The sequence below is a fragment of the Carcharodon carcharias genome, chromosome 23 (assembly GCF_017639515.1).
Source record: "Carcharodon carcharias isolate sCarCar2 chromosome 23, sCarCar2.pri, whole genome shotgun sequence".
Lineage (NCBI taxonomy): Eukaryota > Metazoa > Chordata > Chondrichthyes > Lamniformes > Lamnidae > Carcharodon > Carcharodon carcharias.
In genome coordinates this window covers 38,228,500-38,300,588 of record NC_054489.1, presented here as the reverse complement: position 1 = coordinate 38,300,588, position 72,089 = coordinate 38,228,500, and positions in this window count along the sequence as shown.

The following is a 72,089-nucleotide window of genomic DNA, read 5'->3' as shown; positions in this document are numbered from 1 at the left end:
CAAGATACATTTCTTACTGGAGGAAGTAATGCTCAGGGTGCTGAGAGCAATTGTAGCGCTTCACTTGGTGTCCACCTGAGATCGGATAACTCACTGCATGTCAAGCATTGATCTTGGGTCTGCTGTTTTTTATGGGCAGAACTTTCCTCCCGTTGGAGGGGGGGGAAGTTCAGAAGCGGGCGCATCGAGGCGCACTTCCGATCAGTGCCCCCAATCGGGGGTGTGCCGCCATTTTACATGGGCGAGCCAATTAAGGCCTGCCCAGTGTGACGTCTGCAAGGAAGCGCTATGCGCTCCCTGTGTGGGCAGGGAGGGGATTCCCTCAGCCGAGAGTGCGCTCTTTCGCGCATGCGCACAAAAGAGCGCACCCATCTCTCTGAAGATAAGTGCTGCCTCAGGGAGGTTAGCTCCAAATGTAAAAATGCTAAAAATAGAAAAATAAAATTTTCCTGACATGTCCCCTCATGTGACACTGAGTTGGGACGTGTCCATCACTTTTAGTTAAACATTTATTACATTTTTAAAAACCTACATGAAACCCCATCCCGCCCGTGGATGAGGATTCATGCTTTCTCTGAAGCCCACCAGGGCTCCCGGCCTGCCCGCCAACCTTAAGGTTGGATGGGCAGCCCTGTCAATTATCTAAATTGTTTTATTAATGGTCTCAATAGGCTGTTGACAGGTCGGCGGGCGCGCAGCTGATTCGGCTGAGCCCCCGCCAACCTGAAAATTAAAATGAGGCGGGGTGACTTCTGGATTTACGCCCGATGACATCCCGCATCATTTTATATGTCAGCAAGCAGGCCCTGTCCCCCGCTCGCTGACCGGGAAATCCTAATACTAATGTGAATGTCTTCGTGCAATGCCTATACCCAACAGATCATTTACAGCAAAAACAAAAAGTGCTGGAAAAATTCAGCAGGTATGACAGCACCTGTGGAGAGAAAGACAGAGCTAACAGTTCGAGTCTGTACGACTCTTCTTCAGAACATTTAGAGAGTTGATACTACTAAGGTAATGATTGAAATACACACAAGTGCAGGCGATTTACAAAAATGGGCAAAATGAGAGAAGCACAGACTAACTTATTCACATCATGAAAAATATAAACACTGAATATGTATTGAAAGCTTTACTCTTTTAGTTTTTATTTTGCTTCTGACATTTTACTATGTAGCAAGTCATGCAAAAATTCCATTTTACAAAAATTTTAGCCTGTTAGTGTTTACGGACAAACGAGGTCTTAACTGATTCTTCTCAATTGAAATAACTTGCAAATGTTTAAAAGCAGCTCCTTGTGGGGGTTTCATGTTTCATTGAACATGAATTCTTACTTGTATTAAAAATACAGACAGCATATACACATAATGTAGTAATGGGATTAAATATCATTAAATATAATTTTAATAAATTAACACAAATTATTTTGCTTATGGTTAAAGTGTCACAGGTTACATGAATGCATAGCTTGCTAGGTTTAATTGGAAGTATAGCTGTGGGCACAAATGTTGGGGTTCCTGGCATGAAGTCTCATTTGACAGGAGGGTAGATTGGGAAACCAGGAAGGCCATCAGTATGCCTAATTTACAGTGCTCTCAGTTTTGCTGTCATTAATTTAAATGATCTGTTAAAGGAAGAACTCTGTGAATTAGTTACCTCCCTATCCTACCAAGTGAGGCTTTATTCTGAAAGTGTCATAGCAAGGTTTTGCTTCTGTTATAAGAGCTTGAGGCTGTATGGATAACTTTACTATTGCATGCTCCTTGTGTAGAGCAGGGACTGTGCCTGCTGTCAATGTTGAACGTGTGCTCCCTAAGATTTCTGAATAAAAAATTCCAGAGAATATTTGCTAAAATTCCGGATATATAGTCCCAATGGGTGAAGCCCCACAGAGGGGTAGGAAATTATAAAATTAACCTTTGTATCTCTGAAAATATTCTGCAAGATCTTCATTGTTAAAAGTGCAGTAAATTCACATGTGCCATTATAATTCTTCTTGGCCAATATGTAAGGATTTTTGATTTGGAAGAGAGGTTACAACACTTGACTAAAACTCCTTCTTTAAACTTTAGCTATTTGCAGCTTAACATTTAATATGGCTAGTGTGTTCTGTGAGAAAGTCAGCCTTCTACATTAGAATTAATCTGTCAGTCCTTACAAGGTTTTGGAGTAGTTATTGCTTAAACTTAAGTTGAACTTCCATGTTGATGCCTGTTGAAGCCACATCTCATTATTTTGTAACAATTAAAACACTGGGCATTATCTTTATCCATTAGTCCAGCAGGGACAATGGGATAACAGATATGAAACATGAGGCATTACAAGAAACCACTGGCCTAAAGTCCTTGATTTTAGACTATTTTTTTAAAAAAATGGATGGGTAATCACATATAGCATAGCCATGATTTCCTATAGTACACTTTTGGCAAGCACCAACCCCCAATCAGAGATTAGGATCATGGAACCAGCCCTCCAATTTACAAAAATAAACTAGTATAAAAATTCATTTTTTTCTTTAGTGAACTTCTGATACAAACAGAGATGCCACATAACTCTTGCTAGCACAAATAAAAAACAAATAAGAATCTGGAAAAGGCTCAGCTGATCAGGCAGCATCAGTAAAGTGAGAAACCAAGTTATTATTGGGGTATGGTAACAATGTGGTTATGTTACTGGGCTAGTAATCCCAAGGCCTAGAGTAATGGCCCAGAGGTGTGAGTTTAAATCCCACCTTGGAAGCTGTGGAATTTAAATTTAACTAAATCAAGCTGCATCAGTAATGGTGGCCATTGTTGTAAAAAGCCATCTGGTTCACTCATGCCTTTCAGGGAAGAAAATCTGCTGTCCTTACTCAGTTTGACTCAAATGTGACACCAGGCCCAGAGGAATGTGTTTGACTCTTAACTGCCGTATGAAATAACTAGAGAGCCATTTAATTGCATTCGAGAAGGTGGCCAAATAGGAATGAGCAATAAGTGACCTTGCCATCTGCGGCCACATCCTGTGAAGGTCGATGACCTTTCAACAGAACTCCTGAGCCTGAAATGTTTCTCTCTCCGCAAAAGCTACCTGACCGACAGGTTTTTTCTAGCATTTCCCATTTTTATTTCACATTACCAGCATTTGGAGTTGCTCAGTTGAAAGATCATCAATCTGAAACATTGACCGGAATTTTCCAGCATCACAGACCCCCCTACTCCCCTGCTCCCCCACCCCCTCCCCCCCCACCCCTGAGGTGGGTTTCCCTGCAGCGGGGATGTCAAGCCATTGAAATCTCAGTTCACTTTGGTGGGACCGGAAAATCCCACAGGCGTGAGGGGCTGGAAAATTCTGGCTATTGACTCTGATTCTCTCTACTGGTGCTGCCTGAGATGCTGAGTTGTTTCCAGCATTTTGTTTTTATTTCTGCAGGAATTTGCCTTTACGCTCACTGAATTGTCAGATTAGTAAAATATAAATGGTGATTCCAGTTATAATGGACCACTTCAAGATTTTGCAGATTTAAAAAAAAGTAACCATTGCAGGAGTTTTGCAGGACATAATTAAGTTACCCCAGTAAGTTTATGGCTTCTTGCAAGTTTCTTCTGCTTTCAAATCGGATCATTTCCCAGGCACATCTACTGTACCCCTGAAAATAGAACAAGAATGAATATTGAGATTATATACTGTATCACAGAGTTCAGCAATTTAAAAACTTTTTAATTGCAAAGGGTTTTGTTTGGCTACAGGTAAGATCTTAATATAAATATACCTTATTCTGTAGAAACTTTCTCAGTTTTCTGAAATATTTGCGAATTTTCATCTTCCCAGTCACTTTGGAGACTGACCACCGTTCTCTTAGATCTTGACTCAGTTCCTCTAGCTGCTGATACAGAAGTGTTTCAAATTTTTCCATTCCATTTTTGTTCCATGTATTAGGGCAGATATTTGCTCTGTAAATCTTGCTAGTGCGGCGCAGTATTTGATAGAAGATCATAATTTTGTCTTCAGTCTGTATAAATCACACAACACACTACTCAGCACATGGTGAGAAGTTAGCACTGACAACCATATGGAGTGCTTGAAGCAAATAACATACATATATTTAAGTAGAAGGTAGATACAAATATGAGGAGAAAGGAATAGAAGAATATGATGGTAAGTGGAGATGAAATAGGTGTGAAGGTGTTTATGTGGAAGACAAGCACTGGCATAGGCCTGTTAGGCCGAATAGTCTGTTTGCTCAACAATTATATGTAATACAATATTCTCACAGTCGCAAATTACCACCTCTCCCCCCCACCTCAATTTTCTTTCCCTATTTTCCTGAAGTTGCTGCCTATCATTAGGAAACAGCTCCACAGAGACCGATAGCCCTCTGGTGCAAAGTGGCCATTGTTTTTATGTCTGAACCTTGATGATGAGTGTTGGAGTAACTGATTTTGGGGCATCACCAATGAGCCAAATCATACATATTTTTCAGCAAAGGTCACTGGATAACAACTTGAAGCGGGAACTGAGTTTTTTTTTTGCTTTTAGTTATTATTTAATGGATGATAAATACAGTGAGCAAATTATAAAGATGTGCTTGGCATGGATGGACAATGTATGAAGCAGAAAAATACAATCAATAATATAACAATTATGCAAACTGCATTGATTGTAAACTTAGTTTGCATTTAATTATTCTATTTATAAAATCATCATAAAAAATCCATATTAGGGAGATAGAATACTGAGTTTACACTGTCAGGACTGGAGTTTTAATCTAGCCCAAGATGAAAGGATGACTTTTTTTTTCTTTCTGTGGTTGTTAGGGCAAAATGTGAGATGTAATTAAACAGGCCCAGCTCAGTGCGTTAGGTACAACCTCATAGAGAAAAAAAACCCACAGTGTGAAATTGACACAAATTTAACAATCTCACTCAAAGGGCTTATCAGAATTAGTGATGTGGGAACTGGAAATTCTGGTAGGAATGCTTTGCTGAGTTGTGCAGGTATGGTAAAAGCAACCTTAATCTGCCTCTAGCTTAGAAGATGCCACCAAATTTATCCCTTGTTTGAGTCATAGGGTTAGACCTTGTCAGAGCTTCCTGGAACTTTGCTTTCTTATTCATTCTCTCGCCTTTTCTCCTCTTTGCATTATCACTGTGTTTAAATCAGGATACATGGTATCATCTGCCACTCTAGTCCATTTGTTCCGAGGACCTCAAAACTGGAGAACTCATTACATTTAGAAATCTTTTCATCTTCCTATTTTCTGCACATTTCTAAAATATCAATTTGCCTCATCTCTTTTCCACTTTTAAACTTTGTTTCCCCCCACCTAAACTTGGGCAAGTAGGCGTTGCCTCTTCATCTCAGCTTCTCAATATTGAAAAATCTTCCTGTTCCATTTGAAAGAAGATTGACTTTCCTGGTATATCACTTACCCAGTTTGCAACTCTCTCTGACAACATAGGAATTAGAATTTCAACTTTGACTGCCTTTGCCCGTCATTAAGGGGCAATAACAGTCTCAAAACGGGGTCAGTTGTCTTACCAACTCGTAGTCAGAGATGTCATCGTTCACCTGGCCCCTCGGGTGGATATAAATAATCCCAAGGCACCAGCGCTGCCCGAGTGCACCGGAGCACCACACCGGCACCTCTCATTTAAAGGCTTTAGTATTCACTGCTAGATAGTAAAATCTCCTTTGCTGATTGGCCATCCATTATACATTCTGTTTGATTTTTCTTTCCACTAAGCTCAGTGGAATCCACTTCATTAATTGTCTGACTGGATTTTAATCCTCACTGCCTCCAATATTGAAGTTACTTGTTTCCGGGAGTAACACATGCAGGGGGATTTGGCTCATTGATGGCAGCTATCAGAACTGGATGGAAATCCCTCTTGCAACCATGTGGGGCTGCGTGACTAGTGACACAGAGGCGGCCGGTGTGGGGAACATGTTGAGTGAATTCTATGTGCGGTATTATATGGGGCCTGAGGGCATGGTTGGCCATGGGTTTCTGGAGTTTGAATTCAGGCCGGACAGTAAGAATTGACAAGAATGTCTGGAGCTTGCAATGTGGCTGTGAATCTGGAGCCTGGGGAGGTTAAGAGGTGGTGGAAGGAAAGCTGGGTTCAAACCCCAGGCCTCACACTGCTGCTGTATGTCTCTGAGTCAATGCGCAGCAGCAGCAACAGCTTCCTCACTGTAAAATAAAAATACAGACCTTACAACTCTCTGCACACAGCTTTCTCATAAACAGGCATTTCAGGGTCTTTGAAGCTCAAGGTTCCTGGGGTCCAAAGCAGCATTAATATCCCCAAACACCCTCCTGTGTTTGCCTACTGAACATTAACTCCTTGGCTGTGATGGCCTGAGGATGTGAAATGCAATGTAGTGTTTGTATCCCTTGCTGGTAACTTAACATGGAATTGGCAGCACAGAAGCAGGCCATTTGGCCCACTTCATCTACGTTGATGCTTATGTTCTATGCAAGCCTCCTCCCACCCTTCTTGATCACAGTATCAGCGTGACCTTCAGCTTCTTTCTTTCTCATCTGTTTGTCAAGTTCCTTGAATGTATCTATACTAGAATCATAGAATGGTTACAGCACAGAAGGAGGCTATTCAGCACATTGTCTCTCGTTGGTTCTCTTCAACAGCAACTCAGCTAGTCCCTCTCCCCCACCTTTTCCCTGTAGCCATGCAAAATCTTTTCTCTTCAGGTAATTATCCAGTTCCCTTTGAAAGCCCCAATTGAATCTGTCTCCACCACACAGTGCATTCCAGGTACAAACTACTTGTTGTATAAAGACGTTTTTCCTCATGTCACCTCTGGTTCTTTTGTTAATCACCTTAGGTTTCTTGACCTTCTGCTGAAGGGAACAGTTCCTCCCCATTTACGCTACCCAGACTCCTCATGATTTTGAGCAAGTCTAACAAATCTCCTCTCAACCCTCTCTTCTACAAGGAGAACAGCCCCAGCTTCATCAATCTGTCCACATAAACGACGTCTCTCAGCCTCAGAACCATTCTCGGAAATCTTTTCTGCACCTTTCCTAAAACCTTCACATCCTTCCCATTGAGGCTGAACCAGTGTTTTATGAAGGTTCATAACTTACTTGCTTTTGTACTTTGTGCTCCTATTTATAAAAATCCAGGATCCAGTACAATTTATTAACAGCTTTTCTAAACCTGCCCTGCCACCTTTAATGATTTATGTACATATACACCCAGGTCCCTCTGTTCCTGCATTTCCTTTAGAATTGCATCTTTTATTTTATGTCACTTCTCCTCCTCCTTCTGACCAAAATGTATCACTTAACCCTTCTCTACATTAAATTTCACCTGCCAGATGTCTGCCCATTCCACCAGACTGTCTACATCCTCTTGAAGTCCACCATTATTCTCCTCACAGTTCACAATACTTCCAAGTCTTGCATCATCTCCATGTTTTGAAATTGTTTCCTGTACACCCAGGTCGAGGTTATTTATATAAATCAAGAAAAGCATTGTTTCCTCTATGTACCATCCCCCAGTCAGAAGTAAGTAAAGTTTTCTGTAATTCATGTTTTAATAGGCGTGAATTAAATAATTAAACAGCTGCATAATGAAATTCTAGCTAGGCTTAAGGCTAATAATTCAAAATACCACATGGTTTAAAATAAAATGCCTCCCGGCACTAATATTTTTCACTTAGAAAGCATAGTGCAGAATTTTGCCCTTGGCGTGCGGGATCAGCAAGGAAGGGTGGGGATGGTCTGGAAATGGGCTGCTACCCGTGATCGGTAGCGCTCCGCGATTTTATGCGGGCGGGCCAATTAAGGTCCGCTGCCTGTGCAGGTGGGGTGAGGTGGGAGGTGTGGGGGTGCTGGGTGAGCAGGCCTAGTGTGAACTTCATGCATACGCATGAGAGAGCACTGAATAATCTCCCTGAGGCATGGAGCTGCCTCAGGGAGATGAAGAGATTTTTTTTAAATAATAAAGAGAAGGAAAAGTTAATGAGATATGTCCCCTCATTTCACTCTGTCACATGAGCAGGGACATGTTTTTAATTACTAATTAAAGTGATTATATCATTTGTATTTGATTTTGGAAACCCCGTCCCACCCGTGGAAGAGGGTCCCAAAAAAGCGCAAAGGCCGCTTGGCCTTTTAGCCTGCCTGTCAACTGTTAGGTTGAATGGTCAATGAGAAATTCAGCACAACTGATAACTTAATGGCTTTAACAGGCCTTTTAATTGTTGGCGGGCGCACTGTTGGCTCCGGCATGTGCCCGCCGACCGAACTATCACACGACTGCACGGTGACGATGGCATGCTCGGCCAATGTTATCGCACATCATTTCACGCTCGCCCAGGTCGGGCGTGTGCCCACCTACTGAGCTAAACATCCTGCCCATAGTTTTACTGACTTTGGGGTCTCCAGTGATTAATACATTGGAAAGCAACATAATATTAGATTTAGAAATGATATGGGCAACACATTTTCTTAGAGCTCAAAATTTGGCACTACACCCCTGCATGGCACCACTTCAAAGAAGAGCAGGGGAGTTCGCCCCGGTGTCCTGGCCGATATTTATCCTACAACATTGCATTTCTTACATTACCGCAACGATGGCTCTTCTGAAGTATTCAACTGGCTTTAAGCCACTTGGGGACACCCTAACACGCCTTTCTTCTCTTGCAGCCTGACATACTGGATTGCAATCCAGGCAATTACAAAAAGTGTACCAGTTACCTTGGCATTTGCTGCAATCCCCATCAGGTCAAGGCTCTTGATATTCATTCCTTGGGCTCTACAATGAACTGGAAAACTACCCCCCTGAAATAAAGCAGAGGTTGTGTTAACACATGACACGCTGCGTTAGGAGGTTAAGTGGGATTGGATTCTGTGCAATAAACTTACCACTGTGTCCAACATTTGCAGGGCATCGCTGCTGAGACGCCGATGCAGCTTCAGCCTCGTTTGATAGCCATCACTCGAGGCCCCGGGCAACAGGAAAAATGGAAGGACAAGTTGACAAATACAAGCCAAAGTCATGCTCCAAAGCAAATCTAACCTGAAATGCCACAGTGAATAAAACGTCCACATTCAGCAACGAGAAAAGAATATATACGATCTGCCTCTCAACCAAGAAACAATGTCAGAGTCTCTTACCCGCTGGCGACAGGATTCTGTGCAGTGGATAATTAGAGGGAAATGACAACTAATCGCCAGATAAACCGTATTCCCTTGCACAGGACTGTTTACATCACAAAAGCGAAAAATAAGCCACATTCATTTTCAGATGTGAGGTGACAAAAATAATTTCGAGGAGAAAAAGTACCGTGAGCGTACGTCATGTGGAGTCATGAATAATTAGAAAGTACCGGAGAATCAGTTTTTGAGTTTAGATATGTGTCGTGTAAATGAGACTCGTGCAAAGCGCCAAAAAGTATTAAGCCATCAACGGCTCAGTAAGACTTGGACCTGCAGCTCCATGGGAGAGAAAGTCGACATCGGCATACAAATAACTGGACCTGACTTGTGTGGAGCGCCAGAAATGGGGAATCTCTGCTCCTTTCCCCGCACCTTATGGAGCGAGTGAATCGGGGGAGAGAGAATTCAGTGTACAGACAGCTTTTTTTGCGGAGGGGAGGAGGCCCGGTGGCTATTTTTTCATGAGTCATAAGCTCGACACGCTTAACAGAGAGAAAAAAAAGGCTTCAAAAGCTTCCTTTCATCTCCGGAGAGACAACGCCAGTGTAATAATGCAATGTGGTCTAATTAACCCTAGAACACGAAATGATAATATTGTTATCTATATCAATCAGCTCCACAGTCACCGGCTCTGCAAGAAAGTTAATTAATAATTAATTAAAATTAATTTCCTGACCAGGCTTCATATGCTTTGCCACTGCCCTCACAGGAAAATTGGGCACGCTTAGCTCCTCAATCCCTCTGGGTGGCGATGTATCTTTACACTCAACATTGCAAGTGAAAAAACGACCAAGATCCACTTTGTTTGCCTTTTAATTCGTCAGTTAGTTGTATGCTATAAAGATAATGGAGTTACTGACTAATCATAGCAATTAGTCTCTTCCAAGTAGCCACGAATAGATACAGACATGAAGACCAGGAAAAATCCCAGTGGTGGAGATTTTTGGGAGCTATAGATCCAAAGTTACCTCCATCCTCCCAAACATGCTACATTCAGCAAATATTATTTTTCAAATTACTGATATTTCAAATATGCAGCATCTCAATGTTATTTTTGAAAATAAATCTATCTGATTTGTATTCAAATGAATTACTACTAACAGCTTCAACTATCTTGCTAGCAGCCGGCTGTCCACTCATTTACCAACATATTGTTTCCACAGATTAGCTTTGTCTTTGCCCCCTTCAAGTTTATGTCATGTCCTTTCGTTTTGTTGTCCTGGAGAATGTGAAATAACTACCCATCATCAATATTACCTCGTCCCTTTGAAATCTGAGCAATGGCAATCACAACACCTCTCAAACTTCTCTATTCCAGTGAGAGCATGCCAAATTTACATAATCTTTCCTCATGTTTCAGTTTCTCCATCTACTCAATCAATCTGGTTTCACTATTTTGTATAATTATTCTGTTTACTCTTTCCTGTATAGTGACCTGCCGTTTGTCTGGCTTCTACCTGTCCAACAGGATTGAATCTGTTTCATCAAAGTCACCAATGAAATCCATTGTGACTTCAAGAGTGTGCTCGAGTCCTCCCTGTGATCAATCTTCTCCAAGGGATTTAACAGGAAGCACCACTCCATCCTTCCCCATCATCCCTCATCTAAGGTTCAGTTTCTTGACCCATTCTCCACTCTGTTTCATGCTCACCTATCCCAAAGTAGCCAGCACATCTGCAATGGTCCCTCTTCCTTCTCCTGCACATTAATGCATACTGTTCCCCTAGTTATTATCAATGTGGCCTCCTTCATGGCCATCCATAGGCACAGAGCTAGCTTTTAAATGTGTCAGATTGAGTGAAGTGGGAGCACTCTCATCTCTGAGTCAAAAGCTTATGGATTCAACCCCCAATCAAGGAGTTAAGAAAATAATGTAGATTGACAATTCAATGAATTAATGAGAGAGTGCTACTTTTTCAGAAAATGCCATCTTTCAGATAAAAAGTTAAACTAAGCTTTGCCTCCTTACTCAGGTGAAAAATATTCTGTGACACTCATCAAAGAAGAGAAGGGAGGTGTTCCATTGCCTAGGTGCACATTTTTCCCTCAATCACACCACCAAAAATTAACATTCATGCTACGCAAGTTGCAGGCAATGACCATCTCCAATAAGACAAAATCTAACCATCCCCCCTTAATATTCAATTGCATTTCCATCATCAAATCCTGTACCTTCAATATCCTGTGAATCACAATTAACCAGAAATTTAACTGGACCAGTCACATAAATACTATGGCTGTGGCCAGGTCAGAGACAGAATGTTCACCTCCTGACTCCCTGATATCTGTTCAACACCTCCAAGATAGAGGTCCAGGCTGTGATAGAATACTCTCCACCCAACACTCGAGAAGCTTGACAACTATTTGGTTGGCTTATTGGTACCCATCCACCACCTTAACATTCACTTTCATTACCACTTTGGCTGCAGTGTGTATCATCTATAGTTGCACTGCAGAAATTCAACAAGGCTTTTTCAACACCTCCCCTCACCTCCTGACCTCCTCACCTATAAGGAAAGGGCTGCTGGCATTTAGGAATGCCACCACCTGCAATTTTCCTCCAAGTCACACACCATGCGGACTCACAAATCTATCGACATTTTGGCTTTACAGCTGGGAGAGTCAATGGGCCCTTATAAATTAATGATTAAATACCATATTGCTCCTATTTTGCAAATATTTTGTATTTATGCACATGGCCTAAATTGCATGTGATATTTTTCTATTTGCATATTGTCACAGTCTTTTGTTTACCTAGTCAAAAGTAAAATCACATTTTTTTAAAGGAAAGTGGCATTGAATAATTAATACTTGCAATATACCATCAACAATTTTTGGCTATGAAGCTGTTCTTATTTTATTGTCACACACCTATTAGTTTTGCCATTAGTCAAAACTCATTATATTTTTGGGAATAGAATTAATTCCCCCCTGATAATTTTGCAAACCATGAACTTTTGCCAGAACGTCCAACTTGTGGATACAAAGATCATACAGGTAGATTTAGAGCAGATTAAAAAAAAACACCTGTTATTTTCCACCACATCAGCTCAACAATACCAAAAAATGTCATATGATCAGAATCACCTTTAAAAAGGTGTTTGACATGTTTAACTATTGGACATGGACCACTTGACCTTTTAAATGAGTTTTGATTCACTCCAGACAAACATCAAAGAATCAAATCCTAGCTTCATGTGGTGAAAATAATGGGCTCACAGCAGAAAACAAATTTTGCAATATTTGAAATATATTTTTGACATGAAATGTATCCAAAAATTTGGTGCATTCTAGCAGCTAACCAAATTTGTGAGGCACATCAACTCTCAGAATACAGTAAACACAGCAAAAAAATGTGATATTGAATGCCTGTGCCAAACAAGCAGAACAAAATATTCACTATGAAAGGTTCAAGCATAGCTAAAAATAAATGATTAACCTGGACACAAGTGACTCAAATATTTCATATGGAAAATGATCAAGCTGATTTTCTGACTCCAATAATTTTGCTAAAATTTTAGTCATCAGTTTTAAATCTTCACACATTGCGACCTGAATTTTTATCAATACATATTATACAACATGCATTGCAAATATGTAAAATGTTGCAGGGTCAAAATCCTAAAACATCCTTCCTAACAGCACTATGGGTGTCCCTACAACACATGGACTGCAGCAGTTCAAGAGGACAACTCAGCACCACCTTCTCAAGGGCAATTAGAGATGGGCAATAAATGTTGACCTAACCAGTGATGTCCTGATCCCATCTAAAAAAGTAAATTATTTAAATGTTCTTTGATCAATTGTGTTTTGGATAGCTTCAGTAAGGTCTTGATTCCAATATCCACAATTTCTCTTTTTCCTCCTTTTTTATTTTAATGTATTTATTTTTCTTGCTTTCTCTTTTTTGAGACATTTAGCCCTTTAGTCTAGATACAGTCCATTATGAACCATACAAAACTTCATGACAGTTCCCACAGTAGCTTGTCTTTCTGCTTCTTGTGACGTACAAACTGGTTCAGATTCCATCAGTCAGGCTTGCTATGTTGTCACTATTCAGATTTCCAAAGAGTCAACTAAAGGTATTTTTTTGAGGAGAATGTTGGTACAATGTCTGGTGGTAATGTGCTATTCTATTTATGGAGAAAGGGTTTTGCCATTGGTAATTCATCTCAGTGCTCTTTGCATTGATGATTAATATCTATGCCAGAAATTGCCCATGGGAAGCTTCTGTGAAATCCAATTGTATTCTGATAATTATCTACAGCAAAGTTTATATTTCCACTTACCAGTTATGAATAATGAAAGGATATGACTGCAATTTGCAATAAGTTGGCAAATTTTATTCCAGGAGGGTAAGTTTTTGAGGAGCTTCCACAATCATCCATCACCAGGTGACTAATTTATATCCCATGGCAAAGAATGACTGATCCAAATTAATATAATCTTTGCATCAGCTTTAAATTTCTTGATGCTCATGATAATAATTCATGCAAAGAACTTCTGGGACAAGTGAATATCTAATATCATATATAAGGGACTGTTGTGTTGCATTTTAATAGCTGTAACCACTGAAGGAATTATAGAAGAACTTTAGGGAAAATTATAAATGTTTTAAGTAATATTATGTTAAAACAAGGAACAATAACATGGTTCATGTGCTTTAGGTTAAGTGAAAGTTATCAAATGAATACTTTATACTTCTATATTTTACATCGAGGTCTTTTTGCAAACTTGATATCATCGCTTGCAATAATAGGCCTTCTGTAGTTGATTAAAAATTGATGGTTTGGTGTTATATAGCTCATTTCTGGGAATGAGGGAGGGAGGAAGAAAGGAAGGAAATAAATTTTGTCCAAAGTGTTTTAAAGCTGATTCGTAACCTTTTGTAGATAAGTGTGGCATTCATTCAGCACACAGCATATTCCTGCAAACAGCTGAGAAATGAATGACTGATTAATCTGGTTTGGTGATGCTGTTTGAGGGAAAGATGTTGGCCAGGGTACCAAGAGTATTCACTTAATTTCTTTTCTTTAAAGAAATAGAGCCTTTGGAGCTTTTACATCCACCTATACAGGCAGACAAGACCCTACTATCATGGTAGTGTATGGACATTCCTATTGTGTGTGAAACATGTACATGTATTCATTTATATAGAAATAGCAGCTAAGGAAAACACTCTTGATCTTTCAGGAACCAAAGAAAAACATTTCACTGTTTCCTGGTTGATATTACATTCTTCTATTTAAATCCTTTTGGTGGAAATAGACACCCGATGTCAGCACTGCCACTTGCAACAGGGTAATGCTTTCTCCATAAGTAGGCAATACCTTGGGAAATCTGCTAGTTGGTTTTATGTTTTTCTGAAACATCAATATTATTCTGTCTAGGACCTGCCCACATTGACAAACAAGATTCAAACAAATACATCCAGTATGTATGTTTTTAGAGGTTTTGAGCCCCTAATTATAATGTGAGCAGAATGGCCACAGAGTTCAGTTGTGACTTCAATGAGATAAAGTCAGATAAACTTATTAAGTTCTTAGGTAAACCACATGAATAAAATCAAAGAACGATTCACTGTCTAATGTGGATTATATAGTCCCCATATTAGGGCTAGACAGGGAGTGCACAATAACTTCTCTTCTTGCATCTTTTGGTCTCCAGGCTCCTCTTGTCTGTTTTTCTCTCTCTTCTTGTCTCTGTCTTGTCTTCTGGTTTCTAGTTTTCTCTGCTTACTCAGCCTTACTCAGGAGGGCCTTTTATCCTAACTCTTATTTGAGTAACCCCTCGGTGTGCCCAATCATAGTTCATGTAAGCAATGCTAATCGTACTTAATCATGTACTGGTCTGCATTTTTATCATCATCCTATACCCTCATATCTCAGAGCTGCTGTATCCTGTTGCTCTTTATCCCAAACAAAGACCCCCACCCTCCCACCCCACACTCACCCCACAAAAGCAGATTCAAGGTTTAGCTTTCATCTGCCCTAAACATAATTTCTTTAAAGCTTGACATTATTGCACTTAATCTTTCTACCTTGTTGTAATATGTCTTTAAGGTATATAAGCATGACATCACTGGACGAGAAATGTGTCATGTGATCCAGTCTTAGTGTCACTTTTGCTTTGAGCAGAGCACACACACACAACTCTGATATCTTCAAGCTTTATACCTATGTATAACTGTTCTCATGTGTGAACGTGTTTACTCAATCCCTTATGAGTGATTGGTGCCTTGTGTCTTGTAGAGTAAATAAGCCCAAGGTGTTATATCATTATAATAACACGGCAGCATCAATTTCTAAGTTTTTCCACTCTATTATGCTACAGAGAAAGGTAGCTAATAAAATTAATTGTTAATTATATTATTAATAACCGAATAATCTTACAATAACTACAACAACAGTTGAATGCAGCAATGAATAAAAATGATGAGGCAGCAGAGAAGGTGCAAAAAATATATTTATTGAAACACATTGATTTGAACACATATATCTTTTAACCAATAATGCTCTGGTCCAGTTGTAAAATGATTCAATAAAGATAAATAAAATAAAACGTTCTTGTAACTTACTTTCCCCTATGCAACACTAACGAAATATGCGGACATAATAAATAACAATAATTTAAAGTCACTATTAATGATAACTTAATGGTCGCTTAACAGTACCTCTGGCAGTGAGAGCTGTAACAGCCAATGTTGTAAATAATATATAAATCGGAATTTTTAAAAAAAAACTTGCATAAATTGATCAATTTCTTCCAGCATTAGAAAATATTCTGTTTGAAATGGTCGCTCCATGATCATTTGCGGCGGTTTAACGTATTTTTCCTATTATGGCGGGGATCTGTTGTAAACTGGCCCTGATGTGACGGCGGACCATATTCCAGGCACAGTCACTGAATCTCTGAAAGGGAGAAATGTCGACATGTATTATTGGGACTATACGGGTGTTTAACCGAGATTTTTTAATTAAAAAAGCCACACACTATTTTAAAGTCGTGCTACAGATTCCTCGCGGGAATGTAAGTATTAATTTTGTCTCAGAGGTTTGGGAGAGAGCACATCGCTTCATGCTGAATTGCTGCGAGTAACGTTAACTGTGAAACGATTAATATTTCCTAACACATTTCACTGGAAGTTTTCAACAAAGGAAATCTTCATAAATGCCCTTCTATTGTCCACACGCAGTGACTGGAGTCATTCTTTCCCCGGGTTGTTCCAGAGGACTTCGGTACATGGGGTTATTCACATGGAGCTCCACTAGGGCTAAAACCGTCAAGCATTAATTGCCATACCTCCAGTTCTAAAAGCTCCCTCAGCTTCCTGAAGAATTGCTGAATTTCCTCGCTCCCGGAGCCTGACACAGGTTCGCTGACACACGCATTCAGCTCCCTCAGCTGTTGATTCAGGTGAATCAGGAATTGTTCCAGCAAGGCGGCGTCCCAGGGCGCAGTGCTGAGGTTCTCAGTGAAAATCTTGCTGGTTTGATCCAACGTTTGTTGAATAACCAGTAACTTGCCCTCGGCCTATTAGATACAGAAAGTTAGTTCACCGGAAATGTGTCACCAGTCAAAATGTTTTTTTTAAAAATATACTTTTTTCATAAAACATCTAAAAGGACATTACAAAACACTTCAAAATGGCCACCACAAAAAGTGCCATCAGAGTTAACTTTTCCACATAGATCATGAGGTGCTTCAGTACAATCGATGAACGTTACAGACATTTCAATATGGTAATTACAGACAGTCAGATAGTGCAATGGTATTCAAATTATCGACATAGATCATGTTGCACTCTGAGGTGCTTCAATACAATTATGAGGGCCGTATAGGATATGGCATTGTGCTTCAGTATTGTTCATATATTGAAAAGGCTGAGTATTACGATAGCTATTGCTATATAAGACATACTGACTGTACTTAATACTTACATTTAAGTTGTCTGTAACTTCAGCCAGATTGAATAACGGGATCTGTGGTGTTCCTCCCCTTGTCACACAGTGCTGGGTCAGTCTGCCTCCCTGGAACAGAAGGAATTCCGGCTAAGCCAATACGCTGCATGCATAAATCCTAGCGATTGGATAGGTCACGATCAGTTCAAACTCACCATTCTGTACAGTCTGCTTAGCGTCCCTGCATTTTGACTGCCCAGCAGCCCACAGCCCAGACTGTGTGTCCCGGACAGCATGATCAAGGCTATCCAAAATCTCCAGATGCACGAAAGAGCCATGGGCAGCATCGAGCAAAGGTCTGAAATAGATAAAAATCATTCGGGATCAACAACCGGCAAAGGCACTTCAATGTCCTTCAGCAAATGAGCACGCTCAACAGTATCCTTACCTGTTCAAGATTAATCTTCTGACAGACACAATTGTTCTCAGACTCAAAAGTGAGGAGTACAAGAGCCCGTGGCAAATTTAAATGATCTGATGCTTGCATTATAAAAGTGAAAAAGAACTAGATTTGAGCTGTCACCAGAATTTTCTGGCCACATTCGTTTTTCAAATGCGAGGAATTCACCGTAAAAAAAAAAGACAAAAGGCAAGAAAAGCAATCGGCTGTCGCCTGGTACAAGCATCTCGGATTTCGCTTTCAGCCCAACCGCATCCGCGAACTGAGGAAATTAAAAAAAAACTTGGTTAAATCTGAATCAAAAATAAAAGCGCACTGGCTTAATGGGAGAATTTCTTCGTGTTTTATTGATCAATGAGTCGGAAAAATCAGGTTTTCCTAACTTTGCAAGAAGTTGTCGAGAATTGGACAGGGAAACCACATTATACAACCACTCCGTGGAAGGATCATTGTCACTTTCTTCGCTTTCCCTAGTCTGCCGCCAATGTCTCCCAGCTACTGATGCCCCAAATCTGGCCAGTAGGCCCGAGCTCCATCATTACCGGCTGCCGAATATGACCCCCCACCCCACCCCGCTCCAGCATGGCTCTTTACATTTCAGCAGGTTGGGATCAGTAGAAAGCCGGGCGGGTAGAGTTAGGGGAGCCCTTCTCTTCGTGCCAATGCATGATTTAAGTTTTAAACCCAACCTTTCCTCCTGATTCAATGCAGTACATTTCCCAAGGACAGCAGTGCTTGTATATGAACAAACCGGAAGAATTGGCAGACAAAACGTGAACTTCCCTCTCCGAAGTGGGGGAGCTGCTGTGCATTTCTAGTGTTTCCTGGTTTAGCTTCTTATAGCTATTCAAGGATGGACTGCTTTGCCAGCCGATAGCTGAGGAAGGGGTCCTTGAAAACAGAGCGGATGCATACCTGAAACTGAAGGTGATGGCGGTAGAGCTATGTTGCAGGGTTACTTTTTGTTTTGTTTCAGCAAAGATGCAGCACAAACGTGATGGGTCGAATGGCCTCTTTCTATGTTGTAAACCTTGGCAGTTCCATGTCTGAGCTTTCCTGTTGTTCGTATCTGCTTATTGCCCTTTGTTGTCAGAACAGCATCCCCACTGCTTACCTGGAAGGATTCGAGTGGATAAACGGTGGTTTACAATGTCAGTAACGGTCTTCCAAAACAAACTAGTTTCCTCTTCAGTGTAACAGTGGTGGAGAAGCAACGCTGAAATTTCTCAGACAGGAAAATTATGCGTGAACCGCTTTCACTCAATTTCTACAGTTAAAGGTTCTCCCAGGCCCCCCCTCGCCCAACCCTTCCCCACACTCTGTTGACACTCTCAGAATTTGAGTAGTGAACTTCTTCAGTTACAAAGCAATTTGTTTTTGCCAATCTGCCTACAGACACTTGAAATGATATGGCATGATTAGGCCGCTGGCTAGTATTTGTTCTCCACCCTTACTCACTATGAGGGATTATCAGGAGCAGACACTGCATTTCCTATGGAGAATGAGGCAAAGAACTGCATAAATTGTACATAAGATGCACTACAGCAACTCACAAAGCCCCCTTTGACCACATGTTCCAAATATACAACTTCAAATACCTAGAAGAATAAAGGCAACACCAGCACTGGAAGTTCCCTTCCAAGTCATACACTGTCTTGACTTGGAACTATATTGCCCTTCAAATCCTAGAACTCCCTCACTAACAGCACTGTGGGTATGCCCACACCAAATGAACTAGAATGGTTCAAGAAGACAGTTCACCATCACCTTCTCAACGGCAATTAGGGCTGGGCAATAAATGTCAGTCTTGTCAGTGATGCTCACATCCCAAGAACAAATAATTTAAAAAATAGTCCTAATGTCACTTCCATTCAGTTGGAACAGGTGAGTTTCCTGGGAGGTTTACAAACATGGGTACACATGAGTCCTTGCCACCTTAATTCAATTGCTACAAGGAATCAGAAAGTCATACTTATAGCACAGAAGGAGACCATTCAGTCTATGCTGGTTCTGCACAGATCAATCCAATCAGCTCTCCCCCCCTGCCTGCACCACCCCCCCCATTAGTTTCCTGTAGCCCTGCAAGGTTATCCCCTTCAGTTGCCCATGCAACTTCCTTTTGACAGCATTGATTATTTCTGCTTCAACCACCCTTGTGGGAAGCAAGTTCCAGGTCATTGCCATTCACTGTGTAGAAAATTGTTCCTCATATTCCCATGCATTTCTTGCCTGAGACCTTAAATCTATGGTCCTTATCCTTTGTGCTATAAGCTATTGTCTACCTTATCTAAACCTGTCATAATCTTGTGCACCTCTATCAAATCTCCCCTCAATATCCTTTGTTCGAAGGAGTACAACCCAGCCTTTCCAACCTAACCTTGTAATTAAACATGCTGCCCCCATCCCCACCCTGATCCCTGGAACCATTTGGGTAAATCTCCTCTGCACTCTCTCAAGGACTCTCACATCCTTCCTAGGACTGGATGTAATACTCTAGTTGGGGCCTAACCAGAATTTCATAAATGTTCAGAATAACTTGCCTATTTTTTGTTATTTTATATCTCTATTTGTGAAGACCAGGGTGACATTTGCTTTGCTAATGACTCTCTCAATATGTCCTGCCACCTTAAAATCAATTCACATGCACTCCCAGGTCTCTCTGTCATTACACAGTCATTAGAACTGTGTCATTAAGTTTGTACTGCCTTTCCCTTTCCCTTTGGACAAACTGCATCGCCTCACACTTCTCTGCATTAAATTCCATCTGGCACTTGTCTCCCTATTCTGCTAACCTATGTTCTAAGTCCTGTTGCAGGCAATTTGCACCATCCTCACTGTTGGCTATCTTCCAAAATTGGTTTCATTGATAACTTATGAAATTTTACCCTATACTCCAAGATCATTTATATATAGCAAAAACAGTCGTGGTTCCAGTGCTGACCGTTGGAGAACATCACAGTCTACCATCTTCTCTCTGTTTTCTGTCCTTAAGCCAATTTTTTTTATCCAGTTGGACACTGACCCTCCTATTCCTTGAGCCTCAATTTTGTTAACCAGCCTCCTATGTGGTACCTTGTCAAACACTTTTTTAGAATCTCTATAGACAATATCCACTGCATTCTCTTCATTAATGTTACCTGTTACTTCATCAATAATTAAATTAGATTGGTCAAAGATGATCTGCCTTTTACAAATCCATGCTGGATATACTTTCTTAATACAAACCTCTCCATGCACTGGTTGATTTTTTTACCCCCGGATTATTGTTTCTAAAACCTAACCCACCACCGATGTTAGACTAATGGGCCTGTAGTTGCTAGGACTGCCCTTACATCATTTCTTGAATAACTCTCCAATCCTCTAGCACCTTCCCCAGGAGGGCTTGGAGATCTGAATCAGAAAAAGTCTATGTTCTTGTTTTGGGTCTGTAAAGCACATCATGCTCCATTTTTGCAGCTTGGTCCAGAGGATCCTACTGTTGACCTTCTTGAAAAATGATTGATGAGGCATGTAGTGAAGTTGCCTGAGGATTGAGTGAATGAACCAAACACTTTTTTTCCTCAGCTGATTATTCCCCAGTTTGTTGCTGAGTTGCACAGGCTGAACATTCCTTTTGATTGCTGCATGCCATGCATTGGAGTTCTGCCAATCACTCGTCAAATTGATAACAAATGAGCTGGCACAGGAAACCCTCACCTGGTCACCAACAGAAGCTTACCTGTTTCTATTTCTATTTTTGTAACACAGTGGTGCAGCTCACCTTCATCCATTAACTGCAGTATGTCCCCTTAACCCATCATCTCCATCCTTGTTGACCTTCAATGGATTCCTGTCTCCTCCTGTATTATGCTTAAAATCCTTGTCTCATCTTCAAAGCCTCCATGGATTTTGTCTTGCCTTATATGCATTCTTTGGTCTCCTGATTTGTGATTGCTCTTCTGGTCACATCACTATTGGTGACAGGACTTTCAGTTCCCTTAGGCTCTCTCTTTCTGCACCTCAGTCCTGAAATTCCTGTGCATCTCCATCTCTCACCTCCATTCATCAAGCTTTTGATCACCCTTCTGTTCTATATGCCTATGATGGGGCATCCATTCTTCTACATAGTTTATTGATTTGTAAAGGTGCCTTAGGAGACATTTATACCTTAAATGAATCGCAAAATGCAAGTTGTTGTACTGTAACTGCCAGTTAACATCACTGAACCATAAAAAACTGGCTTCACAAGACGAAACTTCTTTTTTAAGTTACCTGTATAGGGGAAAACTAAAGAGTCTACATCATTAAATTCTTCTCGTACTTCTATTCAATGAACATAAATGAAATGGAAACTTGACCACAACCATTCTTATGCAGGTTTTGCCTTATGTTCTGGACTGATGAGACACTGCAAGCATAGGATGCACTTTGACCAATTTATTTTTGAAACTTAAAAAAGATAATTTCTCAATGATAGTTACACAGTGACCAAAATGCACTTGACAATATTTGGAGCACTCTCAAATAGTCAAGCTGGCAGACTGATTGGCTGCTGAGTTCAGCTGCTGTTCTTGATGTGTGGAAATTGTTTCCTGTTTGCTTATATTATAAAATTAACAATTGCTAACTATGGCTTGAAACTAGATAGCTGCAGTTGCATATCACATCTCTCTGGGGAAGTTAGATTTTACAGTATCCTCTTTTTGAATCCCTTACACTTCTTTTAGATACATTTTTCAATATCTCAACGCTTCCAAGTTTGGACGTTGCCTTCTTTCTCAATGGATGGCTATGAGGAAAGGATTGAAGAAAGAAAGAAGTGTCATGAAAGACAATGTTCCTTGAAATGAATCATGGCCACGGATCCTATCCCCAGATTACTTATGGACATATTAAACTTTTAAGTAAGACATATGTTTTTTAAAAAAGGGCATGCAAGCAGAAGCTGACTGAGACAATAAGATAACAAATTGCTGGTAAACCCTTATGTGGGTTAGTTGACCAACTGGTTCAGAGAGGACAGAATGTCACACCTAAAAGACACCTCAGACAAAGGCACTTCAAAGAAAAGGATACAATGCAAACTGATCTGTAATCTCCTGTGGTTGCAGTGATTACAGTTTAGTTTGCATTGTTTGCAGTGCTAATAGAAAATGATTACCACCTCAGCTGAAACCACCTCCTCTTCTGTTATACCGCAGACTGTGAAAATGAATTGACTTGAAAATAAAATCAATCGGGTGAAAGATGTGTTTGTTTTTTTCCCTTCCAGGAATACACACAGAACGAGGCTTAAAAATCCAACTGCAACTCTAGTCCTGTGTTCTAGTCTGGCATTCTGTTATGGTTTGTGTGTGTGTGTGTGCTGTGAAGATCACAGCTGAAGAACATCAACTGGGCATCCCTGCACATGCGGGTAAAAAGTCCTTTCTCTCTGATTGCTGGAAGCAAGTCACAAGTCAGCAAAGCCAGAGTCAAAAAGTAAACAGAACAACTCCTTTCAGCTAACCTGCAGAAACAAGAATCTTGAAACCAACTGCTCAACTGCCAAAGTCAGCTCTACTGAATCACCCCAACTTAATGGCCACAACATTTCACCTTCTACTCCTCACAGCCAAATGACTAATTCATATATCTTATTAACCTTCATTTTTTGGTCTCAATTTCTCATTTCCAAACTGTGTGTATGTGTGTTGCATTTTTATTATGTTTTCTCACATTTCATAACTAACATGGAGAGCCAATGGCATAGTGGTTTTGTTGCTGGATTAGTAATCCAGAGACCTAGGGTAATGTTCTGATGACCTGGGTTTGAATCCTGCCATGGCAGATGGTGGAATTTGAATTCAATAAAAATCTGGAATTGGAAGTCTAATGATGGCCATGAAATCAACCATTGTCAATTGTTGTAAAAACTCATCTGGTTCACTAATGCCCTTTAGGAAAAGAAACCTGCTGTCCTTACCTGGTCCTGTGACTCCAGATCCACAGGAATGTGGTTGACTCTTAAATGGCCTCTGAACTAGGGGGCAACTAGGGATGGGTAACAAATGCTGGCCTGGCCAGTGACACCCACATCCCATTAAAAAATAATAAACTCACTCTGTGATTCAAGACAGCCTGTTTAAATTGGTTCCTTTTAAAACATAAATACATTTGAAAAAGTATCCATGAGGGAAGGGATCCTTTTTAAATTAACCTTGTTGCAAACAACCAAGAAGGTTGAATAAAGAAAGAGAGCCAGTTCATCCCTCCTGACTCGGGAGCATAACAATTTGGTTACCTTGTTGAGGATCATAACAAACTGGGGGAACCTTGCCTGGGGATTAGTTGCCCATTGGAGAATGAGGAAACAGAGGAAAGGAGCATTATTAAGGAGACCCAAGGGGTAGGAGCCAGACGAATGTGATGCAAAAACTTCCATATTGATTCAGAAACACAGCAACATTGGACAAATACGTAACTTAATTGAAACTATTATATATGTTTATTTAAGTTAGACTTGAATTATAAGTAATATTAGCAGGAGCTAATATTGAGCCCTTTAAGTTAACTCTGCATTTCAATTTGATCATAGCTTATCCTCTACGCCTGATCTTCCTGCACAATCCCCATATCCCTTAATATCCAAAAATCTATCATGAAATAGATTCACGACATCATCTACAACCCTCTATGATAGAAAATGCCAAAGATCCACAACATTTTGAGTGAGGATTCTTACTCTCTTCCATGGGATGGGATAGCATTTGTTGTCCATCCTTAATTGCACTTGAAAGTGGTGGTGGCGACAATTGAACGGCTTGCTGGGTGATTTCAGAGGGCAGTTCAGAGTCAACTATATTGCCGTGCGTCTGGAGTCACCTGTAGACCAGGCCAGGTTGGGACAGCAGATTCCATTCCCGAAAGGAAGTTAGCAAATTAGATGGGATTTTACGATGATCAATGATAGTTTTATGTTCACCCTTATTGCGATTTGCTTTCAATTTCAGGTTAATTAATTGAAATTTAATTCCATCATGTTCGCAGTGCATTGGCCTGGCCCTCTGGGTTACTATAGACCAGAGACTTTGTTGCCAGACCACCATTTCCCTTCCATTTCGTACCTAATAAATTTATCCTCATCTCAATGCTAAAGGCTTTATAACTGAGAGTGTGACCCTTGTCCTGGACTCCGGACAAGGGAAAGGCTCTCCCAGCATCTACTCAACAAACGCTTTATTGGGTTTCAATGGGGTCACCTCTCATTTTTCTACATTCCATGGATTGTAGGTGCAGCCTTCTCAATCTCTCATCATAGAACAATCGCCTCTTTCCAGGAATAAGGTTGCACTCCCTCAAAGGCTAGTGTATTCTTCCTTAGGTAAAGAGACCAAAACAAATATTTTAAATGTTCCAGCAAATACATCACACTATACGCTGGCAATGACCACAGCAGATTTCGATGTAAAATGGTTCCGCATTTTAGGTGCCTAAGTATGTAATATACTTAATACATTAGTTGGATTTGTTAGTCCCAGGACCTGAGGAGCAATTGATGAGAAATTTAGAGGACTGTCCCTCTGGTAATTAATATCGGAGAATATTTTTGTACAGTAAAGCTTACCTGTTAGAACACAGCCCGATATGTTAAACACACAACCAGATTAGTAACAGTTTCTGATGTAAAATGTTTCCCTATTTTAGGATCTAAAACATGTGAAATAAAATCTTATGAATTGCTTCTGGAGAGCAAAGGAACAACAGGAGTGAAATTTGGGGTAACGTGCCCAGGTTTTAATATCGAAGAATATTTTTGTATCCTAAATAATCAGAGAGAATTTTCTCTTTTAATTAGTCAGAAAGTGAAAGATTTCAAATGAAGAAGCCACTTTGGAAATAAGTTAAGATTCCCTGAAAACACATCGCGGGTAGAAACAAAATCGAACCGCTTTTGTAACGTCAAAGGAATATCCTGATGGACAACTTAAAATGGACACATCTCACCCAGAAGGAATATTCCTTTCAATCCAACAGTGAAGGAGTTCAGCTCGTGTTGATATTGTGTTCGCAGCCGAACCCTGATCCAGTCACTTTGTGTAATTGCTGTAATGACCCTGTACTGTTTAAACATGGTTTTTCCCAGTGTTTGGGGGCTATGGATTTTGTTAATCTTGTTGCCCGGGACCCTGAGTCAGGACTGCCAGAGGCTGCAGTTACAGGAAGTTCTTAATAAGGATGCCCAGAAGTCCCTGAGGGACATGGTGAGTTTGTGCAGAGATCCGGGGATTCGAGTGACCAATCTCAACTATTCGATTCTCCTCGGGATAATCTCCTCTCGAGGAATTGTTGAGATTTAATCCATTTTTTATTCCCAAAATGGCACCAAACGATGTGGAATATCTTATCGATGGGATTCACAACGAAGTGTGATACAATTCTTTCGTATTGCATTGAGATGTATAAGAGTGTATTAAGAGTGGTTCAGTTAGATAAAAAAAAAGGACTCGAAACGTCAACTTTTTTCTTCTCCGCCGATGCTGCCAGACCTGCTGAGTTTTTCCAGATAATTCTGTTTTTGTTTTTGATTCAGTTAGATGGTCAGTTAACTATGTGAGAGGTAGAATCTTTAAGCACTTGTTCAATTTTAATGAATGACTGTAGTGATTTTGTGCGGGGACATTTCTGAGAGTAGCCACCTGTTGTGAAGCCTGTGTTTGGAGCCGGTTCTTACAGTCATTCTGTCCTGTTGTAGGGAGGGTCCTTCCCATTCCATTGTATAACAACGAGGGCCTCACTGAGAACCGAATCCCTGGGCCTGCTCGACCTCGTCAAGAGGTTAGAGGTGAGTGTGCACTTTGTAAACTGTCTCATCATTCTGCTCATGCTGTTAGGTGTAATAGATTTGTACGAAATGTATCCACATTCCCCAATAATCAGAACAATGTAAATGTTTTTAAAGGCGAATGCGTTATTTTGTTGATTTTCATGAGCCTGAAAATGTAGTGTCGAGCCTTTGGTGGACGGACGAACACGCTGTGGAATGGTTCGACATTCTTCCTTCCACTTAGGCCAAATTGCAAACATTAACGCGTTAGCTGGGCACAGTGTAATGCACTAGAAATCAGTTCGGTGACAATCAATATTATCATCAGCAACAACGATGCTGTTTTTTTAAGTTTATGCACCTTATATATTTACAGCTGTATATCTCTATGTCATTGTTTATATTTTACACAGACACAGGACAGGATCCAGATTGTCAATCAAACCTTGCGTCACATCAGCAAGATCTACAGCATGAACCTGGGTTCAGTCACATGGGCCCGGGACAAGGTAAAGAATTTCCGGCATCTCCTGGATCGGCAGCTTAGCCAGCTGGAAGAATGTATCAGGAAACCAGGATCAGAGCACAAGATGAGGAGAAACTCCGCCATTCACAATTATTTTTGGAAACTGGAAAAGTTTCTCAAACAGGAGGTGGGACAATTGATAACTGACAGTGTGGTTGCTGGCATGTAGTTCATTTCACCACATTGAAATCTGCTCATTATCTAATACATTTTCCTCAATGTTTCCGTTTTTCAGAGATTCAGTGAGTGCGCCTGGGAAGTAATCCGCATTCAGACCAGGGCCAGTTTAGAACGGATCCTTTCCATAACAGCACAAATCAGCAGAAGAAATTGAAGATGTTCGATGTATACATTGAATGAAGACTATGAAAAAATATTATTTAATTAAATTTTTTGGAATTTTTTGGAGGGATTATATTGTACAACCACGCAAGACTGTTTACCAGTCTCCGAATGATATTTGTACAACATAACATGATAATGAAATAATTATATAATTCTATTTAATTTATGAGATTAATATTTATATGTCGATGCATTGCGTGAATATGTTTCAAACTGAAAAAAAATGGTGCCTGCGAGAGGCGTTGCAAGTTATTTATTTATACCAGATTTATATAATAAAAGATTATATTTATTGGCATCAAAAATGTCCGAAATTGCAGCTTCACAATAAGTATTTTGGACTTTGAATTTTATGAAGTGGTCTACGTTTCTAGATTGGTGTTCATGTCCGTTGGGTGTGTTTTTGGTATCCTTGTGTGAGATATTTAATTCGTTGGGTTATGGACGTCGCGCGGCCAGGTAGATAGAGTCAATACCTCTGAGCCAGAAATTCCAGGGTCAAATCCCACCCCAATGCATTTCGGTTCTGGAGGCGGATTTTATCACGTGATTCAAACAAATTACTTCCCAATATTCGCAGAAGGGTGGAAGGTGTGTGAAGATAGGAAATAAGCATTGTACTGCGCCTCCCTTGTTAACACCTGTAACATAGACACAGGCACATTTCTACAAGTGGCATTGCTTCTTTGAGCCCGTGTTTAACTGTGCTGTCCTCAGTCAGTTCCTCAAAGCACTTACATTGTTGTTCAAATCCACACTGGTAGTTCTACTGAATTCCTGTATTAGTTTGAACAATAATGTAGAAGCGATTTCTTTTGAACTATTTAACCGCTTTTCAACTGGGACACATTGTTCTGAAACGGATTGTCAGTTTTCTCACTTGACTGCAATGTTCACTTCCTTAAAATAACGTGAAGGGGCAGACAAGCACCTGAATGAAAGTTTCCATAATCTCAGAGGACCGTAGCCTGCTGTCGGATTAGGGAGAGGTGGGGGTTGCACCTGGAGGTCAGCACACCTCAGGCGAGGGTGAGCAGGCGGGGTCTTCGTGAATGACCTCAGCCAGGACGGGAATACGTCACTCTGTATCACAAACCAGCCGACCAGCCAAGTGAGTTAACCGACCCCCAGACAAAGATCTATTGAATAGATCACGGCCATTCAAAATTCGGATTTACATCGGCCCGTTTTATTCTTTTATGAGTTAAGCATTTAGCTAATTTTTACATGGCATAAAATGATTGAATTATTCACAAAACTGAAGTCAACTGAATAGAAAATAAAGAAAATTGTTGGAGAGAAAAGGTAACGAAATCAGCAACAACCTCCATATATCGAAAAGTTTAATGGCAGTCAGAATAGCTAAAAGTTACTGGCTGTTAAGTTGAGGTTTCCCTTCAGTGTGGGCAGAATGAGCAGATGTTCAGGGGGAACTAAAATTATTTGTTGCCATTCAGTCGGCCAAATGTCAACTGATTGTTTTAGGGGGATGTTGGTCCATTATCTCTTGAGTAAGTGACGCTTCTATTTGTGGAGAGAGGGTTTTCCATTGGAAATTCATCTTTGTGTCCTGTCTACACATTGATGATAATATCTTTCCAATAAATGGCATGTGCAAAGATTTCGTGAAATACAATGATCATTAATGACCAGAAAGCTTATGTTTCCACTTATTGGTTAACAACAATGTTAAGAGTCTAAAAGAAAAACAAAAATAGCTGGAAAAACTAAACAGGTCTGACAGCATCTGTGGAAGGGAAGACAGAGTTAACGTTTCGAGTTCGTCTGACTCTTCATCAGAACTAAAGAAAAATAGAAATGAGATTAAATATAAGCCGTTGGAGGGGGGTGGGTCAGGTGGAGCTGGATAGAGGGCCAGGGATAGGTGGAGGCAAAGAAGAAATTACCAAAGATGTCATAGACAAAAGGACAAAGGATGTGCTAATAGTGACATTAAGGGTACAAAGCAGGACGAACAAGTGACAGAAGGCCCGAGTGGGGATGGGGTAGTGGGAAGGGATCGAAATGGGCTAAAAGGTGGAGATAAAACAATAGATGGAAATAAATTTAAAAATAATAATAGAAGTAGGTGGTAAAAGAAATATATTTATATAAATATATAAATAAATTATTAGCAAAAAAGGGGGATCGGAAAGGGGGTGGAGATGGAGGAGAGAGTTCATGATCTGAAGTTGTTGAACTCAATATTCAGTCAGGAAGGCTGTAAAATGCCTAATCGGAAGAAGAGGTGCTGTTTCTCCAGTTTGTGTTGAGCTTCATTGGAACATTGCAGCAGGCCAAGAATGGACATGTGGGCATGAGAGCAGGGTGGTGTGTTGAAATGGCAAGCAACAGGGAAGTCTAGGTCATGCTTGTGGACAGACCGATGGTGTTCCGCAAAGCGGTCACCCAGTCTGCGTTTGGTCTCTCCAATGTAGAGGAGACCGCATTGGGAGCAGCGAATGCAGTGGACTAAATCCAGGGATTTAATTAATTAACTAAATTAATGAACGAGTATAACTGTGATCTGCATTAAGTTTTCGATTTTGGTCCAGCGTCGCATTGCTTTGCTTAACTGTGTCTGTTGGAGCGCATACAACCAAGCATAAAATTAAAACAATATCAATGTTTTAATTTGCATACGATTTATTTTATATATAGTCAAGAGAAAAACCTGTCTTGCCCGCATATTTGCCATTTGTCTGTTTCTTGGCCATAATGGAGTTCCCACTGCATGTCCCACTTCACCCAAACTGTGGCACAGCAATGTAGGGTATGTTTTTTGAAAAGCACTAGCCGTATCCAGTCGTAAATTGTGATGGACAATTAAAAAACCAACAGAAGGATGTTGCTTCACAAACATTCTCACACTCAATGGTGTAGGAGGCGGATATGTAAGTGTAAAATACAGGGCGGAAATATCAGAGACTGAGCAGTTCGACCACAAAATGTTTTGTTTCTGGGTAGGGAGGAGAGAGGCAGAAACCGGTTAGAAGGGGAGATGAATATCAGGCCGATCGGTTACAGTGGAAGCCAAATCCCACCATTCCATCAAGTTGTTCAGTCCATACTGAAATCGGATGGGCTTGTCTGTAATTGCAGAATCGGGATAGCAAAGCGAAAATCCGACCTTTTTATATAAGATTCCAAGATTTTTTCTGCAGCTTCCATAATCACATTGAATCAATTTCCTTTTCACTTTCCCCCGCCCCATCAAACCGTAAGTCTAAACTGTCAGAACCCAGCCTAATATGTTAAACATACAACCAGAGTAGTTTCAGTTTACAGTGACTGTGACTGGAGTAGTTTCTGTTGTAAAATGGTTCCTTATTTTAGGGTTTAAAACATATGAAATAACATTTTATGAAATGCTTCTGGAGAACAAAGGGGCAACAGATGTGAAATTTGGGGCAATGTGTGCCAGGTTTTTAACATGGAAGAATCTTTTTTTGTCCTAATTTATCAGAGAGAATTTTCTCTTTTAATTAGCAGAAAGTGAAAGGTTTCCAATGAATAAGAAGTCACTGGAAATAAGTTAAGATTCCCTGAAAACACACCGTGGTTAGAAACAAAATCGATCCGTTTTTGTAACGTCAAAGGAATATCCTGATGAACACCTTAACATGGACACATCTCATCCAGAAGGAATATTCCTTTCAATCCAACAGTGAAGGAGTTCAGCTCGTGTTGATATTGTGTTCGCAGCCGAACCCTGGTCCAGTCACTATGTGTAACTGACGTAATGACCCTGTACTGTTTAAACACGGTTTTTCCCAGTGTTTGGGGGCTGTGAATTTTGTTAATCTTGTTGCCCGGGACACTGAGCCAGGACTGCCAGAGGCTGCAGTTACAGGAAGTTTTTAACAAGGATGCCCAGAAGTCCCTGAAGGACATGGTGAGTTTGTGCAGAGTGACCGTTCTAAACTGTTAGGTTCTCCTTGGGATAATCTCCTGCCGAGGAATTGCTGAGATTTAGTCCATTATTTATTCCCAAAATGGCATCAAGCGATGTGGAATATCTTATCGATGGGATTCACAATGAAGTAACAAAATAATGAACGAATTGTGTGAAAAGTGTGTAACACTTGTATTAAGAGTGATTCAGTCAGAAGGTCAGTTGAATATGTGAGAGGTAAAATCTTTAAGCAGATTGTTCAATTCCAGTGGATGACTGTAGTGATTTTGTGAGGGTGCATTTCTGAGAGTAGCCACCTGTTGTGAAGCCTGTGTTTGGAGCCTGTTCTGACAGTCACTCTGTCCTGTTGTAGGGAGGGTCCTTCCTATTCCAGTGTACAACAACGAGGGAATCACTGAAAACCAAATCTCTGGACCTGCACCAGCTCGTCGAGGGGTTAGAGGTGAGTGTGCACTTTGTAAACTGTCTCATCATTCTGCTCATGCTGTCAGGTGTGATAAATATGTGCGAAATGTATCCACATCCCCAACAATCAGAACAATGTAAATGATTTTAAAACGATTGCATTATTTTGTTGATTTTCATGAGCCTTTGGTGGACGGACGAACACGCTGCGGAATGGTTTGACATTCTTCCCTCCATTAAGCTAGGCAAAGTTTCATGCACTAGAAACCAGTTCGGTGACAATCAACAACATCAACAACGAAGCTTTTTTTTAAAGTTTATGCATCTTATATATTTACAGCTGTATATCTGTATTACAACAGTTAAATGAGAAATGTCCTTTCTAATGTCATTGTTTATATTATACACAGACACAGGACAAGATCCAAATTGTCCATCAAACCCTGCGTCACATCAGCAAGATCTACAGCATGATCCTGGGCTCAGTCACATGGGCCTGGGACAAGGTGGAGAATTTTCGGCTTCTCCTGGATCCTGGATCGGCAGCTCAGCGAGCTGGAAGAATGTATCAGGAAACCAGGACTAGAGCACAAGATGAGGAGAAACTCCGCCATTCACAATTACTTTAGGAAACTGGGAAAGTTTCTCAAACAGGAGGTGGGACAATTGATAATTGACAGTGTGATTGCTGGCATGTAGTTCATTTCACCACATTGAAATCTGCTCATTCTCTAATACATTTTTCTCAATGTTTCCATTTTTCAGAGATTCAGTGACTGTGCCTGGGAAATAATCCGCACTGCGACCAAGGCCAGTTAGCAACGGATCCTTTCCATAACAGCACAAATCAGCAGAAAAAAATGAAGATTTTCCATAAATATGTGTAATGAATACTATGAATTTTTTTATTTAATTAAAACATTTTGGAATTTTATGAAGGGAATATATTGTTCAACCACGCAAGACGGTTTACCAACCTCAGAATTATATTTGTGCAACATAACATGATAATGAAATAATTATATAATTCTAAATATTTAATTTATGAGATTAATATTTATATGTCAATGTATTATGTTTCAAATTGAAAATAAAATTGGTGCCTGCGAGAGGCGCTGCAAGTTATTTAAACCAGTTTATATTATAAAAGACTGTATTTATTGGCACCAGACGTGTCCCAAATTGCAATTTCATAATAAATATTTTGAACTTTGAATTTTATGAAGTGGTCTACGATTCTAGATTGGTGTTCATGTCGTTGGGTGTGTTTTTGTTAACATCGTGTGAGGTATTTAATTCATTGGGTTATGGACGTCGCGCGGCCGAGTAGATAGCGTCAATACCTCTGAGCCAGAAGTTCCGAAGTCAAATCCTACCTCAAGATTCGGATCTGGAGGGGGATTTTATCACGTGATTCAAACAAATTACTTCCCAATATTCACAAAAGGGTGAAAGATGTGTGAAGATAGGAAATAAGCATTGTACTGCGCCTCCCTTGTTAACACTTGTAAAATGGACAAAGCACATTTCTGCAAGTGGCATTGCTTCTCTGAGCCCGTGTTTAGCTGTGCTGTCCTCAGTCAGCTCCTCAAAGTACTTAGATAAAAGCAAGACTCGATTACAGCTCCTCACACCAAGCTTCCTGGAAGGTCTCAATCTCATTCTCTCAGTCCATTCGCCTCCGTCGCATCTGTTCTGATGATGCCACTTTCAAAAACAGTTCTTCTGAAATGTCTTCCTTCTTTCTTAACCGAGCTGTTCCACCCACGGTAGTTGACAGGGCCCTCAACCGAATCCGGTCCATCTCCCGCACATCCGCCCTCAGACCTTCCTCTCCCTCCCAGAGCCATAAAATGGTCCACCTTGTCCTCACTTATCACCCCACCAGCCTCCGCCTTCAAGTTATCATCCTCTGCTATTTCCGCCTACTCCAGCATGATGCCACCACCAGACACATCTTCCGTTCACCTCCCCTTCCCCCACCCCCCCCGGCAGTATTCCGCAGTGATTGTTCCTTCCGGGACACCCTGATCCACTCCTCCATCACCCCCTACTCCTCAACCCCCTCCCATGTCACCTTACCATGCAGAGGGTGCAACACCTGCCCCTTTACTTCCACCCTCCTCCCCGTCCAAGGGCCCAAACACTCCTTTCAAGTGAAGCAGCACTTCACTTGCACTTCCCTCAATTTAGTCTACTGCATTCGATGCTGTCTCCTCTACATTGGAGAGATCAAACGCAGACTGGGTGACTGCTTTGCGGAACACCTTTGGTCTGTCCGCAAGCATGACCCAGGCCTCCCTGTTGCTTGCAATTTCAACACACCACCCTGCTCTCATGCCCACATGTCCGTCCTTGGCCTGCTGCAATGATCCAGTGAAGCTCAGTGCAAACTGGAGGAACAGCATCTCATCTTCCGACTAGGCACTTTACAGCCTTCCGGACTGAATATTGAGTTCAACAACTTTAGATCGTGAGCTCCCTCCCCCATCCCCACTCCCTTTCTGTTTCCCCCTTCCTTTTTTTTTCCAATAAATTATAAAGATTTTCCTTTTCCCACCTATTTCCATTATTTAAAAAAAACACCCCCACTAGAGCTATACCTTGAGTGGCCTACCATCCATTCTTAATTAGCATATTCGTTTAGATAATATCACCAACTTTAACTTTAACACCTATATGTTCTTTTGTACTATTGTTGTTGACATCTTTTGATGATCTGCTTCTATCACTGCTTGTTTGTCCCTACAACCACACCCCCCCTCCACCTCTCTCTCTCTCTCCGCCCCCCCCACACACACACCTTAAACCAGCTTATATTTCAACTCTTTCTTGGACTCGAACTCAAGTTCTGTCGAAGGGTCATGAGGACTCGAAACGTCAACTTTTTTCTTCTCCACCGATGCTGCCAGACCTGCTGAGTTTTTCCAGGTAATTCTGTTTTTGTTTTTGTTTTGGATTTCCAGCATCCGCAGTTTTTTTGTTTTTATCTCAATGTACGACATTGTTCAAACACACACCGCTGTCACTGTGCACCAGTAGATCTACTGAATTCATGTATCATTTGTTTAAATAAGAATGCAGTACGTCTCTTTTTAACTTTTTAACTTTTTCCCAACTCGTTGCTAAATAGATTGTCAGTTTTCTCACTTGACTGTGTAGTCAGCTTGCAATCTTTGTTTTCTTGAAATAATGTGGTAAAGCAGACATGCATCTGAATGAGTGTCGTCTTACTCTCATTAGAGAAATGCGAATTAAACATGAAGGTCAGCGCAACTCAGTTGAGGGTGAGCAGGCGGGGCCTTCATGGATGACCTCTGCTGAGACGGGAATACGTCACTCTGTGTCACAAACCGGCCGCCCAGCCAATTGAACTAACCGACCCCCAGGCAAAGATCTATTGAATAGATCACGGCCATTCAAAATTCGGATCTATACCGGCTTGTTTTATTCTTTGATGAGTTAAACGTTTAGCTCAATTTTACATGACACAAAATGCTTGAATTATTCACAACACTGAAATCAACTGAATGGAGAGGAAAGAAAAGTATTGGAGAGAAAAGGTAACAAGATCAGAGCAAATACAAACCAGCAACAACCTCTATATATCGATGAATTTAATCACAATCAGAGTAGGTATAAGTTACTGGCTGTTAAGCTCAGGTTTCCCTTCAGTGTGGGCAGAATGAGCAGGTGTTCAGGCGGAACTAAAATAATGTGTGGCCATTCAAATAGCTACTGTTTGTTTTAGGGAATGTTGGTCCAGTATCTCTTAAGAAGTAACGCTTCTATTTGTGGAGCGAGGGGTTTCCATTGGAAAGTCATCTTAGTGTCCTGGTGAGATTGAATCCGTTTGATTTCAAAATGGCAACAATCGATGTGGAATATCTCATCGATGGGATTCACAATTAAATAACAAAATAATGAAGGAATTGTGTGAAAAGCGTGTCGCACGTGTATTAAGAGTGATTCAGTTAGTTGGTCAGTTAAATATGTGAGAGAGAAAATCTTTAAGCAAATTGTTCAGTTACAGTGGATGACTGTCACGGTTTTAGGGTATACATTTCTGAGAGTAGCCACCTGTTGTGAAGTCTGTGCTAGGAGCCTGTTCTGACAGTTACTCTGTCCTGTTGTGGGGAGGGTCTTTCCCGTTCCAGTGTACAACAACGAGGGAATCACTGAAAACCAAATCCCTGGGCCTGCACCAGCTCGTCAAGTGGTTAGAGGTGAGTGTGCACCACGTAAACTGATCATCCTACTCATGCTGTCAGGTGTAATAAATCTGCGCGAAATATATCCACATCTTCAACAATCAAAACAGTGTAAATGATTTTAAAGGCGAATGCATTATTTTGTTGATTTTCATGAAACTGAAGATGTAGTGTTTAGCCTTTGGTGGACGGACGAACACGCTGCGGAATGGTTCGACATTCTTCCCTCCATTTAGCCCAAATTGCAAACATTGTAATGCAAACAGTGTTATGCACGAGAAACCAGTTTGGTGACAATCAATAGTATCATCAGCAACAACGATGCTGTTTTTTGAAGCTCAAGCATTTGCTGTACATATCAATGACAACAGTTAAATGAGAAATGTCCTCTCTAATGTCATTGTGCACATTTACAGCTACACAGGACAGGATCCAGATTGTCCATGAAACCCTGCGTCACAACAGCAAGATCTACAGCATGAATCTGGGATCAGTCACTTGGGCCCGGGACAAGGTGGAGAGTTCCGGCATCTCCTGGATCGGCAGCTCAGCGAGCTGGAAGAATGTATCAGGAAACTAGGATCAGGGCACAAGATGAGGAGAAACCCCGCCATTCACAATTATTCTAGGAAACTGGGAAAGTTTCTCAATCAAACAATTGATAATTGGCAGCGTGATTACTGGCATGTAGTTCGTTTCACTAGAATGAAATCTGCTCATTCTCTAATACATTTTCCTCAATTTTCCATTTTTCAGAGATTCAGTGAGTGTGCCTGGGAAATAATCCGCGCTGAAACCAGGGCCAGTTTACAACAGATTATTTACATAACAGCACAAATCAGCAGAAGAAATTGAAGATGTTCTATGTATACTTTTAATGAAGATTCCGAACAATTATTATTTATTTAAATCTTTTTGGAACTTCATAGAGGGATTATATTCTTCAACCGCGCAAGATTGTTTACCAGAGTCAGACTGATATTTGTACAAAATAATATGGTAATTAAATAATTATATACTTATAAATATTTAATTTATGAGATTAATATTTATATGTGGATGCGCTGTGTGAATATGTTTCAAATTGAAAAAATATTTGATGCCTGCGAGAGGCGCTGCAAGTTATTTATCCCAATTTTATATGATAAAAGACTGTATTTATTGGCATCAGACGTGTCCCAAATTGCAATTTCACAATAAATATTTTGAACTTTGAATTGTATGAAGTGGTCTTCGTTCCAGATTGGTGTTCATGTCCGTTGTGGGCATTTTTGTTATCCCTGAGTGAGATATTTAATTCGTTGGGTTATGGAAGTCGTGTGGCCCTGTAGATTGGGCCAATACCCCTGAGCCAGAAGATTGGAAGCAAAATTAATACAGTTTTCCATACCTCGTCGGGACTTGGAAAAATTTATTAATTTTGCTTCCAATCTTCACCCCTCCATCATTTTCACATGGTCCATGTCTGACACTTCCCTTCCCTTCCTTGACCTGTCTGTCTCAATCTCTGGTGATATACTGTCCATCAATATCCATTACAAACCTACTGACTCCCACAGCTACCTGGACTACAGCTCCTCACGCCCCACTTCCTGTAAGGACTCCATCACATTCTCTCAGTTCCTTCGCCTCCGTCGCATCTGTTCTGACGATGCTACCTTCAAAAACAGTTCCTCTGACATGTCCTCCTTCTTCCTTAACCAAGGTTTTCCACCCACGGTCATTGACAGGGCCCTCAACCGTGTACGGCCCATCTCCCAAGCATCCACCCTCACGCCTCCTCCTCCCTCCCAGAAACATGATAGGGTCCCCTTGTCCTCATTTATCACCCCACCAGCCTTTGCATTCAAAGGATCATCCTCCGCCATTTCTGCCAGCTCCAGCATGATGCCACCACCAAACACATCTTCCCTTCACCCTCCCTGGTGGCATTCCATAGAGATCATCCCTCTGGGACACCCTGGTCCACTCCTCCATCACCCCCTACTCCTCAACCCCCACCTATGGCACCTCACCATGCCCACGCAAAAGATGCAACACCTGCCCCTTCACTTCCTCTCTCCTCACCATCCAAGGGCCCAAACACTCCTTTCAAGTGAAGCAGCATTTCACTTGCATTTCCCCCAACTTAGTCCACTGCATTCATTGCTCCCAATGCAGACTCATTTACATTGGAGAGACCAAACCTGATTTGGGTGACCACTTTGCAGAACATCTGCAGTCTGACTGCAAGAATGACCCAAACCTCCCTGTCGCTTGCCATTTTAACACTCCATCCTGCTCTCTTGCCCACATGTCTGTCCTTGGCTTGCTGCATTGTTCCAGTGAAGCCCAACGCAAACTGGAGGAACAGCACCTCATCTTCTGACTAGGCACTTTACAGCCTTCTGGCCTGAATATTGAGGTCAACAACTTTAGATCTTGAACTCCCTCCTCCATCCCCACCCTCTTTCTGTTTCCTCCCCCTTCCTTTTGTTTTTTCCAATAATTTATATAGATTTTTCTTTTCCCACCTATTTCCATTATTTTTAAATATTTTATGCCCTGCTAGCCTTTCCACCCCACCCCCACTAGAGCTGTACCTTGAGTGCCCTATCATCCATTCTTAATTAGCACATTCATTTAGATAATATCACCACCTTCAACACCTCTGTGTTCTTTTGTTCTTTTTTCTGTGACATCTTTTGATGATTTGCTCCTATCACTGCTTGCTTGTCCCTACAACCACACGACGATCCCCCCACTTCTCTCCTCCCACCCAACCCCCCACCTTAAACCAGCTTATATTTCACCCCTCTCCTTAGATTCACTCAGTTCTGTTGAAGAGTCATGAGGAGTTGAAACGTCAACTCTTTTCTTCTCCGCCGATGCTGCCAGACCTGTTGAGTTTTTCCAGGTAATTCTGGTTTTGTGTTGTACTGCACGTCCCTTGTTCACACCCTGTAATATAGATACTGACACATTTCTACAAGTGGCATTGCTCCTTTGAGCCCTTGTTTAGCTTTGCTGTCCTCAGTCGGACATTCAATATACTAGATTGCTGTTCAAATACACACCGCTGTCACTGTGCACTGTAGATCTATTGAAGTCATGTATCACTAGTTTAAACAACAATGCAGAAATAGCCTCTTTTTCACTATTTATCTTTCTGTCAGCTTGTTGTAAATAGATTGTCAGTTTCCTATTTTGAGTGTGTAATCAGTTTGCAATGTTTGTTTTCTTGAAATAAATTGATATGTCTGACAAACAAGTGAATGAGTGTCGCCGTACTCTGTGTTCTGTTGAGGGGTTATAAGGACTCGAAACGTCAACTTTGCTCTTCTCTGCCGATGCTGCCAGACCAGCTGAGTGTTTCCCGGTATTTCTGTTTTTGTTTTGGATTTCCAGCATCCGCAGTTTTTTGAATTTATCTCATTAGAGAGAGACGAGTTTAACATGAGGGTCAGCACAACTCAGGCTTCATGAATGACCTCAACCGGGACGAGAGTACGTCACTGTATCACAAACCAGACGTCCAGTCAACTGAGCTAATCGACCCCCAGACAAGCAACCAATTGAAGAGATCACGGCCATTCAAAATTCCGATTTACACGGGCTCGATTTAGTCTTTTATGAGTTACACATTTAGCTCTATTTTACCTGACACAAAATGCTTGAATTAGTCGCAACACTGAAATCTACTGAATGGAGAGATAACAGAAAATTATTGGAGAGAAAGATAATAAAATCAGAGCAAGTACAAATCAGCAACAATCCTCTATATATCGAGAAGTTTAATGACAATCAGAATAAGCAAAAGTTACTGGCTGTTAAGTTGAGGTTTCCCTTCAGTGTGGGCAGAATGAGCAGATGTTCAGTGGGAACTAACATCATTTGTTGCCATTCAGTCGCCCAAATGTCAACTGATTGTTTTAGGGGGATATTGGTCCAGTATCTCTTGAGAAAGTATTTGTGGAGAGAGGGGTTTCCATTGGAAATTCATCTTAGTATCCTGTCTACACATTGATGATAATATCTTTCCAATAAATGGCAAGTGCAAAGATTTCATGAAATACAATGATCATTACTGACCAGAAAGCTTACGTTTCCACTTATCGCTTAACAACAATGAAATAGTATAACTGTGATCTGCATTAAGTTCTCGATTTTACTCCAGTGTTACATTGCTCTGGTTAACTGAGTCCTTTTGGGGCGCATATAGCTATGCGTATCATTAAAGCAGTATTAATGTTTTAATTTGCATACGATTTATTTTATATATAGTCAAGAGAAAAATCTGCCTTGTACACATTTTTACCATTTATCTTTTTCTTGGCCATAACGGAGGTTCCACTGCATGTTCTACTTCACGCCAACTTTAGCACAGCAATCATGAACTCTCTCCTCCATCCCCACCCCCTTTCCTATCCGCCCTTTTCCCAAATATTTATATAGATTTCTCTTTTCGCGCCTATTTCAATTATTTTTACAAGTATTTCCATCCATTCTTTTATCACTGCCATTTAGCATATTCTGATCCCTTCCCCACACCCCACCCCAACTAGGGCTATCTGTTCCTTTATTATCACATTCCTTAGATAATATCAGCACCTTCAACACCTCTTTGTCCATTTGTCTATGACATCTTTTGGTTATCTCCACCTATCACTGGCCCCCTACCCAGCTCTACCTGTCCCACCACCACCACCAGCCCCCCCCCCCCCCCCCCCCCCCCCACCCCCTTACACCAGCTTATGTTTCACCTCTTTTCTATTTTTCCTTAGTTCTGTTGAAGAGTTTTACGGACTTTAAACGTTAACTGTGTTCCTCTATGCAGATGCTGTAAGACCTGCTGAGTTTTTACAGGTATTTTTGTTTTTGATTTGTTTTGGATTTCCAGCCTCCGCAGTTTTGTGCTTTTCTCTATGGCACAGCAATGTAGGGTATGTTCTTTGAAGAGCATTTGCCGTATCGAGTCGTGAATGGTGATGGACAATTAAAATGCCAACAGAAGGAGGTTGCTTCACACACATTCTCACACTCAATGATGTAGGAGGCAAGGTATGTAAGTGCAAAATACAGGGCGGAAATAGCAGAGACTGAGCAGCTCAACCAAAAAATGTTTAGTTTCTGGGGAGGAATGAGAGGAGCAGAGAATCGATGAGAAGTGAAGACGGGAAGCAACTCAGAACTGCTTTCGCCGATTATCAGGCCAATTGCTTTAGGAACAGCGGAAGTCAGTACCCACCATTCCATAGAGTTGTTCAGTGAATAATGAAAACCGATGGGTTTGTCTGTGATTACAGAATCGTGATATTGCAGCGAAAATCTGACAGTTTTTAAAAAATAATGTTCCAGGATTATTAGTGCAGCTCCCATAATCACATTGACTCCATTTTCTTCTGACTTCCAACGCCCCATCAAACCGTAAGTCTTACCTGTCAGAACGCAGCCTAATATGTTAAACACACAACCAGAGTAGTTACAGTTTACAGTGACTGTGACTAGAGTAGTTTCGGATATAAAATGGTTCCTTATTTTAGGACTTTAAAATATGAAATAAAATTTTATGAATTGCTTTTGGAGAACAGAGGGGAAACAGATGTGAAATTTGGGGGAAATTGTGTCCGGTTTATAAAATCGAAGGATATTTGAGCATCCTAATTTATCAGAGAGAATTTTCTCTTTTAATTAGCAGAAAGTGAAAGGTTTCAAATGAAGAAGTCACTTTGGAAATAAGTTAAGATTCCCTGAAAACACAACGCGGTTAGAAACAAAATCGATCCGTTTTTGTAACGTCAAAGGAATATCCTGATGGACACCTTAAAATGGACACATCTCACCCAGAAGGAATATTCCTTTCAACCCAAGAGTGAAGGAGTTCAGCTCGTGCTGATATCGTGTTCGCAGCTGAACCCTGATCCAGTCACTTTGTGTAATTGCTGTAATGAGCTTGTACTGTTTAAACATGGTTTTTCCCAGTGTTTGGGGGTTGTGGACTTTGTTAATCTTTTTGCCCGGGACCCTGAGCCAGGACTGCCAGAGGCTGCAGTTACAGGAAGTTTTTAACAAGGATGCCCAGAAGTCCCTGAGGGAAATGGTGAGTTTGTGCAGAGATCCGGGGATTCCTTTGACCAACCATAGCTATTCGATTCTCTTCGGGATAATCTCCTCTCGAGGAATTGTTGAGATTTAATCCTTTTTGTTTCAAAATGGCACCAAGCGATAGGGAATATCTCATCGATGGGATTCACAATGAAGTAACAAAATAATGAACGAATTTTGTGAAATGTGTGTAACACTTGTATTAAGAGTGATTCAGTTAGATGGTCAGTTAACTATGTGAGAGGTAAAATCTTAAAGCAGATTGTTCAATTCCAGTGGATGGCTGTCGTGGTTTTAGGGAGATGCATTTCTGAGAATAGCCACCTGTCGTGAAGTCTGTATTTGGTGCCGGTTTTGACAGTCACTCTGTCCTGTTGTAGGGAGGGTCCTTCCCATTCCAGTGTACAACAACGAGGGAATCACTGAAAACCAAATCCCTGGACCTGCACCAGCTCGTCAAGAGATTAGAGGTGAGTGTGCACTTTGTAAATTGTTTCATCACTCTGCTCATGCTGTCAGGTGTAATATATTTGTGCGAAATATATCCACATACTCAACAATCAGAAGAATGTAAATGTTTTTAAAGGGGAATGCGTTATTTTCTTGATTTTCATGAGTCTGAAGATGTAGTGTTGAACCTTTGGTGGACGGACGAACACGCTGTGGAATGGTCTGACATTCTTCCCTCCATTTAGCGCAAATTGCAAACATTAACAGGTAAGTTAGGCACAGTGTAATGCACTAGAAACCAGTTCGGTGACAAACAATATTATCACCAGCAAGAACGAAGCTTTTTTAAAAAAAAGTTTATGCGTCTTATATATTTACAGCTGTATATCTGTATTACAACAGTTAATTGAGAAATGTCTCCTCTCAAATGTCATTGTTAATATTTTACACAGACACAGGACAGGATCCAGATTGTCCATCAAACCCTGCGTCACATCAACAAGATCTACAGCATGAACCTGAGCTCAGTCACATGGGCCCGGGACAAGGTGGAGAATTTCCGGCATCGCCTGGATCGGCAGCTCAGTGAGCTGGAAGAATGTGTCAGGAAGCCAGGCTCAGAGCACAAGATGAGGAGAAATTCCGTCATTCACAATTACTTTAGGAAACTGCGAAAGTTTCTCAAACAGAAGGTGAGACAATTGATAATTGACAGTGTGATTGCTGGCATGTAGTTCATTTCACCACATTGAAATCTGCTCATTGTCTAATAAATTTTCCTCAATGTTTCCATTTTTCAGAGATTCAGTGAGTGTGCCTGGGAAATAATCCGCACTGAGACCAGGGCCAGATTGCAACAGATCCTTTCCATAACAGCACAAATCAACAGAAGAAATTGAACGTTTTCTATAGATACTTTGAATGAAGACTGGGAAAAATTATTATTTATTTAAATCTTTTTGGAATTTCATGGAGGGATTATATTCTTCAACCGCGCAAGACTGTTTATCAGTGTCAGACTGATATTTGTACAAAATAATATGGTAATTAAATAATTATATAATTCTAAATATTTAATTTATGAGATTAATATTTATATGTGGATGCGCTGTGTGAATATGTTTCAAATTGAAAACATATTTGGTGCCTGCGAGAGGCGCTGCAAGTTATTTATACCAGTTTTATATGATAAAAGACTGTATTTATTGGCATCAGACGTGTTCCAAATTGCAATTTCGCAATAAATATTTTGAACTTGAATTGTATGAAATGGTCTTCGTTCCAGATTGGTGTTCATGTCCGTTGCGGGCATTTTTGTTAACCTTGAGTGAGATATTTAGTTAGTTGGGTTATGGATGTCGTGTGGCCCTGTAGATAGGGCCAATACCTCTGCGCCAGCAGTTTCGGGTTCAAATTCTACCCGAAGGCATTTCGGTTCTGGAGGCGGATTTTATCACGTGATTCAAACAAATTACCTCCCCACTGTTCCCCAAAAGGGTGAAAGGTCTGTGAAGATAGAAAATAAACATTGTACTGCGCGTCCCTTGTTCACACCCTGTAATATAGACACTGACACATTTCTACAAGTGGCATTGCTCCTTTGAGCCCTTGTTTAGCTGTGCTGTCCTCAGTCAGACATTCAACGTACTAGATTACTGTTGAAATACACACCGCTGTCACTGTGCACTGTAGATCTATTGAAGTCATGTATCACTAGTTTAAACAACAATGCAGAAAGAGAACCAAAATTAAAATACCTGGAAAAACTCGGCAGGCCTAACAGCATCTGCGGAAGTGGACACAGTTGACGTTTCGAGTCAGTATGACCCTTCATCAGAACTAACACAGAAAGAAATGAGATGAAATATAAGCTGGTAGAAGGGGGTGGGACAGGAGAGCTCGATAGGGGGCCAGTGATAGGTGGAGGCCAAGAAGAGACTGCCAAAGATGTTCTAGACAGAAGGAGAAAGAGGTGTTGACGGAGGTGATATGATTTAAAGGATGTGCGAATAGGGAAATTAAGGGTGGCAAGCAGGACAAGCTAGTGGCAGATGGCCCTAGTGTGGGTGGGGTGTGGTGAAGGGATCGATATGGGCTAAAAGGTAGAGATGAAACAATAGATCGACGGTTGTGATATGATCTAAAGGATTTGTGAATAGGGAAATTAATGGTGGCAAGCAGGACAAGCTAGTGGCAGATGGCGCTACTTTGGGTGGGGTGCGGGGAAGGGATCGATATGGGCTAAAAGGTAGAGATGAAACAATAGACCGACGGTGGTGATATTATCTAAAGGATGTGAGAATAAGGAAATTAAGGGCGGCAAGCAGGACAAGCTAGTGGGGGATGCCCTAGTGAGGGTGGGGTGTGGGGAAGGGATCGATATGGGCTAAAAGGTAGAGGTGAAACAATAGATCTAAATAAATTTAAAAATAGGAGGGAAAAGAAAAATATAGTTGTAAAAAGTTATAAATTATTGGAAAAAGTATAATTTAATTCGATAAATTATAGAGATTTTTCTATTCCTACCCATCTCCTTTTAAATGTATTTCCATCCATTCTTTTATCTCTTTCTTTTAGCCTATTTCGATTTCTTCACCCCAACCCCACAAGGGCTATCTGTACCATGCTTGTACTGCTTTCTACCCTTAATTAGCATATTTCTTAGATAATATCACCACGTTCAACACCTCTTTGTCCTTTTGTCTATGACATCTTTTGGCTATCTCCACCTGTCACTGGCCCTCTATCCAGCTTTACCCTCCTCCCCACCCCCCTTTAATCAGTTTATATTTCACCTGTTTTCTATTTTTACTTAGTTCTGTTGAAGAGTCATACAGACTCGACACATTAACTGTGTTCCGCCCTGCAGATGCCGCCAGACCTGCTGAGCTTTTCCAGATATTTTTATTTTTGTTTTGGATTTTCAGTAGCCGCAGTTTTTTGCTTTTATCTTAGTGTTCTACAAAGCGGTCACCCAGTCTGTATTTGGTCTCTCCAATGTAGAGCAGACTGCATTGGGAGCAGCGAATGCAGTAGACTAAATGGAGGGAAGTGCAAGTGAAGCGTTGCTTCACTTGAAATGAGTGTTTGGGTCATTGGAAGGTGAGGAGGGGGGAAGTAAAGGAGCAGGTGTTGCACCTTCGGCGGTTGCATGGGAAGGTGCTGTGTGAGAAAGTTGAGGTGCAAGGGGTGGTGGAGGAGTGGACGAAGGTGTCCCAGAGGGAACAATCCCTGTGGAAAGCACCAGGAGTGGGGGAAGGGAAAACGTGTTTGGTAGTGACATCATGCCAGAGTTGGCGGAAATGGCGAAGGATGATCTTTTGAAAGTGGAGGCTGGAGGGGTGATAAGTGAGGACAAGCGGGACCCTTTCATGCTTCTGGGAGGGAGAGGAAGGTGTGAGGGCGAATGTGCGGAAGATGGGTCAGACATGGTTGAAGGCCCTGTCAACCACTGTGGGTGGAAAACCTCAGTTAAGGAAGAATGAAGACGTGCAAGAGCAACTGTTTTGGAAAGTGGCATCATCAAAATAGATGGGATGGTGGCGAATGAACTGAGAGAATGGGATGGAGGCCTTACATGAAGCAGGGTGTGAGGAGCTGTAGTCGAGGTAGCTGTGGGAGTCGGTAGGCTTGTAATGGATATTGGTGGACAGTTTCTCACAAGAAATTGAGACAGAGAGGTCAAGGAAGGGAAGGGACGTGTCAGTAATGGATCACGTGAAAATGATGGAGGAGTGGAAATTGGAAGCAAAATTAATAATTATCTTCCAGATCCAGACGAGAGCATGAAGCAGCACGGAATCAATCATCGATGTACCGGAGAAAGAATTGCGGGAGGGGGCCTGAGTAGGACTGGAACAAGGAATGTTCCACATACCCCATAAAGAGACAGGCATAACTTGTGGCCATGCGGGTACCCATAGCCACAGCTATAATTTGGAGGAAGGAGAAACAACTTCTTTTTCTCTATTTATCATTCTGTACGCCTGTTATAAATAGATAGTCAGTTTCCTTGTCTGAGTGTGCAATCAGTTTGCAATGTTTGTGCTCTTGAAATAAATTGTTAGGGCTGATGAATATCTGATTGTGTGCCGCCGCACTCTCATTAGAGAGAGACGAGTTAAACATGATGCTCAGCACAACTTAGGCGAGGGGGAGCAGGCGGAGCCTTCATGAATGACCTCAGCCGGGATGGGAACACGTCACTCGGTATCACAAACCAGCCGTCCAGCTAACTGAACTAACCGACCCCTAGACTAGGAACCATTGAAGAGATCTTGGCCATTCAAAATTCCGATTCTCCCGGGCTCGATTTATTCTTTCATGAGTTACACATTTAGCTCTATTTTACCTGACACAAAATGCTTGAATTATTCACAACACTGAAATCTACTGAATGGAGAGAAAACAGAAAATTATTGGAGATAAAAGGTAATAAAATCAGAGCAAATACAAATCAGCAACAATCCTCTATATATCGAGAAGTTTAATGACAATCAGAATAGGTAAAAGTTACTGGCTGTCAAGTTGAGGTTTCCCTTCAGTGTGGGCAGAATGAGCAGATGTTCAGGGGGAAATGACATCATTTGTTGCCATTCAGTCGCCCAAATGTCAACTGATGGTCTTAGGGGGATGTTGGTCCATTATCTCTTGAGAAAGAAACGCTTCTATTTGTGGAGAGAGGGTTTTCCATTGGAAATTCATCTCAGTATCCTGTCTACACATTGATGATAATATCTTTCCAATAAATGGCAAGTGCAAAGATTTCGTGAAATACAATGATCATTACTGACCAGAAAGCTTACGTTTCCACGTATCGCTTAACCACAATGAAATAGTATAACTGTGATCTGCATTAAGTTCTCGATTTCAATCCAGTGTTACATTGTTCTGGTTAACCTAGTCTTTTTGGGGCGCATACAACTATGCGTAACATTAAAGCAGTATTAATGTTTTAATTTGCATACGATTTATTTTATATATAGTCAAGAGAAAATTCTGCCTTGTCCATATTTTTCCAATTTGTCTTTTTCTTGCCCATTATGGAGTTCCCACTGCATGTTCCACTTCACCCAAACTGTGGCACAGCAATGTAGGGTACGTGCTTTGAAAAGCACTAGCCGTATCGAGTGATGAATGGTGATGGACAATTAAAAAGCCAACAGAAGGAGGTTGCTTCACAAACATTCTCACACTCAATGGTGTAGGAGGCAGATATGTAAGTGCAAAATACAAGGCGGAAATATCAGAGACTGAGTAGCTCGACCAAAAAATGTTTGGTTTCTTGGGAGAAATGAGAGTAGCAGAGAATCGATGAGAAATGGAGACGGGAAGCAACTCAGAACTGCTTTCGCCGATTATCAGGCCAATTGCTTTAGTAACAGCGGAAGTCAGTACCCACCATTCCAGCGAGTTATTCAGTGAATAATGAAAACCGATGGGTTTGTCTGTGATTACAGAATCGAGATATTACAGCGAAAACCTGACCTTTTTAAAAAATAAGATTCCAGGATTTTTAGTGCAGCTCCCATAATCACATTGACTCCATTTTCTTCTCACTTCCACCCGTCCCATCAAACCGTAAGTCTTACCTGTCAGAACGCAGCCTAGTATGTTAAACACACAACCAGAGTAGTTACAGTTTACAGTGACTGTGACTGGAGTAGTTTCGGATATAAAATGGTTCCTTATTTTAGGACTTTAAAATATGAAATAAAATTTTATGAATCGCTTTTGGAGAACAAAGGGGAAACATGTGAAATTTGGGGGAAATTGTGTCCGGTTTATAAAATCGAAGGATATTTGAGCATCCTAATTTATCAGAGAGAATTTTCTCTTTTAATTAGCAGAAAGTGAAAGGTTTCAAATGAAGAAGTCACTTTGGAAATAAGTTAAGATTCCCTGAAAACACAACGCGGTTAGAAACAAAATCGATCCGTTTTTGTAACGTCAAAGGAATATCCTGATGGACACCTTAAAATGGACACATCTCACCCAGAAGGAATATTCCTCTCAACCCAAGAGTGAAGGAGTTCAGCTCGTGTTGATACTGTGTTAGCAGGCGAACCCTGATCCAGTCACTTTGTGTAATTGCTGTAATGCCCCTGTACTGTTTAAACATGGTTTTTCCCAGTGTTCGGAGGCTGTGGATTTTGTTAATCTTGTTGCCCGGGACCCTGAGCCAGGACTGCCAGAGGCTGCAGTTACAGGAAGTTTTTAACAAGGATGCCCAGAAGTCTCTGAGGGACATGGTGAGTTTGTGCAGAGATCCGAGGATTCGAGTAACCAATCTTAGCTATTCGATTCTCCTTGGGATAATCTCCTCTCGAGGAATTGTTGAGATTTAATCCTTTTTCTTTCAAAATGGCACCAAGCGATGTGGAATATCCCATCGATGGGAGTCACATGAAGTAACCGAATAATGAACGAATTGTGTGAAATATGTGTTACATTTGTATTAAGAGTGATTCAGTTAGATGGTCAGTTAACTATGTGAGAGGTAAAATCTTTAAGCAGATTGTTCAATTCCAGTGAATTGCTGTCGTGGTTTTAGGGGGATGCATTTCTGAGAGTAACCACCTGTTGTGAAGTCTGTGCTTGGAGCCTGTTCTGACAGTCACTCTGTCCTGTTGTAGGGAGGGTCCTTCCCATTCCAGTGTACAACAACGAGGGAATCACTGAAAACCAAATCCCTGGACCTGCACCAGCTCGTCAAGAGGTTAGAGGTGAGTGTGCACTTTATAAACTTTCTGATCATTGTGCTCATGCTGTCAGGTGTAATATATTTGTACGAAATGTATCCACATCCTCAACAATCAGAAGAATGTAAATGATTTTAAAGGCGAATGCGTTATTTTGTTGATTTTCATGAGACTGAAGATGTAGTGTTGAGCCTTTGGTGGACGGACGAACAAGCTGCGGAATGGTTTGACATTCTTCCCTCCATTTAGCGCACATTGCAAACATTAACGAGTAAGCTAGGCACAGTGTAATGCACGAGAAACCAGTTCGGTGACAATCAATGTTATCACCAGCAACAACGAAGCTTTTTCTTTAAAGTTTATGCATCTTACGTATTTACAGCTGTATATCTGTATTACAAGAGTTAAATGAGAAATGTCTCCTCTCAGATATCATTATTTATATTTTACACAGACACAGGACAGGATCCAGATTGTCCATCAAACCCTGCGTCACATCAGCAAGATCTACAGCATGAACCTGGGCTCAGTCACTTGGGCCCGGGACAAGGTGGAGAATTTCCGGCTTCTCCTGGATCGGCAGCTCAGTGAGCTGGAAGAATGTGTCAGGAAACCAGGCTCAGAGCACAAGATGAGGAGAAATTCCGTCATTCACAATTACTTTAGGAAACTCGAAAAGTTTCTCAAACAGAAGGTGAGACAATTGATAATTGGCAGCGTGATTGCTGGCATGTAGTTCATTTCACCACATTGAAATCTGCTCATTCTCTAATACATTCTCCTCAATGTTTCCATTTTTCAGAGATTCAGTGAGTGCGCCTGGGAAATAATTCGCACTGAGACCAGGGCCAGTTTACAACGGATCCTTTCCATAACAGCACAAATCAGCAGAAGAAATTGAACGTTTTCTATAGATACTTTGAATGAAGACTGGGAAAAATTATTATTTATTTAAATCTTTTTGGAACTTCATGGAGGGATTGATTATATTCTTCAACCGCGCAAGATTGTTTACCAGTGTCAGACTGATATTTGTACAAAATAATGTGGTAATTAAATAATTATATAATTCTAAATATTTAATTTATGAGATTAATTTATGCGCTGCTTGAATATGTTTCCAGTTGAAAAACATATTTGGTGCCTGCGAGAGGCGCTGCAAGTTATTTATACCAGTTTTATATGATAAAAGACTGTATTTATTGGCATCAGACGTGTCCCAAATTGCAATTTCACAATAAATATTTTGAACTTTGAATTGTATGATGTGTCTTCGTTCCAGATTGGTGTTCATGTCCGTTGCGGGCATTTTTGTTAACCTTGAGTGGGGTATTTAATTCGTTGGGTTATGGACGTCGTGTGGCCCTGTAGATTGGGCCAGTACCTCTGCGCCAGCAGTTTCGGGTTCAAATCCTACCCCAAGGCATTTTGGTTCTGGAGGCGGATTTTATCACGTGATTCAAACAAATTACTTCCCCACAATTCCCCAAAAGGGTGAAAGGTCTGTGAAGATAGAAAATAAACATCGTACTGCGCGTCCCTTGTTCACACCCTGTAATATAGACACTGACACATTTCTACAAGTGGCATTGCTCCTTTGAGCCCTTGTTTAGCTGTGCTGTCCTCAGTCAGACATTCAATGTACTAGATTACTGTTGAAATACACACCGCTGTCACTGTGCACTGTAGATCTATTGAAGTCATGTATCACTAGTTTAAACAACAATGCAGAAAGAGAACCAAAATTAAAATGCCTGGAAAAACTCGGCAGGCCTAACAGCATCTGCGGAAGTGGACACAGTTGACGTTTCGAGTCAGTATGACCCTTCATCAGAACTAACACAGAAAGAAATGAGATGAAATATAAGCTGGTAGAAGGGGGTGGGACAGGAGAGCTCGATAGGGGGCCAGTGATAGGTGGAGGCCAAGAAGAGACTGCCAAAGATGTTCTAGACAGAAGGAGAAAGAGGTGTTGACGGAGGTGATATGATTTAAAGGATGTGCGAATAGGGAAATTAAGGGTGGCAAGCAGGACAAGCTAGTGGCAGATGGCCCTAGTGTGGGTGGGGTGTGGGGAAGGGATCGATATGGGCTAAAAGGTAGAGATGAAACAACAGATCGACGGTTGTGATATGATCTAAAGGATGTGTGAATAAGGAAATTAATGGTGGCAAGCAGGACAAGCTAGTGGCATATGGCGCTAGTGTGGGTGGGGTGCGGGGAAGGGATCGATATGGGCTAAAAGGTCGAGATGAAACAATAGACCGACGGTGGTGATATTATCTAAAGGATGTGAGAATAAGGAAATTAAGGGCGGCAAGCAGGACAAGCTAGTGGGGGGTGCCCTAGTGTGGGTGGGGTGTGGGGAAGGGATCGATATGGGCTAAAATTTAGAGGTGAAACAATAGATCGAAATAAATTTAAAAATAGGAGGGAAAAGAAAAATATAGTTGTAAAAAGTTATAAATTATTGGAAAAAGTATAATTTAATTCGATAAATTATAGAGATTTTTCTATTCCTACACATCTCCTTTTAAATGTATTTCCATCCATTCTTTTATCTCTTTCTTTTAGCCTATTTCGATTTCTTCACCCCAACCCCACAAGGGCTATCTGTACCTTGCTTGTACTGCTTTCTATCCTTAATTAGCATATTCCTTATGTAATATCACCACGTTCAACACCTCTTTGTCCTTTTGTCTACGACATCTTTTGGCTATCTCCACCTGTCACTGGCCCTCTATCCAGCTTTACCCTCCTCCCCACCCCCCTTTAATCAGTTTATATTTCACCTGTTTTCTATTTTTACTTAGTTCTGTTGAAGAGTCATACAGACTCGGCACATTAACTGTGTTCCTCTCTGCAGATGCCGCCAGACCTGCTGAGCTTTTCCAGATATTTTTATTTTTGTTTTGGATTTTCAGCAGCCGCAGTGTTTTGCTCTTATCTTAGTGTTCTACAAAGCGGTCACCCAGTCTGTATTTGGTCTCTCCAATGTAGAGCAGACTGCATTGGGAGCAGCGAATGCAGTAGACTAAATTGAGGGAAGTGCAAGTGAAGCGCTGCTTCACTTGAAAGGAGTGTTTGGGTCATTGGAAGGTGAGGAGGGGGGAAGTAAAGGAGCAGGTGTTGTACCTTCTGCGGTTGCATGGGAAGGTGCTGTGTGAGAGAGTTGAGGTGCAGGGGGTGATGGAGGAGTGGACGAAGGTGTCCCAGAGGGAACAATCCCTGTGGAAAGCCACCAGGAGTGAGGGAAGGGAAAATGTGTTTGGTAGTGACATCATGCCAGAGTTGGCGGAAATGGCGAAGGATGCTCTTTTGAAAGTGGAGGCTGGTGGGGTGATAAGTGAGGGCAAGCGGGACCCTTTCATGGTTCTGGGAGGGAGAGGAAGGTGTGAGGGCGGATGTGCGGAAGATGGGTCAGACATGGTTTAAGGCCCTGTCAACCACTGTGGGTGGAAAACCTCGGTTAAGGAAGAATGAAGACGTGCAAGAGCAACTGTTTTGGAAAGTGGCATCATCAAAATAGATGGGATGGTGGCGAATGAACTGAGAGAATGGGATGGAGGCCTTACATGAAGCAGGGTGTGAGGAGCTGTAGTCGAGGTAGCTGTGGGAGTCGGTAGGCTTGTAATGGATATTGGTGGACAGTTTCTCACAAGAAATTGAGAGGTCAAGGAAGGGAAGGGACGTTTCAGTAATGGATCACGTGAAAATGATGGAGGAGTGGAAATTGGAAGCAAAATTAATAATTTTCTTCCAGATCCAGACGAGAGCATGAAGCAGCACGGAAGCAATCATCGATGTACCGGAGAAAGAATTGCGGGAGGGGGCCTGAGTAGGACTGGAACAAGGAATGTTCCACACACCCCATAAAGAGACAAGCATAACTGGTGGCCATGCGGGTACCCATAGCCACAGCTATAATTTGGAGGAAGGAGAAACAACTTCTTTTTCTCTATTTATCATTCTGTCAGCCTGTTATAAATAGATTGTCAGTTTCCTTGTCTGAGTGTGCAATCAGTTTGCAATGTTTGTGCTCTTGAAATAAATTGTTAGGTCTGATAAACATCTGATTGTGTGCCACCGCACTCTCATTAGAGAGAGACGAGTTAAACATGATGCTCAGCACTACTTAGGTGAGGGGGAGCAGGCGGAGCCTTCATGAATGACCTCAGCCGGGATGGGAACACGTCACTCGGTATCACAAACCAGCCGTCCAGCTAACTGAACTAACCGACCCCAAGACGAGCAACCATTGAAGAGATCTTGGCCATTCAAAATTCCGATTCTCACGGGCTCGATTTATTCTTTCATGAGTTACACATTTAGCTTTATTTTACCTGACACAAAATGCTTGAATTAGTCACAACACTGAAATCTACGGAATGGAGAGAAAACAGAAAATTATTGGAGATAAAAGGTAATAAAATCAGAGCAAATACAAATCATCAACAATCCTCTATATATCGAGAAGTTTAATGACAATCAGAATAGGTAAAAGTTACTGGCTGTCAAGTTGAGGTTTCCCTTCAGTGTGGGCAGAATGAGCAGATGTTCAGGGGGAACTGACATCATTTGTTGCCATTCAGTCGCCCAAATGTCAACTGATGGTCTTAGGGGGATGTTGGTCCATTATCTCTTGAGAAAGAAACGCTTCTATTTGTGGAGAGAGGGTTTTCCATTGGAAATTCATCTCAGTATCCTGTCTACACATTGATGATAATATCTTTCCAATAAATGGCAAGTGCAAAGATTTCGTGAAATACAATGATCATTACTGACCAGAAAGCTTACGTTTCCACTTATCGCTTAACCACAATGAAATAGTATAACTGTGATCTGCATTAAGTTCTCGATTTCAATCCAGTGTTACATTGTTCTGGTTAACTGAGTCTTTTTGGGGCGCATACAACTATGCGTAACATTAAAGCAGTATTAATGTTTTAATTTGCATACGATTTATTTTATATATAGTCAAGAGAAAAATCTGCCTTGTCCATATTTTTGCCATTTGTCTTTTTCTTGGCCATAATGGAGCTCCCACTGCATGTTCCACTTCACCCAAACTGTGGCACAGCAATGTAGGGTACGTGCTATGAAAAGCACTAGCCGTATCGAGTGGTGAATGGTGATGGACAATTAAAAAGCCAACAGAAGGAGGTTGCTTCACAAACATTCTCACACTCAATGGTGTAGGAGGCAGATATGTAAGTGCAAAATACAAGGCGGAAATATCAGATACTGAGTAGCTCGACCAAAAAAATGTTTGGTTTCTTGGGAGAAATGAGAATAGCAGAGAATCGATGAGAAATGGAGACGGGAAGCAACTCAGAACTGCTTTCGCCGATTATCAGGCCAATTGCTTTAGTAACAGCGGAAGTCAGTACCCACCATTCCATCGAGTTATTCAGTGAATAATGAAAACCGATGGGTTTGTCTGTGATTACAGAATCGAGATATTACAGCGAAACCTGACCTTTTTAAAAAATAAGATTCCAGGATTTTTAGTGCAGCTCCCATAATCACATTGACTCCATTTTCTTCTCACTTCCACCCGTCCCATCAAACCGTAAGTCTTACCTGTCAGAACGCAGCCTAGTATGTTAAACACACAACCAGAGTAGTTACAGTTTACAGTGACTGTGACTAGAGTAGTTTCGGATATAAAATGGTTCCTTATTTTAGGACTTTAAAATATGAAATAAAATTTTATGAATCGCTTTTGGAGAACAGAGGGGAAACAGATGTGAAATTTGGGGGAAATTGTGTCCGGTTTATAAAATCGAAGGATATTTGAGCATCCTAATTTATCAGAGAGAATTTTCTCTTTTAATTAGCAGAAAGTGAAAGGTTTCAAATGAAGAAGTCACTTTGGAAATAAGTTAAGATTCCCTGAAAACACAACGCGGTTAGAAACAAAATCGATCCGTTTTTGTAACGTCAAAGGAATATCCTGATGGACACCTTAAAATGGACACATCTCACCCAGAAGGAATATTCCTCTCAACCCAAGAGTGAAGGAGTTCAGCTCGTGTTGATACTGTGTTAGCAGGCGAACCCTGATCCAGTCACTTTGTGTAATTGCTGTAATGCCCCTGTACTGTTTAAACATGGTTTTTCCCAGTGTTTGGAGGCTGTGGATTTTGTTAATCTTGTTGCCCGGGACCCTGAGCCAGGACTGCCAGAGGCTGCAGTTACAGGAAGTTTTTAACAAGGATGCCCAGAAGTCTCTGAGGGACATGGTGAGTTTGTGCAGAGATCCGAGGATTCGAGTAACCAATCTTAGCTATTCGATTCTCCTTGGGATAATCTCCTCTCGAGGAATTGTTGAGATTTAATCCTTTTTCTTTCAAAATGGCACCAAGCGATGTGGAATATCCCATCGATGGGAGTCACATGAAGTAACCGAATAATGAACGAATTGTGTGAAATATGTGTTACATTTGTATTAAGAGTGATTCAGTTAGATGGTCAGTTAACTATGTGAGAGGTAAAATCTTTAAGCAGATTGTTCAATTCCAGTGGATTGCTGTCGTGGTTTTAGGGGGATGCATTTCTGAGAGTAGCCACCTGTTGTGAAGTCTGTGCTTGGAGCCTGTTCTGACAGTCACTCTGTCCTGTTGTAGGGAGGGTCCTTCCCATTCCAGTGTACAACAACGAGGGAATCACTGAAAACCAAATCCCTGGACCTGCACCAGCTCGTCAAGAGGCTAGAGGTGAGTGTGCACTTTATAAACTTTCTGATCATTGTGCTCATGCTGTCAGGTGTAATATATTTGTACGAAATGTATCCACATCCTCAACAATCAGAAGAATGTAAATGATTTTAAAGGCGAATGCGTTATTTTGTTGATTTTCATGAGACTGAAGATGTAGTGTTGAGCCTTTGGTGGACGGACGAACAAGCTGCGGAATGGTTTGACATTCTTCCCTCCATTTAGCGCACATTGCAAACATTAACGAGTAAGCTAGGCACAGTGTAATGCACGAGAAACCAGTTCGGTGACAATCAATGTTATCACCAGCAACAACGAAGCTTTTTCTTTAAAGTTTATGCATCTTACGTATTTACAGCTGTATATCTGTATTACAAGAGTTAAATGAGAAATGTCTCCTCTCAGATATCATTATTTATATTTTACACAGACACAGGACAGGATCCAGATTGTCCATCAAACCCTGCGTCACATCAGCAAGATCTACAGCATGAACCTGGGCTCAGTCACTTGGGCCCGGGACAAGGTGGAGAATTTCCGGCTTCTCCTGGATCGGCAGCTCAGTGAGCTGGAAGAATGTGTCAGGAAACCAGGCTCAGAGCACAAGATGAGGAGAAATTCCGTCATTCACAATTACTTTAGGAAACTCGAAAAGTTTCTCAAACAGAAGGTGAGACAATTGATAATTGGCAGCGTGATTGCTGGCATGTAGTTCATTTCACCACATTGAAATCTGCTCATTCTCTAATACATTCTCCTCAATGTTTCCATTTTTCAGAGATTCAGTGAGTGTGCCTGGGAAATAATCCGCACTGAGACCAGGGCCAGTTTACAACGGATCCTTTCCATAACAGCACAAATCAGCAGAAGAAATTGAACGTTTTCTATAGATACTTTGAATGAAGACTGGGAAAAATTATTATTTATTTAAATCTTTTTGGAACTTCATGGAGGGATTGATTATATTCTTCAACCGCGCAAGATTGTTTACCAGTGTCAGACTGATATTTGTACAAAATAATGTGGTAATTAAATAATTATATAATTCTAAATATTTAATTTATGAGATTAATTTATGCGCTGCGTGAATATGTTTCCAATTGAAAAACATATTTGGTGCCTGCGAGAGGCGCTGCAAGTTATTTATACCAGTTTTATATGATAAAAGACTATTTATTGGCATCAGACGTGTCCCAAATTGCAATTTCACAATAAATATTTTGAACTTTGAATTGTATGATGTGTCTTCGTTCCAGATTGGTGTTCATGTCCGTTGCGGGCATTTTTGTTAACCTTGAGTGGGGTATTTAATTCGTTGGGTTATGGACGTCGTGTGGCCCTGTAGATTGGGCCAGTACCTCTGCGCCAGCAGTTTCGGGTTCAAATCCTACCCCAAGGCATTTTGGTTCTGGAGGCGGATTTTATCACGTGATTGAAACAAATTACTTCCCCACAATTCCCCAAAAGGGTGAAAGGTCTGTGAAGATAGAAAATAAACATTGTACTGCGCGTCCCTTGTTCACACCCTGTAATATAGACACTGACACATTTCTACAAGTGGCATTGCTCCTTTGAGCCCTTGTTTAGCTGTGCTGTCCTCAGTCAGACATTCAATGTACTAGATTACTGTTGAAATACACACCGCTGTCACTGTGCACTGTAGATCTATTGAAGTCATGTATCACTAGTTTAAACAACAATGCAGAAAGAGAACCAAAATTAAAATACCTGGAAAAACTCGGCAGGCCTAACAGCATCTGCGGAAGTGGACACAGTTGACGTTTCGAGTCAGTATGACCCTTCATCAGAACTAACACAGAAAGAAATGAGATGAAATATAAGCTGGTAGAAGGGGGTGGGACAGGAGAGCTCGATAGGGGGCCAGTGATAGGTGGAGGCCAAGAAGAGACTGCCAAAGATGTTCTAGACAGAAGGAGAAAGAGGTGTTGACGGAGGTGATATGATTTAAAGGATGTGCGAATAGGGAAATTAAGGGTGGCAAGCAGGACAAGCTAGTGGCAGATGGCCCTAGTGTGGGTGGGGTGTGGGGAAGGGATCGATATGGGCTAAAAGGTAGAGATGAAACAATAGATCGACGGTTGTGATATGATCTAAAGGATGTGCGAATAGGGAAATTAATGGTGGCAAGCAGGACACGCTAGTGGCAGATGGCGCTAGTGTGGGTGGGGTGCGGGGAAGGGATCGATATGGGCTAAAAGGTCGAGATGAAACAATAGACCGACGGTGGTGATATTATCTAAAGGATGTGAGAATAAGGAAATTAAGGGCGCCAAGCAGGTCAAGCTAGTGAGGGATGCCCTAGTGTGGGGAGGGTGTGGGGAAGGGATCGATATGGGCTAAAAGTTAGAGATGAAACATTAGATTGAAATAAATTTAAAAATAGGAGGGAAAAGAAAAATATAGTTGTAAAAAGTTATAAAATATTGGAAAAAGTATAATTTAATTAGATAAATTATAAAGATTTTTCTAATCCTACCCATCTCCTTGAATTTTAAATGTATTTCCATCCATTCTTTTATCTCTATCTTTTCGCCTATTTCGATTTCTTCACCCCAACCCCACAAGGGCTATCTGTACCTTGCTTGTACTGCTTTCTATCCTTAATTAGCATATTCCTTAGGTAATATTACCACGTTCAACACCTCTTTGTCCTTTTGTCTATGACATCTTTTGGCTATCTCCACCTGTCACTGGCCCTCTATCCAGCTTTACCCTCCTCCCTACCCCCCGCCCCCCTTTAACCAGTTTATATTTCACCTGTTTTCTATTTTTACTCAGTTGTGTTGAAATGTCATACAGACTCGACACATTAACTGTGTTCCTCTCTGCACATGCCGCCAGACCTGCTGAGCTTTTCCAGATATTTTTATTTTTGTTTTGGATTTTCAGCAGCCGCAGTTTTTTGCTTTTATCTTAGTGTTCTACAAAGCGGTCACCCAGTCTGTATTTGGTCTCTCCAATGTAGAGCAGACTGCATTGGGAGCAGCGAATGCAGTAGACTAAATTGAGGGAAGTGCAAGTGAAGCGCTGCTTCACTTGAAAGGAGTGTTTGGGTCATTGGAAGGTGAGGAGGGGGCAAGTAAAGGAACAGGTGTTGTACCTTCTGCGGTTGCATGGGAAGGTGCTGTGTGAGAGAGTTGAGGTGCAGGGGGTGATGGAGGAGTGGACGAAGGTGTCCCAGAGGGAACAATCCCTGTGGAAAGCCACCAGGAGTGGGGGAAGGGAAAATGTGTTTGGTAGTGACATCATGCCAGATTTGGCGGAAATGGTGAAGGATGATCTTTTGAAAGTGGAGGCTGGTGGGGTGATAAGTGAGGACAAGCGGGACCCTTTCATGGTTCTGGGAGGGAGAGGAAGGTGTGAGGCCGGATGTGCGGAAGATGGGTCAGACATGGTTGAAGGCCCTGTCAACCACTGTGGCTGGAAAACCTCGGTTAAGGAAGAATGAAGACATGCAAGAGCAACTGTTTTGGAAAGTGGCATCATCAAAATAGATGGGATGGTGGCGAATGAACTGAGAGAATGGGATGGAGGCCTTACGTGTGAGGAGCTGTAGTCGAGGTAGCTGTGGGAGTCGGTAGGCTTGTAATGGATATTGGTGGACAGTTTCTCACAAGAAATTGAGACAGAGAGGTCAAGGAAGGGAAGGGACGTGTCAGTAATGGATCACGTGAAAATGATGGAGGAGTGGAAATTGGAAGCAAAATTAATAATTTTTTTCCAGATCCAGACGAGAGCATGAAGCAGCACGGAAGCAATCATCGATGTACCGGAGAAAGAATTGCGGGAGGGGGCCTGAGTAGGACTGGAACAAGGAATGTTCCACATACCCCATAAAGAGACAGGCATAACTGGTGGCCATGCGGGTACCCATAGCCACAGCTATAATTTGGAGGAAGGAGAAACAACTTCTTTTTCTCTATTTATCATTCTGTCATCCTGTTATAAATAGATAGTCAGTTTCCTTGTCTGAGTGTGCAATCAGTTTGCAATGTTTGTGCTCTTGAAATAAATTGTTAGGGCTGATAAACATCTGACTGTGTGCCACCGCATTCTCATTAGAGAGAGACGAGTTAAACATGATGCTCAGCACTACTTAGGTGAGGGGGAGCAGGCGGAGCCTTCATGAATGACCTCAGCCGGGATGGGAACACGTCACTCGGTATCACAAACCAGCCGTCCAGCTAACTGAACTAACCGACCCCAAGACCAGCAACCATTGAAGATATCTTGGCCATTCAAAATTCCGATTCTCACGGGCTCGATTTATTCTTTCATGAGTTACACATTTAGCTCTATTTTACCTGACACAAAATGCTTGAATTATTCACAACACTGAGATCTACTGAATGGAGAGAAAACAGAAAATTATTGGAGATAAAAGGTAATAAAATCAGAGCAAATACAAATCAGCAACAATCCTCTATATATCGAGAAGTTTAATGACAATCAGAATAGGTAAAAGTTACTGGCTGTCAAGTTGAGGTTTCCCTTCAGTGTGGGCAGAATGAGCAGATGTTCAGGGGGAACTAACATCATTTGTTGCCATTCAGTCGCCCAAATGTCATATGATGGTCTTAGGGGGATGTTAGTCCAGTATCTCTTGAGGAAGAAACGCTTCTATTTGTGGAGAGAGGGTTTTCCATTGGAAATTCATCTTAGTATCCTGTCTACACATTGATGATAATATCTTTCCAATAAATGGCAAGTGCAAAGATTTCGTGAAATACAATGATCATTACTGACCAGAAAGCTTACGTTTCCACTTATCGCTTAACCACAATGAAATAGTATAACTGTGATCTGCATTAAGTTCTCGATTTCATTCCAGTGTTACAATGTTCTGGTTAACTGAATCTTTTTGGGACGCATACAATTATGCGTAACATTAAAGCAGTATTAATGTTTTAATTTGCATACGATTTATTTTATATATAGTCAAGAGAAATATCTGCCTTGTCCATATTTTTGCCATTTGTCTTTTTCTTGGCCATAATGGAGTTCCCACTGCATGTTCCACTTCACCCAAACTGTGGCACAGCAATGTAGGGTACGTGCTTTGAAAAGCACTAGCCGTATCGAGTGGTGAATGGTGATGGACAATTAAAAAGCCAACAGAAGGAAGTTGCTTCACAAACATTCTCACACTCAATGGTGTCGGAGGCAGATATGTAAGTGCAAAATACAAGGCGGAAATATCAGAGACTGAGTAGCTCGACCAAAAAATGTTTGGTTTCTTGGGAGAAATGAGAGTAGCAGAGAATCGATGAGAAATGGAGACGGGAAGCAACTCAGAACTGCTTTCGCCGATTATCAGGCCAATTGCTTTAGTAACAGCGGAAGTCAATACCCACCATTCCATCGAGTTATTCAGTGAATAATGAAAACCGATGGGTTTGTCTGTGATTACAGAATCGAGATATTACAGCGAAACCTGACCTTTTTAAAAAATAAGATTCCAGGATTTTTAGTGCAGCTCCCATAATCACATTGACTCCATTTTCTTCTCACTTCCACCCGTCCCATCAAACCGTAAGTCTTACCTGTCAGAACGCAGCCTAGTATGTTAAACACACAACCAGAGTAGTTACAGTTTACAGTGACTGTGACTAGAGTAGTTTCGGATATAAAATGGTTCCTTATTTTAGGACATTAAAATATGAAATAAAAATTTATGAATCGCTTTTGGAGAACAGAGGGGAAACAGATGTGAAATTTGGGGCCAAATTGTGTCCGGTTTATAAAATCGAAGGATATTTGAGCATCCTAATTTATCAGAGAGAATTTTCTCTTTTAATTAGCAGAAAGTGAAAGGTTTCAAATGAAGAAGTCACTTTGGAAATAAGTTAAGATTCCCTGAAAACACAACGCGGTTAGAAACAAAATCGATCCGTTTTTGTAACGTCAAAGGAATATCCTGATGGACACCTTAAAATGGACACATCTCACCCAGAAGGAATATTCCTCTCAACCCAAGAGTGAAGGAGTTCAGCTCGTGTTGATACTGTGTTAGCAGGCGAACCCTGATCCAGTCACTTTGTGTAATTGCTGTAATGCCCCTGTACTGTTTAAACATGGTTTTTCCCAGTGTTTGGAGGCTGTGGATTTTGTTAATCTTGTTGCCCGGGACCCTGAGCCAGGACTGCCAGAGGCTGCAGTTACAGGAAGTTTTTAACAAGGATGCCCAGAAGTCTCTGAGGGACATGGTGAGTTTGTGCAGAGATCCGAGGATTCGAGTAACCAATCTTAGCTATTCGATTCTCCTTGGGATAATCTCCTCTCGAGGAATTGTTGAGATTTAATCCTTTTTCTTTCAAAATGGCACCAAGCGATGTGGAATATCCCATCGATGGGATTCACAATGAAGTAACCGAATAATGAACGAATTGTGTGAAATATGTGTTACATTTGTATTAAGAGTGATTCAGTTAGATGGTCAGTTAACTATGTGAGGGGTAAAATCTTTAAGCAGATTGTTCAATTCCAGTGGATTGCTGTCGTGGTTTTAGGGGGATGCATTTCTGAGAGTAGCCACCTGTTGTGAAGTCTGTGCTTGGAGCCTGTTCTGACAGTCACTCTGTCCTGTTGTAGGGAGGGTCCTTCCCATTCCAGTGTACAACAACGAGGGAATCACTGAAAACCAAATCCCTGGACCTGCACCAGCTCGTCAAGAGGCTAGAGGTGAGTGTGCACTTTATAAACTTTCTGATCATTGTGCTCATGCTGTCAGGTGTAATATATTTGTACGAAATGTATCCACATCCTCAACAATCAGAAGAATGTAAATGATTTTAAAGGCGAATGCGTTATTTTGTTGATTTTCATGAGACTGAAGATGTAGTGTTGAGCCTTTGGTGGACGGACGAACAAGCTGCGGAATGGTTTGACATTCTTCCCTCCATTTAGCGCACATTGCAAACATTAACGAGTAAGCTAGGCACAGTGTAATGCACGAGAAACCAGTTCGGTGACAATCAATGTTATCACCAGCAACAACGAAGCTTTTTCTTTAAAGTTTATGCATCTTACGTATTTACAGCTGTATATCTGTATTACAAGAGTTAAATGAGAAATGTCTCCTCTCAGATATCATTATTTATATTTTACACAGACACAGGACAGGATCCAGATTGTCCATCAAACCCTGCGTCACATCAGCAAGATCTACAGCATGAACCTGGGCTCAGTCACTTGGGCCCGGGACAAGGTGGAGAATTTCCGGCTTCTCCTGGATCGGCAGCTCAGTGAGCTGGAAGAATGTGTCAGGAAACCAGGCTCAGAGCACAAGATGAGGAGAAATTCCGTCATTCACAATTACTTTAGGAAACTCGAAAAGTTTCTCAAACAGAAGGTGAGACAATTGATAATTGGCAGCGTGATTGCTGGCATGTAGTTCATTTCACCACATTGAAATCTGCTCATTCTCTAATACATTCTCCTCAATGTTTCCATTTTTCAGAGATTCAGTGAGTGTGCCTGGGAAATAATCCGCACTGAGACCAGGGCCAGTTTACAACGGATCCTTTCCATAACAGCACAAATCAGCAGAAGAAATTGAACGTTTTCTATAGATACTTTGAATGAAGACTGGGAAAAATTATTATTTATTTAAATCTTTTTGGAACTTCATGGAGGGATTGATTATATTCTTCAACCGCGCAAGATTGTTTACCAGTGTCAGACTGATATTTGTACAAAATAATGTGGTAATTAAATAATTATATAATTCTAAATATTTAATTTATGAGATTAATTTATGCGCTGCGTGAATATGTTTCCAATTGAAAAACATATTTGGTGCCTGCGAGAGGCGCTGCAAGTTATTTATACCAGTTTTATATGATAAAAGACTATTTATTGGCATCAGACGTGTCCCAAATTGCAATTTCACAATAAATATTTTGAACTTTGAATTGTATGGTGTGTCTTCGTTCCAGATTGGTGTTCATGTCCGTTGCGGGCATTTTTGTTAACCTTGAGTGGGGTATTTAATTCGTTGGGTTATGGACGTCGTGTGGCCCTGTAGATTGGGCCAGTACCTCTGCGCCAGCAGTTTCGGGTTCAAATCCTACCCCAAGGCATTTTGGTTCTGGAGGCGGATTTTATCACGTGATTGAAACAAATTACTTCCCCACAATTCCCCAAAAGGGTGAAAGGTCTGTGAAGATAGAAAATAAACATTGTACTGCGCGTCCCTTGTTCACACCCTGTAATATAGACACTGACACATTTCTACAAGTGGCATTGCTCCTTTGAGCCCTTGTTTAGCTGTGCTGTCCTCAGTCAGACATTCAATGTACTAGATTACTGTTGAAATACACACCGCTGTCACTGTGCACTGTAGATCTATTGAAGTCATGTATCATTAGTTTAAACAACAATGCAGAAAGAGAACCAAAATTAAAATACCTGGAAAAACTCGGCAGGCCTAACAGCATCTGCGGAAGTGGACACAGTTGACGTTTCGAGTCAGTATGACCCTTCATCAGAACTAACACAGAAAGAAATGAGATGAAATATAAGCTGGTAGAAGGGGGTGGGACAGGAGAGCTCGATAGGGGGCCAGTGATAGGTGGAGGCCAAGAAGAGACTGCCAAAGATGTTCTAGACAGAAGGAGAAAGAGGTGTTGACGGAGGTGATATGATTTAAAGGATGTGCGAATAGGGAAATTAAGGGTGGCAAGCAGGACAAGCTAGTGGCAGATGGCCCTAGTGTGGGTGGGGTGTGGGGAAGGGATCGATATGGGCTAAAAGGTAGAGATGAAACAATAGATCGACGGTTGTGATATGATCTAAAGTATGTGCGAATAGGGAAATTAATGGTGGCAAGCAGGACACGCTAGTGGCAGATGGTGCTAGTGTGGGTGGGGTGCGGGGAAGGGATCGATATGGGCTAAAATGTCGAGATGAAACAATAGACCGACGGTGGTGATATTATCTAAAGGATGTGAGAATAAGGAAATTAAGGGCGCCAAGCAGGACAAGCTAGTGGGGGATGCCCTAGTGTGGGGAGGGTGTGGGGAAGGGATCGATATGGGCTAAAAGTTAGAGATGAAACATTAGATTGAAATAAATTTAAAAATAGGAGGGAAAAGAAAAATATAGTTGTAAAAAGTTATAAAATATTGGAAAAAGTATAATTTAATTGGATAAATTATAAAGATTTTTCTAATCCTACCCATCTCCTTGAATTTTAAATGTATTTCCATCCATTCTTTTATCTCTATCTTTTCGCCTATTTCGATTTCTTCACCCCAACCCCACAAGGGCTATCTGTACCTTGCTTGTACTGCTTTCTATCCTTAATTAGCATATTCCTTAGGTAATATTACCACGTTCAACACCTCTTTGTCCTTTTGTCTATGACATCTTTTGGCTATCTCCACCTGTCACTGGCCCTCTATCCAGCTTTACCCTCCTCCCCACCCCCCCCCCCCTTTAACCAGTTTATATTTCACCTGTTTTCTATTTTTACTCAGTTGTGTTGAAATGTCATACAGACTCGACACATTAACTGTGTTCCTCTCTGCACATGCCGCCAGACCTGCTGAGCTTTTCCAGATATTTTTATTTTTGTTTTGGATTTTCAGCAGCCGCAGTTTTTTGCTTTTATCTTAGTGTTCTACAAAGTGGTCACCCAGTCTGTATTTGGTCTCTCCAATGTAGAGCAGACTGCATTGGGAGCAGCGAATGCAGTAGACTAAATTGAGGGAAGTGCAAGTGAAGCGCTGCTTCACTTGAAAGGAGTGTTTGGGTCATTGGAAGGTGAGGAGGGGGCAAGTAAAGGAACAGGTGTTGTACCTTCTGCGGTTGCATGGGAAGGTGCTGTGTGAGAGAGTTGAGGTGCAGGGGGTGATGGAGGAGTGGACGAAGGTGTCCCAGAGGGAACAATCCCTGTGGAAAGCCACCAGGAGTGGGGGAAGGGAAAATGTGTTTGGTAGTGACATCATGCCAGATTTGGCGGAAATGGTGAAGGATGATCTTTTGAAAGTGGAGGCTGGTGGGGTGATAAATGAGGACAAGCGGGACCCTTTCATGGTTCTGGGAGGGAGAGGAAGGTGTGAGGCCGGATGTGCGGAAGATGGGTCAGACATGTTTGAAGGCCCTGTCAACCACTGTGGCTGGAAAACCTCGGTTAAGGAAGAATGAAGACATGCAAGAGCAACTGTTTTGGAAAGTGGCATCATCAAAATAGATGGGATGGTGGCGAATGAACTGAGAGAATGGGATGGAGGCCTTACGTGTGAGGAGCTGTAGTCGAGGTAGCTGTGGGAGTCGGTAGGCTTGTAATGGATATTGGTGGACAGTTTCTCACAAGAAATTGAGACAGAGAGGTCAAGGAAGGGAAGGGACGTGTCAGTAATGGATCACGTGAAAATGATGGAGGAGTGGAAATTGGAAGCAAAATTAATAATTTTTTTCCAGATCCAGACGAGAGCATGAAGCAGCACGGAATCAATCATCGATGTACCGGAGAAAGAATTGCGGGAGGGGGCCTGAGTAGGACTGGAACAAGGAATGTTCCACATACCCCATAAAGAGACAGGCATAACTGGTGGCCATGCGGGTACCCATAGCCACAGCTATAATTTGGAGGAAGGAGAAACAACTTCTTTTTCTCTATTTATCATTCTGTCATCCTGTTATAAATAGATAGTCAGTTTCCTTGTCTGAGTGTGCAATCAGTTTGCAATGTTTGTGCTCTTGAAATAAATTGTTAGGGCTGATAAACATCTGACTGTGTGCCACCGCATTCTCATTAGAGAGAGACGAGTTAAACATGATGCTCAGCACTACTTAGGTGAGGGGGAGCAGGCGGAGCCTTCATGAATGACCTCAGCCGGGATGGGAACACGTCACTCGGTATCACAAACCAGCCGTCCAGCTAACTGAACTAACCGACCCCAAGACCAGCAACCATTGAAGATATCTTGGCCATTCAAAATTCCGATTCTCACGGGCTCGATTTATTCTTTCATGAGTTACACATTTAGCTCTATTTTACCTGACACAAAATGCTTGAATTATTCACAACACTGAGATCTACTGAATGGAGAGAAAACAGAAAATTATTGGAGATAAAAGGTAATAAAATCAGAGCAAATACAAATCAGCAACAATCCTCTATATATCGAGAAGTTTAATGACAATCAGAATAGGTAAAAGTTACTGGCTGTCAAGTTGAGGTTTCCCTTCAGTGTGGGCAGAATGAGCAGATGTTCAGGGGGAACTAACATCATTTGTTGCCATTCAGTCGCCCAAATGTCATATGATGGTCTTAGGGGGATGTTAGTCCAGTATCTCTTGAGGAAGAAACGCTTCTATTTGTGGAGAGAGGGTTTTCCATTGGAAATTCATCTTAGTATCCTGTCTACACATTGATGATAATATCTTTCCAATAAATGGCAAGTGCAAAGATTTCGTGAAATACAATGATCATTACTGACCAGAAAGCTTACGTTTCCACTTATCGCTTAACCACAATGAAATAGTATAACTGTGATCTGCATTAAGTTCTCGATTTCATTCCAGTGTTACAATGTTCTGGTTAACTGAATCTTTTTGGGACGCATACAATTATGCGTAACATTAAAGCAGTATTAATGTTTTAATTTGCATACGATTTATTTTATATATAGTCAAGAGAAATATCTGCCTTGTCCATATTTTTGCCATTTGTCTTTTTCTTGGCCATAATGGAGTTCCCACTGCATGTTCCACTTCACCCAAACTGTGGCACAGCAATGTAGGGTACGTGCTTTGAAAAGCACTAGCCGTATCGAGTGGTGAATGGTGATGGACAATTAAAAAGCCAACAGAAGGAAGTTGCTTCACAAACATTCTCACACTCAATGGTGTCGGAGGCAGATATGTAAGTGCAAAATACAAGGCGGAAATATCAGAGACTGAGTAGCTCGACCAAAAAATGTTTGGTTTCTTGGGAGAAATGAGAGTAGCAGAGAATCGATGAGAAATGGAGACGGGAAGCAACTCAGAACTGCTTTCGCCGATTATCAGGCCAATTGCTTTAGTAACAGCGGAAGTCAATACCCACCATTCCATCGAGTTATTCAGTGAATAATGAAAACCGATGGGTTTGTCTGTGATTACAGAATCGAGATATTACAGCGAAACCTGACCTTTTTAAAAAATAAGATTCCAGGATTTTTAGTGCAGCTCCCATAATCACATTGACTCCATTTTCTTCTCACTTCCACCCGTCCCATCAAACCGTAAGTCTTACCTGTCAGAACGCAGCCTAGTATGTTAAACACACAACCAGAGTAGTTACAGTTTACAGTGACTGTGACTAGAGTAGTTTCGGATATAAAATGGTTCCTTATTTTAGGACATTAAAATATGAAATAAAAATTTATGAATCGCTTTTGGAGAACAGAGGGGAAACAGATGTGAAATTTGGGCCAAATTGTGTCCGGTTTATAAAATCGAAGGATATTTGAGCATCCTAATTTATCAGAGAGAATTTTCTCTTTTAATTAGCAGAAAGTGAAAGGTTTCAAATGAAGAAGTCACTTTGGAAATAAGTTAAGATTCCCTGAAAACACAACGCGGTTAGAAACAAAATCGATCCGTTTTTGTAACGTCAAAGGAATATCCTGATGGACACCTTAAAATGGACACATCTCACCCAGAAGGAATATTCCTCTCAACCCAAGAGTGAAGGAGTTCAGCTCGTGTTGATACTGTGTTAGCAGGCGAACCCTGATCCAGTCACTTTGTGTAATTGCTGTAATGCCCCTGTACTGTTTAAACATGGTTTTTCCCAGTGTTTGGAGGCTGTGGATTTTGTTAATCTTGTTGCCCGGGACCCTGAGCCAGGACTGCCAGAGGCTGCAGTTACAGGAAGTTTTTAACAAGGATGCCCAGAAGTCTCTGAGGGACATGGTGAGTTTGTGCAGAGATCCGAGGATTCGAGTAACCAATCTTAGCTATTCGATTCTCCTTGGGATAATCTCCTCTCGAGGAATTGTTGAGATTTAATCCTTTTTCTTTCAAAATGGCACCAAGCGATGTGGAATATCCCATCGATGGGATTCACAATGAAGTAACCGAATAATGAACGAATTGTGTGAAATATGTGTTACATTTGTATTAAGAGTGATTCAGTTAGATGGTCAGTTAACTATGTGAGGGGTAAAATCTTTAAGCAGATTGTTCAATTCCAGTGGATTGCTGTCGTGGTTTTAGGGGGATGCATTTCTGAGAGTAGCCACCTGTTGTGAAGTCTGTGCTTGGAGCCTGTTCTGACAGTCACTCTGTCCTGTTGTAGGGAGGGTCCTTCCCATTCCAGTGTACAACAACGAGGGAATCACTGAAAACCAAATCCCTGGACCTGCACCAGCTCGTCAAGAGGCTAGAGGTGAGTGTGCACTTTATAAACTTTCTGATCATTGTGCTCATGCTGTCAGGTGTAATATATTTGTACGAAATGTATCCACATCCTCAACAATCAGAAGAATGTAAATGATTTTAAAGGCGAATGCGTTATTTTGTTGATTTTCATGAGACTGAAGATGTAGTGTTGAGCCTTTGGTGGACGGACGAACAAGCTGCGGAATGGTTTGACATTCTTCCCTCCATTTAGCGCACATTGCAAACATTAACGAGTAAGCTAGGCACAGTGTAATGCACGAGAAACCAGTTCGGTGACAATCAATGTTATCACCAGCAACAACGAAGCTTTTTCTTTAAAGTTTATGCATCTTACGTATTTACAGCTGTATATCTGTATTACAAGAGTTAAATGAGAAATGTCTCCTCTCAGATATCATTATTTATATTTTACACAGACACAGGACAGGATCCAGATTGTCCATCAAACCCTGCGTCACATCAGCAAGATCTACAGCATGAACCTGGGCTCAGTCACTTGGGCCCGGGACAAGGTGGAGAATTTCCGGCTTCTCCTGGATCGGCAGCTCAGTGAGCTGGAAGAATGTGTCAGGAAACCAGGCTCAGAGCACAAGATGAGGAGAAATTCCGTCATTCACAATTACTTTAGGAAACTCGAAAAGTTTCTCAAACAGAAGGTGAGACAATTGATAATTGGCAGCGTGATTGCTGGCATGTAGTTCATTTCACCACATTGAAATCTGCTCATTCTCTAATACATTCTCCTCAATGTTTCCATTTTTCAGAGATTCAGTGAGTGTGCCTGGGAAATAATCCGCACTGAGACCAGGGCCAGTTTACAACGGATCCTTTCCATAACAGCACAAATCAGCAGAAGAAATTGAACGTTTTCTATAGATACTTTGAATGAAGACTGGGAAAAATTATTATTTATTTAAATCTTTTTGGAACTTCATGGAGGGATTGATTATATTCTTCAACCGCGCAAGATTGTTTACCAGTGTCAGACTGATATTTGTACAAAATAATGTGGTAATTAAATAATTATATAATTCTAAATATTTAATTTATGAGATTAATTTATGCGCTGCGTGAATATGTTTCCAATTGAAAAACATATTTGGTGCCTGCGAGAGGCGCTGCAAGTTATTTATACCAGTTTTATATGATAAAAGACTATTTATTGGCATCAGACGTGTCCCAAATTGCAATTTCACAATAAATATTTTGAACTTTGAATTGTATGGTGTGTCTTCGTTCCAGATTGGTGTTCATGTCCGTTGCGGGCATTTTTGTTAACCTTGAGTGGGGTATTTAATTCGTTGGGTTATGGACGTCGTGTGGCCCTGTAGATTGGGCCAGTACCTCTGCGCCAGCAGTTTCGGGTTCAAATCCTACCCCAAGGCATTTTGGTTCTGGAGGCGGATTTTATCAAGTGATTGAAACAAATTACTTCCCCACAATTCCCCAAAAGGGTGAAAGGTCTGTGAAGATAGAAAATAAACATTGTACTGCGCGTCCCTTGTTCACACCCTGTAATATAGACACTGACACATTTCTACAAGTGGCATTGCTCCTTTGAGCCCTTGTTTAGCTGTGCTGTCCTCAGTCAGACATTCAATGTACTAGATTACTGTTGAAATACACACCGCTGTCACTGTGCACTGTAGATCTATTGAAGTCATGTATCATTAGTTTAAACAACAATGCAGAAAGAGAACCAAAATTAAAATACCTGGAAAAACTCGGCAGGCCTAACAGCATCTGCGGAAGTGGACACAGTTGACGTTTCGAGTCAGTATGACCCTTCATCAGAACTAACACAGAAAGAAATGAGATGAAATATAAGCTGGTAGAAGGGGGTGGGACAGGAGAGCTCGATAGGGGGCCAGTGATAGGTGGAGGCCAAGAAGAGACTGCCAAAGATGTTCTAGACAGAAGGAGAAAGAGGTGTTGACGGAGGTGATATGATTTAAAGGATGTGCGAATAGGGAAATTAAGGGTGGCAAGCAGGACAAGCTAGTGGCAGATGGCCCTAGTGTGGGTGGGGTGTGGGGAAGGGATCGATATGGGCTAAAAGGTAGAGATGAAACAATAGATCGACGGTTGTGATATGATCTAAAGTATGTGCGAATAGGGAAATTAATGGTGGCAAGCAGGACACGCTAGTGGCAGATGGCGCTAGTGTGGGTGGGGTGCGGGGAAGGGATCGATATGGGCTAAAATGTCGAGATGAAACAATAGACCGACGGTGGTGATATTATCTAAAGGATGTGAGAATAAGGAAATTAAGGGCGCCAAGCAGGACAAGCTAGTGGGGGATGCCCTAGTGTGGGGAGGGTGTGGGGAAGGGATCGATATGGGCTAAAAGTTAGAGATGAAACATTAGATTGAAATAAATTTAAAAATAGGAGGGAAAAGAAAAATATAGTTGTAAAAAGTTATAAAATATTGGAAAAAGTATAATTTAATTGGATAAATTATAAAGATTTTTCTAATCCTACCCATCTCCTTGAATTTTAAATGTATTTCCATCCATTCTTTTATCTCTATCTTTTCGCCTATTTCGATTTCTTCACCCCAACCCCACAAGGGCTATCTGTACCTTGCTTGTACTGCTTTCTATCCTTAATTAGCATATTCCTTAGGTAATATTACCACGTTCAACACCTCTTTGTCCTTTTGTCTATGACATCTTTTGGCTATCTCCACCTGTCACTGGCCCTCTATCCAGCTTTACCCTCCTCCCCACCCCCCCCCCCCCTTTAACCAGTTTATATTTCACCTGTTTTCTATTTTTACTCAGTTGTGTTGAAATGTCATACAGACTCGACACATTAACTGTGTTCCTCTCTGCACATGCCGCCAGACCTGCTGAGCTTTTCCAGATATTTTTATTTTTGTTTTGGATTTTCAGCAGCCGCAGTTTTTTGCTTTTATCTTAGTGTTCTACAAAGCGGTCACCCAGTCTGTATTTGGTCTCTCCAATGTAGAGCAGACTGCATTGGGAGCAGCGAATGCA